This window comes from Arachis ipaensis, chromosome B10, assembly GCF_059453495.1.
Source record: "Arachis ipaensis isolate K30076 ecotype BB chromosome B10, ASM5945349v1, whole genome shotgun sequence".
NCBI lineage: Eukaryota > Viridiplantae > Streptophyta > Magnoliopsida > Fabales > Fabaceae > Arachis > Arachis ipaensis.
Genome location: NC_142435.1, coordinates 140,711,311 through 140,772,258, shown reverse-complemented (window position 1 = coordinate 140,772,258; position 60,948 = coordinate 140,711,311). Strand labels below are relative to the sequence as shown.

The following is a 60,948-nucleotide window of genomic DNA, read 5'->3' as shown; positions in this document are numbered from 1 at the left end:
ATCAATGAAAAGGGCTTTAGAGGCCTGTATGCCAACAACAATTCACCGTTGGTGTATTTGGCACATCATGAAGAAGATACCAAGCAAATTAAACGGGTACAAGGGACATGTAGATATTGAACAAGAAATGAGCCAAGTTGTTTGGAACTCTCATAGCAAAGACTCATTCGATAGGAATTGGAATGATTTTCTACTGAATTTTGGTCTTGTGGACAACAAGTGGCTTTCAGGTAATGTTTGTTAAAAATCTGCAGCAGAGGTGTAAATTGCATGTTTTTTCGGGTTTATTTATAGTCTGTGTTTGGGTGTATTCTACAGATCTGTATGAAGACCGTCATATATGGGTTCCTATCTATCTGGATCACCACTTCTGGGCAGGGATGAGAAGCACACAAAGGAGCGAGAGCATGCATTCATTTTTTAACAAGTTTATCACCCGAAACAGCTCGCTTATTCAGTTCGTCAAACAATACGATAATTGCCTCGGAAGCCGGGAGCAAGCAGAGAGAGAATCAGATGCTGCAGATTTTCATACGGTCATACCGTGTGCAACCAAATCCTCCATTGAAGCTCAGTTTCAAGATGTGTACACTCATCAAAAGTTTAGGGAAGTCCAAGTGCAATTCAGAGGAAAGGCAAATTGCATCACCAGATTAACGAATTCCGCTCTAGGCTATTCAGTATACGAAGTCGGAGAACAAGTTTTCAGCTCAATATTCAACAAGTTTGTGGTTACTTACGACTCAGTTGCAGTCGAGGTAAAATGCCAATGCTTATTATTCGAGTCGAGAGGGATACTGTGTCGTCACGCACTAAGCGTGTTAAGCTTTGAACAAGTAAGCCAAGTGTCACCGAGATATATACTGGAACGATGGAGCAAGAAGGTAAAGAGGCGACACACACACATCAAGAGCAGCCACGACGAGCCATTGTTGGAGCCAAGAAGCAAGAGGCTTGACCAATTGGTTTTTCGTTCGCAAAATATTTGCGAATTTGCATCCAAATTGGAGGAGCTGACTGCAATTCTACACCGTGTGTACGATAATGTCATGGCTGAGATGGAATCATTAAAAGCCAAAAGGAAGGGGACATCTTCTTTATCCCATGAAGACGCCAACTTGGAATCCGTTAACGAGCTTCAAAGCCTGCCAAGGATTCGAACAAGAGGACGTCCAAAAAATAGGCTAGGTTCAAAGTTGGACAAACAGATTGCAAATGCCACAAAGAAGAAGAAAACGAAAGTTTTAAGCGAGGTAAAAGTAATGTTCTTTAAATTTGTGGTGATTGAGTTTATTTTTCTCGTTAATAGTTTAACTAATATGTGAGTTTCTTATATTCAGATAAACTTGTTTGATGCTGCATCAGTGGTGCATTCAAATTCCAGCCAATATCAAGGACATGTTATGAATTATCAGTTCAGGGTACCAGGAGTAGGGGATAACTCTTTGGGTGTATAGTTACAGAATATGGGTGTAAAAGCACTATTCTTTTGGGTGTATTTTTGTGAATTTTCTTGTGATTCACATTCTACATATAGGTACATATATATAATATTAGGTAGCGTTTGGTGGAGAGACAGAGACTGAAAGACTGAGACTGAGAGACAGAGACTAAGAGATAGAGACAGAAATAAATCTCAGTATTCAGTTTGGTGCAAAATGAGAGACAGAAACTAAAACAAGAATGAAACTCTAATTTAATTTGTCCAAAAGGTAAAATTGGAATTAATTAATTGAAATAAGTATATTTTAGGTATAAAATGTTATTAAAGTTTCAGTCTCTGTTTCTAAAAATTTCAGTCTCCTGTGTCCTCATTTTTTGGAGGTACTGAAATACTGAAATTTTAGGGACAGAGACAGAAATTTTAGTACCAGTCTCTGAACCAACAAACATGATACTGAGTCTCAGTCTCTCAGTCTCTGTTTCAGTACCTCAAAACAAACGCTACCTTAGGGTTCAGGGTTTTAGGGTTTACAGGTTAGGGGTAAGGGTTTATGTTTTAAGTGTTTAGGGTTCAGGGATTTAGGCTCAAAGCATCAGGGGGATAGATTTCAAGGTGTATATTCAACTTTGTTTGGGTGTAAAAAATCGCAGGTTATGGGTGTATATTTGATTTGATGTTTTTCTTCATATTATAGTACCTGTAATTCATACACTTTGAATACAGCACAGACAGTTTAACAGCACAGACAGTTTGGGTGTATATTTAAGTAATCTTGGGTGTATATTAAACTTCCGTTGGGTGTTAAAGTTTATAATTTGTGTTTAGATCTGCCTTGATGTTTTCCTTCATATTTAACCACCTGTAATACAGAGCTTTTGAATACAGCACAGACAGTTTAACTATGGAAAAAAATTTCATTGAATAGAAGTTGCTTATAAATGGCAAATTTTTACAGCATTTGTTCAATTTACAAACTAGCTAGCAGTTAGATTACTTAGTTTCTATATCAGTAGAATTTATCTGACAAAATGGACTCAATAATACTGAGGATGGCTTGGACAGTCTTATTGCATTACTCGCTCTAATTGCTTGATCTCTCTCTTTATTCATTTCACTGAATAGTATCCGCGAAGCATATTCTACTCTATAGTGGTCCACCTCGTCCTACAATTAAAAAGTATATTCTGTTTAAACAACAATATTATTTCAGTAAAGTAATACAAAGTTATATAGTTTTAAAGACAGTTACCTGTGGCCAATTATCCCATTCATACTTCGCCCTTTTAATGTTTTCGGGCTCAATTAACTCAAGCCACTTCATAACGTAAATAGCACAGTCATAGCTGAAAACGAAGAAAATAAATTACAAATCTCATTTAGGAAAGTTTAATATTCAGAGTCACAAATTTATACCTTGATTTTTGGCCTGAGATATTAACGTATGTTGATTTAATTTCCAACTCATTCTCCTTTTTCTTCAGAGGTGCCCCGCCGGCATATGCTCTCATTCTTGAAATTACATATCCCTTAAAAAACAAAACAAATTAGTAATACACCCGAATAAAATACACCCAAAAGAGAACATACTTACACCCAAAGCAAAACATACATAAACCTTATATTGAATTGAAATACACCTATCTATTAAAATAAAGAACACAGAGCCAACTTACAGTGAATTTATTAAGCTGCTTTCTCTCATTGCTTGGAGCTTTCTTGTGTAGCGGGTCAAGTATATAAAATCTTCGCTTTGTTGTATCAATCACCCATAACCACCAATGGCCTGAGTAGCAAACAGGTGCAAAAATCTGAAGGATTGCCACATATCAACAGTGTGTTATTTTATTTGGCATATAAGTAAAGAACGGTACTAACAAATTTTACAAATGAAAACTTACATATCGATGCGAAGTTAATTTTTTTGCATCTATGAAGGGAATAAACATTTGGTAGTCTTCCACCTTGAATTCTTTATTGGTTTTAGGTGATATGAATTCCCCGTTTGGGTGCTTCGAAACGGCCATGCTCTGCAACAATTGTGAAACAACAAATGAAATACTGAAAATACACCCAAGTGAATACTTTAAATAAACCCAAATGACTACACAACTTACACCCAATTGAACTTAAAAAATACACCCAAATGAATACAAAAACAGACCCATTGATCAGAGAATATACACCCTAAGAAATACAGAAAATACAGCCAAAATTCTTAGAAGTGACACTTACCACAATATCAGGGGGAGACAGTATACTTGTTCTTGAAATCTTTTATCATTTTTCTGGTTGAGGATGAGGCACATGGCAGATACAATCTAGAAATATATGCTAAAATCAATTTACATTAATAAACATTGCAGTTAACTTTGGTGTTAAAACATTAATATTATTCTAATATTACCTCAGATTCTATATAACTTCCTGCCTGGAGCGATGCAAGGTGCATTCTATTCAAAATGTATTTATCTTGGGCAATCAGAGTGCACACGTTGTCAAACTCGTTAGTACTGCCATCTGCGTATGTCTTCACTCGCGTCCCCCAGATGTAGCGATTCTCTTTCATATCACCCGTATTCTGATTTATTCCCGCAGGAGTTTCAAACTTCCCAGAACTTTCTCCGCCAGTCTCCTTTTAAATTTGTGGACTTTTACTTTCTTCTTTCGCCGCACTGCTTGCTATTTTTTGTACCAAATCCTCTAATTGTTCTAGCAAATTTGCAGTTTCTGGAGTTTTCGCCCTGTCTGCTTCCTGCGTTGACGCTCCCTCCTGCATTGCTGCTTCTTCTTGGCTTGAATCAGTGAAGCCAAGGATGAATGATGGCATTGAAACTGTTTTAGGAACATACGATGCTGTCTGTGCCATCATCATCAGGGCAGCAGCGTCTTCTGTGGCTAGATAACTGCGTGATCATGTATAACGTATTATAAGAGTAAGAATATACGGATGATAAGTAAAGATTGATTTTAGTCTGATGAACTTACCTTTTAGATGGAGTTGGGGGAAGCGTGGGTGTGCTTTCTTCAAGTTTTTGGGGGGGGGGGTTCAGGAATGCTGCACGGCACATAAAATTAATCATGACATAAAAAAAACTATTCAGGAACAATATACACCCAAACTGTAACCCAATATACACCCAAAATGTAACCCAATATACACCCATACATTGATTTTACTCTAATGAACTTACCTTTTAGATGGAGCTGGGGGAAGTGTGGCTGTGCTTTCTTCAAGTTGTTAGGGGGGTTCAGGAGTGCTGCACGGCACATCAAATTAATCATGACGAAAAAAAACTATTCAGGAACAATATACACCCAAACTGTAACCCAATATACACCCGAACTGTAACCCAATATACACCCAAACTCAAAACAAATATACACCCAATACTATTTCTTACGTTTTTGTAGTTCCTTCAATTTGTAGCAGAGGGGTTGGTTGAAATTCTGTCTCAGGTGTTTCTTCAAATTCTGGCACGGTGGTTGTTTGGGACACTGGCACAAAAACTTGAATCGGAACTCTAAACAAGAAGAAAAATGAAAGGTTAACAACGCCTTTGAAAATAATAAGGTTATAAGGTTGAAATATTCTTGAAAAACTCACATTGCAAGCGCTTCCGACGGTGTCTCTTCCCTCACAACCATTATATTCGAATCAGCTGGCTCACTGGCTGACTCTTGAACCAGACTCAACCTAAAATACACCCAAAGAGAGTCAAAAAATACACTCGAACAATTCAAAAGGAAGACATGCTTTGTTTTTTGAGAACTTACATACTTGCAATTTTTGCTTTTTTTTCCTGCCTTTTTTTCTCGAATAAAATAATAAAGGGCTTTTTTTTCTAAAAAAATATATACGGAATTAGAAGTAGAAGGTAATAAAAGAACAAAAGTAACGGTTATTTGAAAGAGAAATTACATGCTATCTGCAAGCCTGTTTACACTACTTTGTTCTGTATGTCCTTGAGAGGAAGGATCATCACTTCCCAAGTTCACGTCCGGTATTCTAAACAGATTTCATGTTATTCAGACAAAATATGATACACGTAAATCATGATAAAAAGATTTTATTAAATAAAGCTTCTTACGTTTCAGAGGAGACATAGCGACCTTCTGTCGATCGCATGTCAGCTTCCTTCTCCCTGCGAAACAAGAAAGAATTATTAGCAAAGAAAACACACTAAAATCTGAAATATACACCCCAACAAGACATACCGCTCTGCAACAGATTTTTCATTGTTTTCCCTTAACAATTCATCTAGATCTTCACTTCCTGTTTCATATCTCTCACTACATTCATAAAAGAAGATGTTAACAAAAATAATTATGATGATAGATGGTAATATAGCTTACGAAGTACTGTACCCATCATAGGATTGATCTTCTTCAGGAGATGAATGCTCAACAACAATCTTTTTCTTTTTGGATTGTGTTCTGGGTGGAAAAAACAAGTATGAATCAGAAATAAAAAATTAATTTTATCACAGAATATTATCCAAAGAAGTGCTTACTTTTTTTGTGTTCTTTGTGTCTTTTTCTTTTTTTTTTTTTTGGCTTCTTCACCGGTGATGATTCTTCGCTTCTATAAGTTAATAAGAGACACTTCAGTTAATACATGAAACCTTGATAATTAAGCCAAGAGAAAGGAGTAATAATTTCAGAACATTACTCATCAGTTGATTCAGATTCTGAATCAGAATCTGAATCCTCTTGACTCTTCTTCCTTTTTTGGAGTCCATTCTGGAAAGCAAACAATCATTATTTAGAACATACTAAAGATATAAAATACACCCAAATGAATGCACAAGATACAACCAAATGAATGGACAATATACACCCAACACAAAAAACGAAATACACCCAACTTAATAAACAACATACACCCAAGTTGATAAACAAAATACATCCAAATGGTTCCACAAAATACACCCAACTCGATAAAAAAAATACACCCAAGTATGGTACTTACTTTTTTCCTTTTTTGCTGGGTTGTTTTCTTGGTGAATCCTCTGAGTCTTCTTGAGTCTCAGACTCAGAGGTAGAACTGTCACTATCAGTTGTTTCTGTCTCCGAAGACGATGTTGAACTTGCCTTCCTTTTTTTGTTTTTTTTATTTCTTGTTTTTTTCTTTTTTCTCTATTTTTTTCATTTTCTCTCTTGTTTGCGCCATCTTTACAATCCCCTAAAACATTAGAAATTTTAGTTAGCAGCATTCAGGTAAATAAAATACACCCAACATATTATGTTCACTTACCAAATTTTCCTCTATTTCCGCACTCATTCTTTCGTCTAACTGCTCCTTACTCCAGTTGGCAATCCAGGGTTTTGGCGATCTTTCAGCCCTCTTCTTGCCTTTATTTTTAGAAAGATGAAAATAAATTATCATCAGGGCAAAGAGGCAGCCATCAATTGCCTTTTCCTTTTTCTCCTTGTAGTCGGTTATGCCCTTGACGATAAAACTCAAAACATGCCCTCCCCAGTTTCTCTCTGTTATGGTGTCCATCTCAAAAATTGGGGCCAGGTGCACAGGCGAGATTTTGTTTATTGTCGTTGGTAAAAGGAACGCCATCTGTATATAGAGGATGAAAATCCTCTTGAACATCAGGCGATCCTGTTCGTTACCAACGCCAATATCCATCATCTCATCTGTAAGACTTTTGAGGGTCTTACCCTGGAATCTTCTAAAAATTTCTTTGTCATCCTTAGAAAGTTCCTTATAATTGGCTTTCTGAGGAAATAGATATCCTACAAAAAGGAAAACAACAAAGTATGAATATCAGTTCAAATACACCCAAGCATCAACTAAAATACACCCAAGCGTCAGTTAATATACACCTATAATTTTTAGCGAGTTACATGTTGCGTTGATGCCAAGCGCATCACCTATTTTTTTTGGTGTTATTTTAAAAGAACCGTATCTGGTTTCCAGTCTGTTCTCCCCTAATTTGAAGTTGTTAGCCAGCTCCCTTAACACTTGGTGATGCACCCTTAGTGGTGGGATGTGCATCAAGCCACCGAATCCCAAATCCCTCACAATCGTTTTCTTCTCCTCACTCATGTTTCTGAATTTATCATTTAACAAATGTGTTGCACACTTAAGGTCTTTGGTTTGCTGTAAACAAAAATAAAATTATAGTCAGATATGTTTCTATTATATAAAACTGATTTCATCTAAGACATATATTTGTTCTTACATTTCTTCCAGGTTGGTTTCTTGCTGTCATTTTTTCTGAAATGAAAAATACACCCAAAGTTATCAGTAAGATACACCCATATATATGAGTCAGATACACCCATAGATATCAGTAAGATACACCCATAGATATGAGTCAGATACACCCATAGATATCAGTAAGATACACCCATAGATATGATTCAGATACACCCATATATATCAGTCAGATATCACTCAAACATGCATCAATATACAAGGTCAAGCAACATTACAAGGTCAAGCAATATCCACCCATGGACAAGCAAATATAAGAACAGTTGCAACTGCTGACTATTACAGTATATCAGTTCAGAAAAATACACCCAACAATTTGTGCCATATACACCCAACAAATTACCTCATATACACCCACCAAACTATGGAATATACCCCCAAAAATTAGTTACCAGAAGAACTAGAACAACAAGAACAGTAACACCTAGAAGAACTAAGAAGAACAGTGTAACATAGAACCAAGAATAACAGTAAAACCTAGAACAAGTAGAACATCATAAACTGTAAAATGAGACGTAGAGCAAGAAGAACAGTAAAATGTAAAACAACGTAGAAGAACAGTAAAACCTAGTTCTTCAATTTCGAAATGTGGAAAATATACAGGAATGGTAATGTAACGTACCTTGAGTATGATAGCTTTGTTTTCTCTGGAGATTCTTGATCGAGAGTTCTATGTTGTGTTGATGGAATTTTTGAATATTAGCGACGAGTTGTATATTTTCAGTATCGAATGATGCTCGAAAATGGAATGTTTGCTTTTTCTCTGAATGGCTTTGAGAAGTGGAAGAAGTGGAAGAGTCTGTCATTAAGGGGCGGTTTACGCGAAGCGTAACCGTTTGAGTGGAGCGCGTATAAATGACGCCCCATTCAATGCTCTTCTCTACACGTGTGGAATGTTTGTGGGCTGGGAGCTTGGATAACTTGTAAGGCCTTTTTGCTTGTATGTGTAGCAGGCCCGAATTTTTTAACCCTAACATTGAAAATTTCTTAATTTTGATGCTGAATTTTTTAATTGTAACACAGGTTCTTATTAAGAGGGTAAAATAAGAATAATTATAAAAATGTGAAACAAAGAGAGTTTTAAATTGTGTATAATTTTTAGAAAATAACACCCAAAATTTTTAACTATGACGAAGAAAGTTTCTTAATTTTGACACCAAAATTTTTTAACCATGACACAAAAAATTTTGGTTTAATTATTCTGCTGATCCCTATAGTTTCGCAAAATTTTCAATTATGTCCCTATACTTTTTTTTCTTTTAATTGAGTCCTTGCACCAAATTTTTTTTAATTGGGTCTCTACACTTTTTTTCCTTTTATTTAGGTCCCTGTACCAATTCTTTTTTTTTAGTTGGGTCCCTATAAAATTAAGCCAATTACTACTAAGAGGGACTCAATTAAAAAAAAAATTGGTACATGGACCCAATTAAAAAGAAAAAAAGTATACGTGTAAGATCCCGAATTTTGAAAAAAATTAATAAATTATTTATGATCCATTATATTTATTTAAGATAATATTTTTGGAAATTCTATATATAAAGGTTGAGTAAACTCTTATTTATTATTTAGAGTCCTTATAATTGAAAAATAATGAGTATTTCATGTCTTAATTTTAATATATAAATTTTAACCTTATTTTATAAATAAAGGAGGATTAATTTACTTATCTCCAATTTTCACTAAATTGGTATTTAACCAAAAATTATTTAAAGATTATTAATTAGAAGATATTTTTTTTCAAAAGATAGATACTTTATATTTAATTTGATTTTTATTATTATCCTACTTTTTATTTATTTCATAAAATTACACTACTATCCCTATTGTTCACAAAAAAAAAAATACCTAAACCTAATTTTCTATCCTAATACTAACTAAACTACACTCACCTCACCCCACACCCACGGTTAGCCCACACAACCCACTACCCAGCTCACCAACACTCAAAACAAAGAAAAAAAAAGAGAGAGAAACGAAAGAAAGGGATGAAAGGAGAGGGGAGCTATGGTAAGGGAGAAGGGGGAAAAGAGGGAGAGAGCGACAGAGAGCTGCGCCCTGCCACCGATCCGCCACCGAACTCGCCGCCCAGCCGTCGTCACGTCACTACCCAGCCACCATGGCATCGCTGCCTGCTGCCGCCGAACCGATTATTGCGTTCTGCTGCACGCCGTCACGGAGGAAGACCAAAACCCAGGGAGAGGGCCGCGTGAGGAGAGGTTGGCGTCGCCGTTCCCTGAAGCCCGTGTCGCCGTCGAGCCCAAATGAGATAGGAGAGACCGAGCCTGAACCCCGACGAGCTGGGAAGAACCAGCGCCGCCGCTGTGCCATCGTCGTGGACACCATCGCCGCCATTCGTGCCTCTGATTCGCGCCGGTGTGACTTCTGTCGCCGTTAGGCTGTCCACTGACATCACCGCCGCCATAACCGTCGTTGTTGGTGACCGCCAGTGGAACCCTGATCGTCTTGGTAAGCATTTCGTTCCGGAACCTTTGAAATCAATATTCTGTTATGTTTGGCTAGAGATTCTGAGATCTTGGTTACCGTAGGGTCGAGCTCCGAGGTTTGCATGTTGAATTTTTAGGTTGTCGTTGAACCACTGGAGTTTCTAGCCGTTGTCGAAGCTCCCGCCGAGTCAGTTCGGGATTGCGGCTGCTCAGTTCTACTGTCACCGTAAGTGTACTCTATTTCGAACCCTTATCGTTAGTTTTTCATTATGGATTTTAAGATTTTCGCGATATTAATGTTTTTAGGAATTAGAAATCGAGTTTGCATGTCACGATTGAGGCTGTTCTACTATTGAGAAAGTAAGCAGAGCTGAGGTTTTGGTTGCTGTTGATTCCGGGCTTAGAGAAAAGAGTTCAGTTGACACGTTTGGATTATGGTTTCGCTTACCGAGGTAGGGGTTTTTATAAAACTAATTTATTTTAAAGTGGAATTGTTATAAATTGATATGACGAGCGAAATGATTTTCTGGTGATTATGTAAGTCCTATGCATTGTTTGGTTTATCTTAGATGAATATGGTTGTCTGCTTGACTGAGATAATGTCTAATTTTATTAAAATTTAGATTTATGATTGGTTTGGCTTGAAATGATTTTTGATATTTAAAGTTCTGAGTTTTGTTTATTGGAAACTAATTTGGTCTTGAATCCTTTGGAAAGGAGTTGAGGATTGGTTTGGTTGGGACCCGAAAGGGTGGCAAAGTCCAAGTTTTAGGGGAGATGCTGCCGAATTTTCATAAAAATCTAGATTCTATTTTAAAATGTGATTTAGAAAAAGATTTGGACTTGAGAGGTTCTACGAATTGGTTCTTGATTTATTAAGAAATTGGTGTTTTGAGTTTAAACTGTTTAATAAAAGTTTATGTTTCCCGATTGATTTAAATATGAAGGGGCCTATGTTTTGAAGTTTGGTTAAAGAAGTACCTTTGGGTGAGTTTAGCGGAATTTGAAAGAAATTGAACTTGATTAATTAATTTCGTGTTGCTCTTAAAGTATTCTTTAAGTTCAACTTTAAGTTCGACTAAACAATTCTGAGCCTTTGGGAGAGTTTCTGATTTAAGAATGAAAAGAAATTGGGTTTTTTTTTTTAGACTTAAATAATTTTAGTTTTGAAACTGGTTCAGAACTCTTGGCTTACATGCTTTGGTTTTGATTTTAAATCTTTACTTTAATTTATCTCAACTTAAGCAACTATGATTCCGAGAATTTCTGAAGAGTTTAAGAAATGAGGCAGGTTATTCTTCCCTAAAGTCTTGAGTCCTTGCCAAGGTTGTTGATTAATAACTCTTGATTTCAAAGTGATGGAGCGAATGATTTGAAAATGAGTGATTTTGAGTCTTTCAGAAGAGATTTTGAATCTGGCTTGGTTATGAAGTTGTTTGAAAGTTTTGAAAAGAAAATTTACTTAAGAAAAGTGGTTCTTGGCAAGATGTGAATTGAATACGTTTGTGATTTGAAAGTGGGCCAAGAATGATTTTTGAAATAAGATTTTGAGTCTGATTGACTGTGGATGTTATTGAGAATATGATGAGGCCTGGCAAGGATGGTGGTATAGTTTCGCTTGCTCAGTGCGTAAACCGTTATGCAGAGATGGTGGTTTTGTCCCGCCTGTAGTGAGGATGGTGGTTTTGTCCTGCTCACATATTGATAAATTATTTGGCAAGGACGGTGGTTTAAATCCCGCTTGCTTGTGGAACCTATGGATAAGGATGGTGGTTGAATCCCGCTTATCCGAGTCGGGTCTGGCAACATAACCGACGCGTGAGCTCATGGCCAGTAGGACAGGCATGCATCATATGCATTTATATGACATTGTTTGGGTGTGCATATTATAATTGGTTTGCCTATGTGAATAGTTATGTTAATTGCTGATTGCTCTACTTGATATAACTGCTTGATTGTGTTTGAACCTTCTTACTTGTGTTTGTGGCTGAGAATTGGTTGGATTGTGATGAATTGGTTGTTGATTGAGCTGCTTGGGCCTAGGGCCGTGGTTGATTATGAGATGGGCTGAATGCTGTGTTTGGTTGTGTTTTCGGTTTAGAAAAGTATGAAAAACCAAACTGGTTCAGCATAGACTTAATGAACCTATGCTTGGAATAGTTTGGTCATTCATGTTGTCTAGGGAAAAACTTAAAAAAAAAAGAGCTTTTGGATTTATGAGAAATTAATAGCTTTCCCTTTTAGAAAGGATTTCGGATTTTGAATATTAAATCTTTGGTTTTGAAAAGAAGCATAAGGCGGTTATTAATCACTATACATTAAAAATGGTTTTATTTTTGTATCTTATTATAGCAATTCTGTAACCCTATAGTGAGAACCCTTTCGAGGACGATGTTCTCACTCCCCTACAGGTTTTTCCCTTTTCAGGATATGGGCGACGGAGTTTCAGGAGAGTTATATTTATTTTCTGTTTATTCGACATTATTTTGTATTATCTTAGTTTTATGTTTCCCTCGCCTTTAATTTTGCAAGTCTTCACAAGAGGGATAGGATTTTGATTATGTAATGCTTGTAATATTAATAATATGTAGATATATGTATATGTATCTTTTGTAAGTATTATGGTTTGTTTTGTAAATATGGTTGTATGTTATCAGATAAGAAGCCTCTTGAGCGGTTATACGGTTTAATTTTTTTAAACAGGCTCATATTTTAGTATTAAATATTTTAAAAGTCATCGTAATACCCGAGCTATCAGAGTGGCGCAGCCGGAAGCGTGACATTTTGATAATTAGGGTGTTACAATAGGGACCTAATTGAAAATTTTACAAAATTATAGGGACCAACAGAGTAATTAAACCAAAAAAATTTTAACTAATTTTTCTTATCATTGAACTAATTGAGTAGTATTAAACTCGTATTTAAGAGGTTTAGTCATTCCTATGTCATTTGTAACAAATAGATGTAGTTTTTTGTTCCAAAATATATTTGAATGTATTTTGTTGGTTGAATGAGTTAAAAATTTGGATTTGTGATTCTTTAAAGATTTTTTGTTATTTATAAAAAATTTCGGTATCATTTTCGACAGATTTCTTATGTTATTAACAAAAAAGTTTATGTGTTATTTTTGTTATTGTTAATTAATTATGTGATATTGAACGAAGATGATGATGATGATGATGATTATGATAATCAAAGAGGAAGAGGAAAAAAAAGAACAAAAAGAATGAATCAAACAAAAAAAAAAGATGAAAAAAGAGGAAAAGGAGAAAGAGAAAAAGGAGTAGGTGGAGGAAGAGATAGTGATGATAATGATAACGAAGGTGGAGAAAGAGAAGGAGGAAGAAGAATAACAAGAACAAAAGCATAATAGATATGCATATATAAATTTGACTTGGTTAGACTTGATTAAAAAACATTTGGTAGTCTAGCATTTTTATTAACAAAATATATATTATTTAACAAACATATATTTCTTTGCTATCATAAAAAATTATGTGTATTTAAAAAATTATATATTATTCAACCGATGTTATTTATTTGTTTGTTTTTCTTGATATACATAAAAAATAATTATTTTTACCTAAATAATTCGAAACAATGACAAAATTATACCAAAAAAACTAAATTTAAATATAAATTTTGTGTGACAAAATTATCCAATTATTAAATTTTTATTGGCCATTTTAAAAAATTAACTAATATCTCTGAATTACTCCTCTCTTCTATCTTTAACATCGGATACTATAGTCATTTATTTTCTCCCAAACTCCAAATTTTTATATCGTTCTATCACTACCCTACCACCACCACTACAGCACCACTAAAGAAACTTAGCCAAACCCTGGAGGCGACGAGAGAAAAGGAAACTATAACAACAACATTGATAGCGTTGCAATTGGTAGCTAGAAAGTGAAGGAATCCAAGAGGGTAAGATCGAATTGGATTCTAGGAATTGACGAAGGTGGCGGTGGCGATAACACTGGCACCAGAGATGAAGAGGAAGAGAAGTATAGTGGTAGCGACAAGGGGTGGCGTCGAAAATTTCATTTTGAAAATTCTAAAAGCCATATGAAATATCATAATCCTATGAATTAAATGGAGAATTTTGGGGTTGATGGGAACAAAAAGTTCTTTCAAAGATAGGAATAATCATAATCATCAAAATGGAACTGAGCTATCTAGGCCTCATATACTAGTTTTTATAGGAATAGGAATGGTGGGAGGGCAAGGTTTGGTGAAGATGGTGTTAAGGTTTGGCTAAATGGGTTAGGATTGGGTCTAAGAAGACAAGAAAGGGAGGCGCCTAGCGCCCAACATCAACCAGCGCCTAACGCCCAAGAGTCAAATTCTGTTATTTCTGTTACAAGAGAAGGAAAGTCAGTTGGGAGTTAGTTACTTGTTAATACTAGAATTTTCTGATATGAAAAACATAGTGACATTCTCTCAATTTCATTATGTCATAAACTTCATATGGTATCTAGAGCTTAGATTGATGCATGACTGAAATCATTTCTATCTCCAACATTGCATTAACCAACAAACATTTTCACTCCATACCCATTCTTGATAAACTTGACAAGTCTTATCGAACATGGCAGCAATTGGCCCTTTACACAATTTGGGTAAATTCTCTTAAAGATCATCTGGTACAAGAAAAGGTTCCTCCAAGATTTAGTACAGAAGCAAAAAAAGAAAGCAGATACAGAATCTTCAACATATAAAGAATGAAAGATCAAAGATCATTACTTAATAACATGATTACTCTCATTTATGGATGTTTCAGTCAACAATCAGATGCTGGGATGCAAGTTTGCATATTAGGTTTGGCAAAAGATTCAAGAATTTTCTCACAAACCTCCAAGACTCAAATCAAGCAGCTCAAATCCAAACTAAAGACTATCAAGAAAGCATGATCCTCAACTACTGAATATCTTAAGCGAATTCAAGATGTGGTAGATTCTTTGGCCGCACTAGGTCATGTGCTGATAGTGGAAGAACACATTAAATATGCATTATTTTTGTCATCTGTATTGTCAAAATATGATTCTCTTATACTCTTAAAAGTTGAATCGCTTCTTCTTGGTCATGAGGACATGATAAAGAGATTTAAAAGAACATAACATGGTTTAATTCAGTCAAATTTCACACAAGCAAATATTGAAAGAGGCTTTGGTAGAGGTCTTCAAGGTAGAGGAGCTGGAATTCTTTCGGTTCCAAACCTTAATGTCAGATTTGTAGAAGGTTTGGACACATTGTAATCACATGCTTCCACAGATTTGTTCAATAATTTTCAACTCAGTCCAATTCATCTACAAATTCGGCTAGTTTTTTATTTATGACAGCTCCACTACCATCCAATTTTCACAATCCAAGATCATTCATAGCAACTACTTCCAATATCTCTGAAAATTCTTGGTTCTTTGATATAAAGCATCACATCACATCACTCCTGACCAGTCACATTTGCTCACTGCATCAGAATTTTTTGGACCAGATCAAGTCTTGCGAGGTAATGGAACAAATACCAAAATTGCTCATATAGGTCATGGATACTTAATTTCTCTTGATAATAATAAAAATTTTTTTAAGGAACTTGATTCATGCTCCAAAAATGTCTAAATATTTAATCAGTGTTAAAAAATTTGCTGAAGATAATCACTATTTTTTTTGAATTTCATGCTAACCCTTGTTTTGTGAAATCTAATGGCACTCATTATATTTTTCTTCAAGGAGTGCCTACGAATGGAGTCTATCAATTCCGGCGTGTTGCTATAGCTTCCTCTCCATCATCTCATCTTGATCCTGGGAATTTTATTGATGTTTCTAGTTCTAAAAGCAATGTTCTTAGAATTGTTCCTAGTGTTTTACATAATTCTGATTGTAATCCTCATGAGTAAAATTCTACTTCCTTTGATCCAAGAGTCTATGCTACTAAATGCTCTTCTTTTATTGTTTGGCATGATAGATTAGGTCATGTCTCATCTAAAATTGTAAAATAAATACTGAACTATTGTAATATTTCTTGTTCACCTACAATAAAATGAGACTTCTTTTGCAAATTCTGCTGTATGGGAAAATACATGAACTACCTTATATAAGAGATGATTTTCAGTTTTATAAACCTCTTGATATGATCTATACCGTTGTATGGAGTCCTTCAATAATTCTATCATTTCTTGGATTCACTTACTAATGTTTTTTTTTTATAGATGCCTTTACTAGATATACATTTATTTTTTTGCCATATTCTAAATTATAGCTAATGCAAGCTTTTGTTCAGTTTAAACAACAAATTGAGAACTTTATTGGTCTTACAATCGAAGCTTTATAGTCTAATCATGGAAGGGGATATCTCTCTCATCAATTTATAAATTTTCTACATCAACATGAATTACATACAGGTTTTCTTGTCCATATTCACATCAACAAAATAGAAAGGTTGAACTAAAACATAGAACATAGACATATTGTTGAAATGAGTTTATCTATGTTAGCTAGAGCATTCATTCCTCTTGTACACTAGGATGATGCTTTTCGTTCTAGGATGATGCTTTTCGTTTGGCCACTTACCTTATAAATAGACTTTCCTCTTCAAACACTCAACATAAATCTCGTTTTGTACTTTTGCATAACAAAGGTCCAAATTATTCTTTTTTTAAAGGTATATGGCTGTGGTTGTTTTTCTTATTTGAAACCATACAATGACAAAAAAGTTTTTTTCAAATATGATCTTGCTGTTTTTATTGGATATGCACCTAATCACAAGGGGATATGAGTGTTTAACTAAGTTTGGAAAAATTATTATCACCAGAAATGTCTTATTTGATGAAACAAGTTTTTCATATTCTGAACTATTTGGAACTACATCTCTTACACATATTAAATCACAATTTCTTCATACAAATTTATCTATTCCTATTATTACTCCTCCTCCTTTCATTACTAATCATGCCTCTACTAATATTACTAACTCTCCTTCAGTTTCTTTACATACTATTGAGTCTATATCTACTACAACTTCAAACTTCATCAACTACACAATCTTCTCCCTCTGCTATTTCACCTACGTCTTCCATTGGCTCCCAACACCCTCCATCAACCTCCATTCTTATTTCAGCAATTGAGATCTAGTTACCCCTTTCACAACCCACATCAGCAACTAATAATACTAACCCTATGATTACCAAATCAAAATCTAGTTCCTTTAAACCCAGAGCTTTTCACTCTTCAATCACTTATACTCCTGATCCATATTTCTTCAAACCATTCATTTTTCTATTAAGAATGTCATTTAATTACCTCATTGAAAAGATGCTATGATTGCTGAATTAGAGACATTACACAAAACACAAATATGGAGCTTAGTTCGTCCACCACCAAATAGCACTATTCTTGGCTCAAAGTGGGTGTATGCTATCAAGAGATCTCTATCTGGTGAGGTAAAAAGGTATAAAGCCAGGTTGGTAGCATTAGAAAATCATCAGGTCGAAGGGATAGATTTCACTGAGGTATTCAGTCCAGTGATCAAACATTCTACAATTCAAGTTATCTTGACTATTACAATCTCTTTAAATTGGCAAATTCAACAATATGATTTTAATAATGTATTTTTAAATGGAAAATTAAATGAAACACTTTATATAACTCAACCTCCAGGATTTGTTTTTAATGACTCTTTATAGGTTTTTGCAAATTACGCAAAGCAATTTATAGCCTCAAACATGCTCCTCGAGCTTGGTATGTCACCTTAGCATCTACCCTCTCTCAATTTTGGCTTAAAAGCACCAAGTATGATCCCTCCTTATTTTTTCTAAAAACTACACATTATTCTATCTATATTTTAGTGTATGTTGATGACATTCCTGTTATAAGGAGTGATTCTTCAGCTATAGAGTCTTTAATATCTCAATTACATTGCATTTTACTCTAAAGCATCTTGGTATTTTTAGTTATTTCTAAGGTCTAGAGGCTTTTAAATTCAATTTTGGACCTTATTGTCTTTGCCAAACAAAATATATTAAAGATCTTCTTTTTTGAGCAGGTATGCAAGAGGCAAAAACCAGTTCCTACTCCCATGATCTCCATTGAGAAACTCTCTCAATATGGTACTGAATCTTTTCATGATCCTACTCACTATAGATCAATTGTTGGTGCCTTATAATATTGTACACTCACATGGCCATAAATTTGTTTTGCTATCAATAAAGTTAGTCAATTCATGCATAATTCATTGATCTGCCATTGGAAGTCTGTGAAACGAATACTTAGATACCTTGCAGGTACTATAAATCAAGGTATTATTTTTCATCCTGCTACTGACTTTAGATTTTTGCTTTTTGCAGATGCGGATTCGAGGTCAGATGTAGATGATAGGCATCTATATCAAGTTATTGTGTGTATTTTGGAAGCAATTTGGTTGCTTGGTCCAGTAGAAAACAGCATTCCATCAGCCGTTCAAGTGCAGAAGCAGAATTTTGAAGCATAGCTGATACATCTTCTCTTCTTGTAGCCACTCCACTTATTTACTGTGATAATGCTAGTGCAGTCCAGATTTCTGCCAATCCAATCATGCATCATCGCACAAAATATTTTGAACTTAATCTTTCATTTTGTGAAGGATAGAGTTATTCAAAAGAAACTTGTGAAGGATAGAGTTATTCAAAAGGACACTTGAGAATCCCAAATACATGGGGATTATTGTGTTTTGACTTAGTTATATTGTTGTCAATGTCCAAAACAAGCTTGATGGAAACCTCCTCCTTCACTAGTACAGGGTGCTCCTTTTTCTTTGGTGGTGCTTGCAGTTGTGGTGGTGATAGTGATAGTAGTGTTGTGTTGTTATAGGTAATTAAAAATAAAAAATAGGAGTAATTTGAGATTTTTGATTATTTTTTAAAAAATTTAATAGAAATCGAAGAGTTAGATATTTTTGTTATACATAACTCACATTTTATGTGTATAAATTTAATTTTATTTTTTTGTAAATAATTTTATTAGCAATATTTATAGTTGTAGAAATAGTTGTTTTTTCTATACATAAACTGTCTAAAGAGACTTGTTTAGACTTCAAATTTCAAATACAATAATAATTTTAGTAAGGAGAAAGGTGGCTCCTCATGTATTTCAAGGGGCAATGTCACCTCAGAAAAATAATATTACAATTCTTTTAAAATATATACATATACTTTCTCTACCAAAAGAATAAAATGTGCATATAATTTATGTTTCTATAACCCATTTATTCAAGACTGACCTTGAACGATGGGATCCGCGACCTGGCAAGGTTGTCGAGCCTCGCGATTTCTGAGACTTCGTGCAAGCAGCGGGGGTGAAACTTGTAAAGACACTCCAACTCTCAAGTTAGAGAGAATCTCCCAAGATTAATATTTAGGGTCTTTTGGTGTGTCATATCTGGGGGGGAGTCCGAAGTTCCCCTTATATGGATTGCTTTGGGATTCCGAGATCATCCTTATATGGGAAGATACAATTTTGTATCAGAATATGACTGATGGAATGATTTGCAATGGACTGGGAGGTCCTGGGTGATTAGGGAGGACGAATTGGCCTAAGGTCCAGCTTTTTGTCGAGCCTCAAAGGTTGAGAGGCTGGGTTTGTAACACCATCTAATAATTCAGAGAGGTTTTTGATTAGATTTTTTAGGATTCAATAATTCTAAAGGTTTTGGTTATGAAAATTTTGAATATAATAATTAATTTTAAATATATTTTTATTAGAAATGAAATTATTTTTAAAAAAAAAACTAAACAAAAAAGTGGAAAACTAGTTGTAAAAACCAGAATGACAATACAAAAATATTTGAGATAGAAAAGTGGCATGCACAATGCTCAAGTTATACAGAAAAAACAACTATTTATACTCATGAACTTTACGAATGTTGACAAAAGTACCCATCAAACAAGAAAACTAACGTTGTACCACTACAAGAATATGGTCGATTAGCTACCACAAAAAGAGTCGTAAAATCATCGCTAATCTGACACAAAATATAATTTGCGATGGATTAGCTACCACTTAGCAACTAATACTTTCCTCGCTAATTACAAGTCGCAGATCAGTGAGGCAAACACAACAGTCGCTAATTCATCGGAAAGTTTTTTAGCTACCGATTAGATAGTCGCAAATCAATCACTAAAGTAAAAGCTAATTCCATAGAAGAAATGGACTAAACGGTAGTCGCTAATTAGCGATAAACTCTACTATAGCAGACTCATCGCTAAATGCAAGGTAACTTCGTAGACAAAATAGAAAGATTAGTTGACGCTAATTAGCGAGGAATTTTTTTGAACCTAACTCGTCGCAAGTTGTCCGCTAATATGGTCGCAAATCTGTCACATTTTATAGCAAATCTATAGCTAATCTTTGAAAATCTTTAATCAAATTTGTAGGAATTTTGTCGCTAAACCAAAGCTATTTGAAATGATAAAGTAGAGTTATGAAATAGTCGCTAATTTGCTAGGAAATTATATATAGTCAATTAGTTGCAATACTATCGCAAAATGTCATCGCAAATTCCTTTTAAAATAGTAACAAACCAATAGGTATCTCACAAATATTTCAATCGCAATAGATTCTTTAATTTGCCACCATCATCAATAACGAGTATGTCGCTATACTAAAATAAACCTCATATTTTTTTATTTTAGTCATTAAACTAAAAAAATTATATCACATACAGAATAAACGAGTTTATCAAAATTATACATTTAAAAAAGTTCAAACCATGTTTCAAGAAATTATGTATTGAAGCTTAACCTGATAATAACCAAGCTTTTGGGTCTTGATCAAATGCCTACTCTATCTTTTCAATAGCTCTCAATAACATAATTAGTAAACTAACAAAGAAAAAAACTCACTTATAATATAATGTAAAAGTAAGTATTCACTCACATTTTTAAAGATGTTTCAATCTGGCTACACAAATGTGTTCCTGCTTCTATAAAATTCATTATACATTACACATCTCAGTTCCTCATTGCACATTGAAAATTAAATAAAAAAATAAAAAATACAAACACCTAAGACTTGGCATATCAATTGCACAAAGAACATGTCCACTAATTTCACCTTCAGTTTCACCAATATTGTCATTTATACTGGGATCAAACTGCAAAATACCACAGAAAAATAACGGTAAATAATAGCACATCAGTTAATCAAAATAAAAATAGAATAATAATAAATTAAACGTAAAAAATAGTAGCTATCAGAACAGCAATGAAGATGAAAAAAAATTAAAATCAAGAACAAAAAATAATAGAACCATTAAATTAAAATAAAAAACTAACAAATTATAAAAAATAACAATAAAAGCAACCAACAGTGAAGAACAACAAATTAAAAATTAATAAATAAAAAGTTAGCAACAACAAAAAACAACAAATTAAGAACAGAAAATCAAGAACAAGCAAACAATAGCAAGAAGCCAAGAACAACAAATAAATAGCAGTAAAGAACAACAAACTATAGCAAGAACAGAGAAAATCAATAATAGAAAGAAATCAATTGTCTTGCATTAATTAATTAATTGATTAATTAATCAATAAAGACCCAATACTCAAGCTAAAGTCAAAATCAAATGAAATCACTATACCCCTAATAATAATCAAGCTAAGTTAAAAAAAAAAGTAAATAATTTAATTTCCATTTAAAATTACAAACCTTGCTACATCATAGGCAAGTAGAACTTCTGGAGTCTGCCTTGTCTCTAGAGTCATTTTAGCGAGATTAAGGAATAGCTCTGCAGGTTCAACCTAGGATAACTTATTTTCTTAGGTTTTTCTATTGCCAGTGAAACATTAAAGATAAGAGCACAACAAAGGACAACTTACTTTATAACCAGGATGCTTATCCAATTTAAGGAGAGCATAATAGTCTCAAAACTCTTTTTCGGTAGGCACAAGTATTCCTTTCTTTCTGTGATCATCATACATCTGAAATAATTCAACCGAAGTTATGTTCATATGTTCAATATTGAAGTGAGCATGAAATCCCGCAGAAAATCCTTCTCCTTTTGTGTATTCACATAATTCATGCATTGCAATAATGTGTAATTGGATCTGAAATCACAAAAATCAATAGCTTCATGAGTTTTAAACTTTTAACCATCACTAGATATTGTTCTTACAAACATCATCAAGTAGATGCAGGTTCTTGATAAAAGGCATCAGAACCTTTAGAAAATTATTTTACCAACAAATAAATATGAAACTACTGTATCTGTAAGTAGCCACAATATATATTTGTATTGAGCCTTAATCAATATAGCATATAAAAAACTTGCAGAAAAAATAGATATTATTTCCACTTCAATAAGAGAAAAATCAGGTTTTATTATACTTTTGTTAAAAATAAAAAAATACCATCTGTTCAAGCATAGAATAGCCCCTTGATAAAAAATGTGCTGCATTCTCAAGTCCATTCTAATTGCTCTAATCCTATTCCACAAGAAACCTCTCAACATAGGGCTGATGTAGCAGAAAAAGTAGATAATCAATTGTCTTCTGAATTATGGGCATTGGTAGAATCAAGCTTGCTTCCCTCTCTGCTGTCCTAGTATATTGCCATGAAACATGATAAGTGTTACTAATGAAAAGTGATAATAGTATTTATGAAAAAAAAAAGTATAGTTTACTATTAGTAATATGACAATCACTTTAACTGGTCAAGATTGCTGGTTATATTTCTATCCCCATCCAAGCGTTCATACTGGTCAAAATCCCCTTTTTTCCTTTCACGCTCTCACTACTCAGTCTCTAAAATACAGAAATCTCAAGTATTTTTATGCAAAGATCAAGTTCTTTATGCAATAAATTTGTTTAGACTTTAGACATATCTTTCAGTATATATATATAAGACTAGGAAGGGAATTGAATTTGTGTCAAGCATACCTGCAGTACACGCAGAATTCACAGAACCAGCAAAATAAATAAATAAAACCAATTTGAATTGAATCATCTGATTGTTGTGATTTCTTTGTATTTTACAGAACATTGACAACCAATCTAAAAATTATGCACAAACCTTTCATAACCACCAAATCCCCAGCTGCACAAATGGATAATCTTAAGTTATAACTTATTTTACAGAGCTAAGATACTGAACTAAGAAAGTAAAGAATTACTCACAAGTAGACAAAGCCATTCTTATCCACAGCCACTAAACATTCAAAAAGAAATAATGAGTAGATGAACGAAAAGATTAAATAATTGAGATCAAGAATGGAAAAAACAAGGACCTGTGTGATTTGTCCCACATGCCACTATAACAATTGTTTTCCAAGACAGAGAAGCAATTGCCCGAGGATGTGGCTGGGGTACACACACCAATTTCACAGAGCTATCCTTGAAATTATACTGCAAGCAAATGCAAAATATGTGAAGCTTTCTGTTCTTTGTTGCACCTTTCATGCAAACATTTACTAGGATAACATAATAAAACAAAGCAGAGCCACAACACGAACAATTAAAATACAATAAAAAATTACGCAGCAGCAACAACAAACTTTTCCAAAGATTAACAAGGATTATCAAAATTTCAAGCTTTGAGGACAATTTCAGTCTCAATTTTTTTCAGCACAGCACAATACAACTGCAGTGAGCAGAGCTAATCATTCAAAGAAAGAACACAGAACAATACAAAGAACAAAAATAGGACTAAAATGAATCAACTAATTAGTAATCATTCAATCCAAAAAATAGCTAATCATTCAATGATTCAAATTTCAATTAGTAGCACTAGCAGAATCTCTAAAAAAATCAATGTTCTTATCAGAACAAAGAACGAATAGTCATTACGGTGTCCAAATCCTCATATCAAGTCTTCTACCACTAGCAAACCCTTAACTCAAAAACACAATAAACAAAACTTTTGATTCTAAAACTAATAAATCTCCAAAAAAATCTAGACCTATTTAAATACTCACTATTTTCAACAAAAACTAAGGCATATCAACCCTCAAATTCACATAAGTTCAACATTTTAGATAGATAAAAAAATTCTAATAAACATGAAAAATCTTAATTCGTTATTTTTTTGTTGATCGAGCTAAGACTATAGATTAAATTCGAAATATCTATTTCTTAATAAATCAAGAACCAAGCAATGGAACCTCTCAAATTCATTCTTTTTCTAAATCATATTTTAAAACAGGATCTTAATTTTCATAAAAATTCAGCAGCATCTCCCCTAAAACTTGGACCTTCCCAACTAAACCTTTCCGCAACCCCTTTCTAATGGGTTCAAGACCAAATCAGTTTTCAGTAAGACCAAATTCAAACTTTCAAATATTAAAGATCATTTCAAATCAAAACAATTAGAAATCTCCATTTAACAAAGTTAGACATTATTTCAATTCAACAGACAACCAGATTCATCCAAGACAAATCAGATAATGCATAAGACTTACATAATCACCAGAAATACATTTAGCAAGTCATATCTATTTATAACATTTCCAATTTAAAATAAATTAGTTTGTATAAAAAGCCCCTACCTCGATCGCGACTCAACTACGCGGCAAAACTCTATTTTCTTTCGGCCCGCAACGGCGGCATTGCAGCAATCGCAACCTCAGCTCCAAACTACTTTCGCAGCAATCACAGCAACTCTAATCGCAACATACAACCTCGATAATTCAAACCTAAATCATAAATGTCGCGAAAATCCTAAATAACACATAACAGAATACTAACGGCAAGAGTTCCAAAACCGAGATACTTACGGTAATAGCAGAACGAAGCAGCAGCAACTCCAACCTGTCCCGGCAACAGCTCTGGTGATGGCAACAGCTCTGGTGATGGCGAAAAACCTCAGCGGCAGCTGCAATAACATCGCAGTGATAACAATACCTAGAAATTGAAAGAACGGAAACCGAAAGCAAGAATACTCTCTACCAACGGTGGTGGCGGCGACTAGGAACTCCGACAGCGGCAGCAGCAGCTCCGGAGTGGCTCTGTCGGTTCAGCAGCAGCAGTGACTCCCTTTCCTCTCTTCCGTCTACGTTTCTGTTTCCCTCTCCTCGCGTCGGATCCTGGTGGTGGCTTGACGGCTTCAGAACAGCGATGGCAGTGGGTGACCCAACGGCGGCAGAAGGTTCCAACTCCAACCGCGATGCCGTTCCTCTCCTCCGCATGCGACAACTTCGACCTCCCTCTCGCACGCGTCCTTCTCTCGAGTCTTGACAGAAGAGCGGCGGCACAGTCGCGTCTTTCCTCCCTCGCGTCGAGCTCCTCTTCCGATGAACCTCCATTGATGGCGACGACGGAAACTGGGCACAGCTCCTCCAGCTCGACGCGACCTTTCCTCTCATCTGCCCGATCTCTCTCTCCTCTTCTGGTGTGCGACGATGGCGCGGGAAACGACGACGATGACGATGGGCTCTGCGGCGGCGACACGGCGGTGAACGATAGTGGCTCTGCCGGCGTGCTCTTCCCCCTCTCCTTTCTCTCCTTTTTTTTCTCCCTGTTTCTCTCACTCCCCGATCTCCATTTCCCTTTTCTTCCTTTCTTCAAATCTGTGTGTGAAAGGTGGTGTGTGGGTGCCGTTGGAGAGGGTAAGGGAGATGAGGGTGTGTGCGGCTGATAGTGAGAGGTGAGTGAGTGTTGTGGTGTGTATCAGGGGAGCGGGTGTGGCGGTGGCTAGTGAATATCAGGGTCAGGGTTGTTTTGGGGGGATATAGGGTTTTGATTTGAAAATTAGAGTTTTATACTTTTATGTATGAAATTTGGAATTTTGGGTTAATATGAAATATAATTAAATCTCTAAAATTATTCTAAAATATTATTTATTGTGTCAAAATATTAATTAATTTGAAATCAAATACTTTAATTAAAATTATAAGGTAATATAATTAATTTTTTTATTTATAAAAATATTAGTATTAAATTTCGAAATCTCACTCATTTAAATCAAATCATATAAAATTCTTATTATTTTACATTTGCTAAGTTTTATAATTTAAATATAGAAAATAATTTGATAATTATAAAATTAAATAAAACCTTAAATTACTTTAAACTCAATTAATCAAAATTTGTTTTAATTATCTTTAATAAAATAATTTCTAAAATTAAAGTACTTAATGAATAATTAAGTCAAAATTAGCTCTTAATAAGTTTTTCTGAAATTTTTGGGTCTTACAATAATAACATTTTATATTATTTAAATTTGATTTAATTAAATTATATGTAAATTATGATATAATCCATACTTTTATATAATACATAAAATAATGAGCAAATATAATAAAAAATCTACTAGTGGCACATATAAAATAATATGGTATATATAATTATAAGCATTACATAAAATAAGATGGGAACTTTTACTCACTCTCAGGTTCAAGGATTGAACCTTAAAAAATCACATTTTGAAGGGGATTTAAATAGATGCTTTTACAGTGATTCACACCCCGCTGGTCTATGTGTGGAGTGTGCGGATCAAGGAGGAAGTGCGGGTCAACTGCCTAAACCAAGTCCGATTCGCAACAAAACTGTCCGATTTCAACTTTTGACCGCCATTGATTGAGTTAATTGCAAGTCCGATCTTAATAATGAACCGAATCGGATAGGACATCAATTCACTGTTTTTTCAGTCAAACCGGTCCGATCCGATCTGATTCGGTTCTAATAACTATGGCAAAGTCGTTTAGACTTGCATTTTTTACAAGTTTGATTTTAGAGTCAAATATCCATCTTTTACTCATTCTTAGGTTCAAGGATCGAACCTTAGAGACGCCACTTTTGAATGGGATTCAAATAGATGCTCCTACAGTGATCCACACCCCACTAGTCTACGTGTGGAGCACGCGGGTCAAGGAGGAAGTGCGGGTCATCAACTGCCTAAACTGAGTCCGATTCGTGACAAAATCATCTGGTTTTTAACTATTTGACCGCTATTGACCGAGTCAATTGCAGGTCTGGTCTTAATAATGAACCAAACCGGATAAGACATCGGTTTACTAGTTTTCTGGTCGAACTGGCCGGCCAGTCTAGTTCTGATAACTATGGCTAAGTTGTTTACACTTGCATTTTTACGAGATTGATTTTAGAGTTAAATATCCATCTATTTAAGTCAAGTAAACAAGCTAGTCCGACAAATTTAGCTCATTTTGGGTAAAATACTTAAATAAACAAAATGCATACAAATATTACCAAAATCATCCAAACCAAGAAATGGTATGTGAATCGCCCAAAGGCATTTTGTATAGAAATCGAATTAGGGTAATTAGATTTACAAATTTTAGTAGTAAATCGAATTAGACTAAATAGATTTACTAGGTGAGCTTTAACTACACACAAATCGAAACAGATAATATCGATTCACACATTCATATGTTTCCAAGTAAATCTAACCAGCTTAATTCGATTTATATAGTATGGAGAACTTTATATAAATCTAGCTGTCCTGTCTCGATTTACATGCTATTGATTTATTAGGGTGATTTGTCCTACTAATAATAATAATAATAATAATAATAATAATAATAATAATAATAATAATATATTATTATTATTATTATTATTATTATTATTATTATTATTATTAGTTTTCTTCTCTGTTTTATTATTATTATTATTATTATTATTATTATTATTATTATTATTATTATTATTAGGATTAGTTTTTTTCTCTGTTTTCTTTTTTTCTCGTGAGTGAGAGTTAAAGGGTTGGGTGAGAGTGTGTGCAGCCGAGTGAAAGATGACTAGGGATGAGTGAAAAAAGAAGTTTAATGTAAAAATTTTTATAAAATTAGAGGTAGAATAGGAATTTTTTTTACGATATATGGTCATTTTAATCGAAATGTTTTAATTAATATGGAAGATAGATGATTTTATTGGGCGATTTTAATTTAAGTCATATAATTTAAACTGTCCATTTAAACACATAATTTGAAACGGTCAATTTAATATTAAAAATTTTGTAAGGTTATTTTTATATTCTATTATTTGAAATGTTCAAATTATATCATTCAAATTATATTAAAATTTTTAAATTTAAATTATATATCATTTAAGTTTTGTTTATCAAACTTTTTAAATTTTTTATAATTTTATTTTTTTGAGTACTAATAAATGATTTCTAAAAAAATAATGTGATGACAGTTTTAAATTACGTGATCGATCACTACAATTTAAATAGACAGTTTTAAATTACGCATTTAAATGGACAGTTTTAAATTATGTGACTTGAATTAAAACAGCCCATTAAAACTGCCTATCTCTTATGTTAACTGAAACCGTTACCATATTAATTTGAAACGTTTCCATATATAGAAATGAATAATGAATTATTATAAAATATTATTTATGATTATTTTAAAAGAGTACTATATTTAATAAAATTATTGTCTTTTAAATATTATTGTGTGATATTATTAGATTAATTTTATATTGTATAAATACCATGTTACCAATTAACCCCATCAAACTGGCTAATCTGATTCAGTTTTCAGAACATTGTATATCATAAAAATTAATTTTTATGTTTTTTAAATCATACATTTGAGATAAAAAAAATTTGTAAATAATACATTATTAATAAATAAAAATAAAAATAAAAAATTTATGAGTTATTTAATTTTTTTTAATGTATAGAATAATAAAATTTGAATTAATTTAAGTATAATATTAAAAACATTACGTTATTATTATAGATAACAATCAACATAAAAAAATTATAAATGTTTGTTTATTTGTTATTTTTTCAATTTTATTTAATTTGAAGCGGATATAAAAATTTAAATTTAAAGAATTTTTTTGCATAATTTTAATTGTTAAATTTTTTTTAATTTTATATTTAATATCTTACATCATCCTTAGTTTCATTATTCATTCAAATTTTTTAATTTTTATTTTCATTATATTTTTTTTATCATTCTCCGTACACATATCTATCATTATTTTTTTCACTAAGCATAAGAAAGATAGAAAAGAGTACTACATATACTCAGCAGAATAAGAAAAAAAACAACAAGAATAGAAGTTATGTGTAAAATAAAAAAAAAAAGTAACTGTAAGAAGAAGGAAAGAAAATTAACTGATAATTATATTTTTGACCAATTTTTAAGATGACAGTTATATTAATCAGAGACAATAATAATTATACATGTATAAAGAAAAATAAAAAAAAATAATAGTGTATAATATGATGAGATGATATAATAAAAATAAAAATTAATAATTTTAAAAAATAATAAAATCAAAGAAAATTAAATATGTTCAAGATAAGATTGAAAAAATATATTTTTTTAGCTATTAGAATTATGGATGGAGATAAAGAATAATTTGGATATAAATTTTTAAATGCGTTTCTAATTAAACAGGATTGAGAAAATAAATAAATTTAATAATATTTATAAATAACTAATCTTTATATAATATTAGTAAGTGTTTATATTGATTTTGTTACCCATAATAACAACAAAATATTTTTTTAATCTTGTTTTTTAATTTAATTTTATTTATTTTATACATTTTACATGTTAAATAATTTAAGGTATTTTATATTTTTTATAATTTATTTTTAATTATTAATATTAAATTTATAATTTTAAAAATAAAAATATAAAATTAATTTCTTAAACTCAATAGAAAAGTGGCTGAACAAGCACGTGAACCACTAGTTAAAGTAGTGACGAAATAAAGACTAACGTGTTTCCTCACAAATTAGTAGCAACTTGAAATAAGTGAGGAAAGTCTATCAGTTGTTAAGCGGTCGCTAATTCCTCACTAAATAAGCTTTTGATTAGTGACTCAATTGCGACGAGCCGACGAGTTACTTCTAACATTTTCTTGGTTAGCTTTGGATTTGTTATAACTCTGCGACGAATTTCCAACGAGATTAGCGAGTAATTTGCTACAAAATAGGTAGGATATAGCTTTTGCTTTGCGACAATATTGCCGTTGCCAAGTCGCTCGCTAAATTAAACTTGCGACAACTTAGCGACAAATGTATTTCGCTCGCTAATCAGCGACTTGAAATCAGCGAACGAAGTGTGTCGGTTGTTAAACGGTCGCAAATTTCTCACTACTTAGGTCCTAGACATTCAATATCTGTATTTCCCCTTTAGCGACTAATTAGCAAGGAACACTTCCCTAGCTGAATGATTTTCCGTTGCGACGGGTTAGCGACGACTGTTTTCTGTCGCTACCCTAATTTTGAATTTTTACAATATTATGCGACAAATTAGCGAGAAACTAGTTGCTCGCTAAAAATAAAAACTTTGGTGACAAATTAGCTAGGAATTTGTCCATCGCAAAATGCATTTCAAGTCTTTGTGACGGATTAGCTAGTAACATTGTCCTTCACTAATTAGCCTTTTCGCACAAAATTTATTTAGCGACGAACTAGTGTGTGAATTATTTCTCGCTAATTGTATATCAAACACTTGCGACGGAATAGTGACAATAATATGCCTCGCTATTTTTCTTTTATTCGATTGAACTTCTAAGTGACTAATTTGCTAGAACATTGTCACTCGCTAATTATTTTGTGACAAATTAGCGAGGAAATTTTTCTCGCTCTTTTTTTAGCTACGAAACTGAATTTGCGAGAAACAAACTTACTCATAAATCTCTCGCTAATCAGTCACTTTTCTCAAGTTCGGACATTTTGTGACCGCTCATTAATTTTGTCGTTAGTGCGTCACTATTTCCTCACAAGTTAGTGACGGATTAGTGATAAAAAATATTTCTCGCAAAAATTCGTCGCTAATTTATCAAATTCTTGTAGTGTACCCATAAAAGAGAGTTATGTATTACAAAAGTACCAAAACTTTAATTTTTTTGTTAATTTTTTAATAAAATATCCCAATTATCCCCACTCCCTTTCTCTCTCTGACTCACAATCATCTGAAGCAAACCTAATCCTAAACCAATAAACCCTTCTTCGAATCCAGTCATCATCCATTCAAACTCATCGTCGAATTCTTCTCCTCAGGTAGAGTGTGCCATTGCGAGCAACAGTAACAGAGATCTGTAGCACCAAGGTCCTCCCCAAGCTCCACCACCGCCAAACCTTATTCGAACTCCAACACAACTCTACAGCAACAACATTTCCTTTGTGTTAGAACATCACATCTCGAAACCCCTTAATCCCTATTTCAATGGGTCTCCTTGGCACCTTAACCCTCATCATCAACATCCTCAACCATCCCTCTTGCACTTGTGCGTACTAAATCACTTTCACCCATCTCAAACAACAAGAAAAAGAAGAACAAGAACAAGAAGAAATAAGGGGAGGGACCGACCATAGAGTCTGGGTTTGGAGCGGCCATGCCCAGCTTGGCCTAATCCACCCTGATGGATGTCCCGTACCCAAGAATCCTCGGTTAGAAGTCCCTACAGTGTCTCCTGATGGAGGGTTTGGGGCTTTGCAAGCTCAGAACAAGGTGTCTCAAGCTTTAAGAGAATTCGTCTTAAATGGTGATGACGATGATAATTATGATGATGACGATGACGATGACAACGACGATGTTGAGTGGAAGAATATGAGGGGTTCTTTTAGAGAGAGAGAGCGCGCAAGCTAGAGGTCACCGGCAATGGAGGGTTGAAGATAAAGAGATGGTGGAAATAGAGGATTGTGAAGGTTTGGAATTTAGAAAAGAAAAGATACGTGTGGAATTGAGGATGAAGATAAAGAGTGGGAGTAATTTGAAAATTTAATTAAAAAGTCAACAAAAAATTAGAATTTGAGTACTTTTGTCACACAAAACTCATCTTTTATTGGTACAACATTAGTCTCTTTATTTGATGGGTACTTTTGTAAGTATTCGTAAAGTTTATGAGCATAAATGATTATTTTTTCTTAAATTGTAAGATATGTACGTTAATAATGTGTTATATTTCCGTCACTTTTAGAATTTTTCACTCTTTTCTTTCACATCGTATTACTATAGATGTATATAATAAGGTCAATTATAGTGTAAAAATGTAAATTCATATAGAAAAAACAGATATTTATTTTAAACCATACAAATTATTATTTAATAATACTAGTGATGCTGTTGATGTTGATACACACGTGTAGCTGTTTTTAACCAAAAAAAAAACATAATCTGTACAAAATATATTTTTCCAGTAGTATTTTTCATATAATAAAAAGGTAAAAGATATTTTTTATTTAAAAATTTTAAGTTTTAATTTATTTTTATTTTATTCTCAATAATTTTTATTTGCATTCATTTTATCCTAATTTTTAAAATTTTCTGGTTAAAATAAATCACCAAATAAAAAATATATTTTATCTTAATAAAAATAACTAAATAAATGATTATGACCTCTTCCAAAGGAACACTAATAACGATGATAATGAGTATGATATAAGGAGTCAGCAATCACTACGATATACCCCCATCACCATAGACATAAAGGTGACAAATTAAAGACAACTAGCCCAAAAAAAAAAAAAAAAAGTAGGATATGCTTTATGTTCGTGTGGCTAAGTTGAGGTGAATTAATCAATTTAGATTATCAGTTGAGTAATTAACTCATTTTTTTGTTTAAAAATATATCAAAAATTTAATTTTTATTTTATATATATAATAATTTATTAGTCAACAGTAAATCTTTAAATAAATTTTAGATTTACAACAGACTAATTTTTAATCTGTTAAGTTATAAGATACTTTGGGGGAGAGAGAGAGAGCCACTAATTAAATTGAGCGGGGCACCACATATATATTGAAAAGCATTGGGACCATCTTGGAAAGAACACACATACATAACACTACTCGAATTAATTAATTTTATTATTGGTAAAGAATAATTTTAGTGGAAGTATTTTTGAGTAAATAAGACATCATATCATATAATGTATATCACATTCAAAAGATAGTGATCACGCACCAAACAGCATTTTCATCCTCTATGAGTCTATGGTCCATTATTTCTTCATCATAAAACCAAATCTTGAGCACTTATTTTTTCCAAAATAATTAATTAAAGTGCTATAGGTTTCATCTACTATAGATATTTAGTTTCTTAACATTCAAACGTTTAATTAGCTAAATTAACTCGTAAAAAGAATTGAAGAAATAACTTTTTTTTAACTCGTTGCCTAATTAATTAAATGTATATCACCATGACCTTTTTATACATATTTTGATATGTTCTATATATCAAGATATATTAAATTTTTGAGGCAAAAGATTTTCTTGAACTAAAAACTATACTAAAACGACCACCCTAATTAACTAAACGTTTTCTTCTCTATTTCATTAATCATAAACTGATTACTACGTTCATCATATACAATCACAAAGATTCTAGAACTCTATTGGAATATTTCTAATTCGTTAGCTATTGAACCAATTTTTTTTTATCATCATGAACATTATTAAATTTACATTATTGGATTATTTTGATGTACTGTGCACAAAGTTAATTTGATATATTATTTTGAGGGGTTATAATGGTGCAAATAAAGTAATGAACATAAATAGGACCCGATTCTTTTTTTCTCTCTTTTTTTTTAGGGGTTTGTTTTTCATTATATTTTTGGGAAGAAATTAAAATAGGCCCTATGGCCTGGTACAGAACAGAATGGACCTGGGTAGATATTCATATTTCTGATATCATCTAAATCTAATTGCCACGGTATTGGGCTAAGCAAAAACAGTTGGATTGTGTCACCTATTGAGCCGAACAAAAATTGTTTCTATCTATTATTGAGAAAAAAATTATTCCTGCCAAAAAAAAAAACGTTATCTTACTTTCCTCTTTTTCCAGCAGAATAAAATTATTCCACAACTAATTTGGGTTAGTTTAATAATTAACTCACTAATCTATTTAAACAAGTGTTAGAAATTCGAATCTCTCATTGTACATTCATGAATTCATTGGCCAATAATAAACCATTAAATAGAATTCAGATTTCTAATAGACTAAATATTTGCATCTCAAATTAGGAGATACCATTAAAAAATTTATTTCCTGACCCCAAAAAAAATGCTGAATAAAATTATTCCTACACCTCAATTTTTATATACCATATTTTTTTAACCCCTTTTTCCCTCACTTTTTCCCCTTAAAATTTCTTATTATTCTCTCCACAACATTTTCTACGTCATTGTTTTCAAAAGTTATCATATTATTCTTACAAGTTACTCCACTTTTTTTAAAGGTTAACACATCTTTCATATCAAATAAATTAATTTTTAACAAAAAAATTTGATATATTAGTTCATAATCATTTATAACATTATTAGATAAATTAGTTCTTAACAATAGACAAATTAATCTATTGTCTTTTAAAATTTTAAACAGTTTAATTTCTCAATTATATTATTTTTAAAAATATTATAGACTAACTTGTCCGGTTTTCTAAAATATTAGACATTAATTGTGTTCTTTTCATTCTATCAAAAATTAATTTGTTTAATATTTTAAAAAACTAAAGACCAATTTGCTAATTTTTTTTTATTACAAAGTAATTTGTCTTATCCAAAAATTATTAAGAACTAATTTAGTAAATCACTCTATCATCCACAAACAAAAGCTAATATAGCTAGTGTCCCCAGCTACTAGATTCAGAATGATATAAGTCTTACAAGTGGAATTAAGCATATATTGTTAATAAAAATGTTAGAGAAACAACAAAAATCAATTCAAATTAGTGTAAAGTTATTTTATTTTATATTTATTAATTATTTTTTAAATATATAATATTAGATATTATAAATATATAATTGTATATAATTTTAAATTAAATTAAATAACTTTAAATTATTATCTCCTTATTATATCGGATTTTTTATTTTAATAAATAAATTAAATATAATAATTACCAAAATAAATAATTTAAAAAATATTTACCAAAATAAATATCTTTCTTTTATCTTGTTTACAGTTTACGAGATAATTTTGCATGTATCTCGTTTACCGTATAAATGAGATATATGTAGGTTTTCAATTTTCGTTTATCTCGTCAGTGTAAATGAGATAAATGTTATCTCGTTTATACGGTAAACGAGATATATGCATTTATAAATAATTACATATCATTTTTTAAAGTAATAAAAAATATTAATGCTTTTAATTTGACCAAACTCTTAAAAATGGAATGTTTCAAATAATAAAAAAGATAAACTGTACATTTTAAATAATAGAGAAGATGGACTGTGTTAATAGGAGTTAATACTCAAATTGACCCCTGAAATTTGATCCCCGACTCAATTTAGCCCTCAAAGTTTCAATTGACTCTAATTGTACCCTGAAATTTTGTCCCGCGTATCAATTTGACCCTTCCGTCGTTATCCGTCACTGGAAAGCTGACCTGGCAATTTTGGTAGACACCTAGCACCCTAGCAGTTAGATGACGTGGCAAAATGTTTGAAGGCATCAATTTAACCCCTAAAAATTTCAAATAAAACCTAGAAGTCCCAATTTTCCCAAATCGCAAGAGTGTCTCTAAGAGGTGAGAAGAATGTTGGGAAGCAGCAGCCAAGGCTCAGGTAGCTCTAGTAGAGCTCGTTAGCATGGTGGCTGGGTGAAGAACGCACACCGTGACAGAGGTGGGAAGGTTCCGCATTAGTGCGGTTGTGGGTTGCGTCCTATTCTTCGGTGGTCTGGGACGGATTCCAATCCAGAAAGACCATTCTATGGATGCTTTAACTATAATGTGAGTTGGTTGAATTGTTGCAAGTTGATTGTGTGTCTTATTTCTCAAATGCTTCTTGGTTTTGTAGTTGTTCTTTCTCTCAATTTTTTTTTAGATTTTTGGTGTTGTAGACTACCGGTAAGAGATGGTGTGACTTTTTTAAATGAGCAGATGTTAAAGAAGAAGAAGCCATAGTTGGCAGAAATGAAAGTTCAGTTAGCGAAGACTATTGAAAAATATCTCTGGGATGGAAAGTTAGTGCAGTTGAAGCTGAAATTAGAATATTAAAAATGTGGAATATTATGTTGTCTGTGTTTGTTATTATTTTTGGAATTGTGATTATAGCTTGTGGATTAGGTAGGATGAAATATATGTAACTGTGATATCAGTTATGTGAATGAAGCATTGTTATGTATTTAATGACAAAATAGAAATAGAATTTTATGTTCTCTTGCTAATGATATATCCTATAAAAAATTCTTTAAAACTGAGATTATATAAAAGAGGAGGTATAACTTATGACCAAATAAGTATCAGAAGAGCATAGTTTGATCAAATTGGTCAAGCTGTTATGAGTCTGTATATGAAGACAAGATCAGGAGCTGGTTCTAATAACTATATATGTAGTATGCACTTCCATTAGTGAATAAATTTAAGTGTATAGTTCATTTGTGAAAACATTGAATACAAAATAATAACTTCGTCTCTCAATGATTATCTTCTTTGTTCCCATGAAAACAAAAATAGATAAGATATTATGACAAAAGAAAATCTAATAGAACCTTTTGTGGTTCTTGCACTTGACAGAGGACCCACAAATAAGTAATTCATAGTCATTAATTATTATCAATATCACAGCATTAGCAATAGCAGTATCTGTATCATACTTTAAATACCCTAGATAACATAGTTTCAAATATCCTAAACCAAAACAGATTACTCTACATAATATAGTAACAAAATATCAAAAGAGCATAGTTTGATCAAATGCTCTTTACAAAATATGTTCTACAAAACTTCCAGTCAACATTGCAAATCGTTTTCTATTTTGTTGTTGGTGGTTTGAAGCCCAGGGTGGGGACGAATGTCATAAACTCTGCCAAGCGTGCAGCTGTCCCAGAACTTGCTCCTTGCATTGGGTCCACATTGAAAGTTGTTTTCCTCTTAGATTGCAGCTTGTCAGGCCTTGTCACCTGTTGTGGAGGTGGAGGTGGGTTTGATGGAGGGACCTAGTGAAATTGTTAACAAAAATAGTGACCAATACAACCCAATAAAACCAATCAATATATTATCAAATAATATCAATCAATTAGATCTTCCCAACATTTACTCGTGTATTATAAACCAATACAAACCAGTCAACAGTTAATCAAATATTAGAAACCAATCACTACCTGTTCCTGATTTTCTGGCTGTGAGTAAGTGGATTGGGTGAGTACAATCTCTGAAGCATTTGCATCATCAACAGCTTGCCCTGGTGTTAATGGAGCATTTTCATTAATCTTAGCAGCTTGGGTGTTAGTAGTAGCAGCATTTGCTGGATCTGTAGTCTCTCCAGCCTTAGAACTTTTTTCTTTTGTAACAACAGTCGCTGCTGCATTAACAAGGGCACTAGCAAGGTCATCAGCTTTCCTATAAGTGCAACTCCTCTTTGTATGCCCTCTCGTACCACAGTAAGTACATGTGAATTCTTTGTATTTTCTCTTTAACTTGGTTTCAGTTTTTGACTTCTTAACACTAGATGGCTCTTCATCAGCATCCTTCCGCCTTTTTTGGGTTATTGGCCCTGGCTTTCGCTTCATTTTAGGTGCATGAGGCCTATTTTGTTCACTTCTCTCCCAAAGATCTTGTCCTGGTATTGGATTGAGAGAGTGCTTGTAGGTATCTCTATAGGCTTTCATGGTCAGCCAATGATGACAAAAATCCTCAGGATTTCGATTTATCTTGGAGATGGCTGCACATGCATGGACACACGGCATGCCTACAAAGACAGATGTTATGAAACAGTATCCAACAATCTATTTAAATAGAGACCAATCACCAAAGACAAAAAAAATAGTGAAACAAATAACAACACTTAAATGAATACAAACCAGTCACTATCTAATCTAAACTATGAATACAAACCAGTCACTATCTAAACTATGTCTAAACTATGTTTAATCAATTAAAAGTGTTTTAGCTACCATTAAAAAAAAGAAGAATTAAAACATGAATATTTTGTTAAAGGTATTTGGTTTAATTTCAATCTGTCTCATGCAATCCTTAATCATAAAACATGAAAGAATAAAGCAAGTAAAATCAACAATATTTGGATATAATTACATATATAATTGTTCCCAAGCCAAAACACTCATGGTGGTCATTGATGCAGACAGAGTTGGTAGGATTCAGAAATAGCTAAACACGAAGGATTATGCTTTTTACAAGGATAATTAATGGCAGAGTATTTCAGACACAAAAAAAAAACATCCATTTCATTTCCCATTTAAAGGGAATGTTAAAAGTGATCATAAGTGATTAATGGGAAGAAAAATTAGAACATTAAGAAGGAAAGTTAAAGATACGGTATAATCCCCATTTACTCAAACTTCTTCAAATATTTTACCAAAAGAACACATTCTTCCATTTAACAAATTGATATGCCAAGAGTTGAAGTCAACTAATGTTAATGAAGCACATACTAGGACAAACACAATATTCATGCAGAAAATTTAAGGGAAGGGTTCTTGAGAAATAAAATAGACTCCACTTTAATCATCAAGTCAATCCTTCCCTCGAAGATTCCAACTAGTAATCACACCCTTAAAGTTTATGTATAAAAGTAGGATTCTTTTATCAAAATTATATTCTTCTTATGATCATTAGATAATGCAGTACTCCCTTTGCACTATATCAGCACTCTTGTAAACAATAGTACAAGAAGGAATAAGGAAACACATGAAAGCAAAATTGTCATGTGTGTTCATTAGTTGAGGGACGGAAATTCAAGGCCCCCATTTTAATATATAAATGCACTGAAATTTTGAATATGATCATCTACGACACCTCCAAGCCATAGTACTAATGTAAATATCTAAGAAAAATCAAGTAGTTCAGTTCATGATTATCACTTAATTTCAGATGTATAATAAAATATTTATGGTGGTCATTGATGCAGACAATGTTCAACACAGAGAATACTTTATTTTTACAAGAAATTACCCAGTCAACAATTAAATAAAAATGGGATATGAAGGAGTAAAATTGTTATTTTAAAATGGAATATGAAGAATCAAAGACTGTTCAAACGGACAAAGAATTGAACGATTCAGTTGATCACAGCTACACACATGCAAAAAAATTAAACTCTAACATACAAAAACTCTATCATCATCAACAACCATAATCAACCACATTCTCCCAAAGTTTCACTGATGAAGTAGAGTGAAAAAATGAAAAACAACCCACAACCAACATTTTTTTAAGAAAAACAGAACACGGTAGTTGAGAGCAACGATTTTGTTACTAACCTGTTTTTCAAAAGATGACTCCCAAAAGATGACTCCCAAGTAATTAATCTTCACATACAATGGGGGTAGAAACAAGTAAGAAAAGCTTCAAAATTTCATTACTGCGACACCCATGGTGCTTCTCTGACGGAAAGGAAAACGAGGGGAAGAGGAGGAAGAGAAAGGGTCAATTGGGTTTCACCTTTGAAGTGGTTAATGTTTGGATTTTCATTTAACCCCTTTCTCATGTCAACGACGTTGTTTCTAAAGATTTCGGCCCCAACAGTAAAACGGCGTCATTTTGAGACTGCCAGGTGTCATTTAAAATTGTCAAGTCAGCTCTCCGGTGACGAAAAACGACGAAAGGGCCAAATTGAGGCGCGGGACAAAATTTCAGGGTACAATTAGAGTGAATTGAAATCTAAAGGGCTAAATTGAGTCGGGGTCAAATTTCAGGGGCCAATTTGAGTATTAACTCGTGTTAATAGTGGGCAGTTTAACGGTGTACTTATGAACGTGTTAACGTGCTTATTTTAAATGGACAGTCTATCTTTCCTATTATTTAAAATAGACGGTTTATCTTTCCTATTATTTAAAACAATTTCATTTTTAAGAGTTTGGTCAAATTAAAAGCATTAAGATTTGTTATTTTTTAAAAAATTATATTTAATTATTTATAAATGCATATATCTCGTTTACACAATGAACGAGATATACAAAAATTGAAAAACTACATCAATCTTATTTACACTGTAAATAAGATACGTGCAAAATTATCTCGTTTGATATTTATTTCGGTAAATATTTTTTAAATTATTTATTTCGATAATTATTATATTTAATTTATTTATTAAAATAAAAAATTCTTATTATATAAGTGTATTGTTAAAAAGTATAGGATAGGACACAAACAGGAAGATTTCCGTATATTATTGAGACTGAAATTTCTCCATTCTCAATATATATGAATAAATTCGATATTCATAGCTATGAATTTATGATGGAGTTCGAGCAGTATGCATAACTACTTAGTTCAATAATGTTGAGTAAAGTAATAAGGAAAACACTGTAGTTTATGGTCACACTTGTCCTTTTCCATTTACTTTCCATCTGCAACAATCCCCTTCCTTTTACTTTATTCATGGATCAAATAATTCAGTTAATATATATATAAGTGCAATCAATGCTACGCTTTAATAACCGAATTGTGACCTCCATGTTATGAGAGAAATATTTAGAAATCCTTATAAATTATATAACATATTTAATGTATGCTTACGAATATTTACAACTATTTATTTGTAAAAAAAATTATTCGTACACTAAAATTAACTACTAAAATCAGTTATCAATATATTTTGTATAAATATATATATTTTTTATTGATAATTGATTTTAATAACTAATTTTAGTATTACATATTAATATTTTAAATATAATTAAAACAAATTATTATTAATGTTAAATTTTTAAAAGTGCATATAAAAAATACTTTAAAATAAGTTAGTATTCACATTGATTTTTGAAAAACTGCGCATGAGTCAACTTTTTTCTCATAAAATTGAATATTTAACACGTTAAGTTGATCACAACAAATATTAATATAATTTAAGTTTATCCACTACAAGAAAATATTGGAATAGCAACTGATTTTAGCAACCGAAAAAATTAGTTGTTAATAGTGACCGATACAGAATTTTTAGGACCAAATCAATATAGGTCGCTAAATTAGATTCAGCGACTGATTTTACCGACCCAAAAATTCGGTCGCTAATAGCTACCGAATTAGCGACTGATAAGTTTTAAATACAACCAAAACAAAATCAGTCACTAAAATCGGTTGCTATTTTTTTATTTAGCGTCTGATTTAACAACCAAAATGGAAATAATGTCTTTGGAACTGTTGGTCACAAAAGCGGTCGCTATTTTTTATTTTAGCGACCGATTTTGCAACTGATAGTAAAATAGGGTGAACAACTGTTTGGTTGTAACACCCTACCACACAAAGCTTTACGCTTAAGTCGTAAAACAGAGGTGATGTGGTATTACGACGTCTAAAATAAAATAAGTACATATAATAGCAAAAGAGTTATAATATGCTAGGAGCCTTGAAGGATAGGGGAAATAAAAATCGCGAGATAAAAGCGCAACGCTCAAGAAACGAGTTAACTTGCATGCTAAGAAAATTGTAACTGTCAAACATAAGATAACAGAAGTAGGAATAGAGTGCCAAAGATACAAAATAACAAGCTCCTAACTCAGCCTGCGAAGTCAAGACTGGTCGGAGAATATTTACACATATATACATACATATCCAAAACCCAAAAGTACATACACACAATCCTGCCTCTCCATAAACCTCTAAGAGGATCAAAAAGGACAAGTTATGCGGAGAGAAAGCTAAGTACATATATACACATCACTGTACAACAAAACTATACAACAACACTATCCAGTAACCCCTCCGCTTTAAGAGTCCAGACGCCTAACGAGATGGCTCCCGACCTGCATCTGAAAAACAACATAGTATGGAATGAGAACCGGAGGTTCTCAGTATGGTAAAGGTGCCACACACATAATATATAAGGTCCTGGGAATGCCAGAGGCAATCCTAGAACGCCGACACTCAGATTGTAGAGCTTAAAGTATTAAACAGAAGCCATAAAAGGTGGTTTCCTAAAAATATTTAATTATAACTTAACTTAACCTTAAATCTAAGTCCTATGCTGCCATTCCTCCATACCTCCAACTCCATCATGCATTTTCACAGGCAAATAGACAGATAAAGGCAAACACAAGAAAGTTACAACTACTGCAGGTAACAAATACACATTTAGCTTGGCAAATACAGGTAGGCACACCCAATTAGAGCACAAGCAAGTAATTCAAGTAATATGCATATGATGCATGTCTGTCCTATGGCTGATGAGGCTCATCTGTCGGTTATCCAGCCAACCCGACAAGTCTGAATTGTCCTTAGACTGTCCCCCGACGTGCATCCCCAAGAGTCTATGCATAGATTTTTCTCAAATAATCAATATTGCTCAATGGGGGTAACATTCCCAGGAATTTATATAGTGCCCGGTCACACTTACGTCGTAGGGTCAACAGAGTATCGAGTTTTCAACTTGGTACACGTGGTGGCAAGCCACGGCACTTAATCCAGGGAATCTCGTATCTCAGATTATTCAAATTCATAAGCCATATAAATAATTCAATTATAATTCCTCAACATCCACATCATTCTCAATTGCATCTCATTCATCATCATACATTAAACATATTCAATCCTTATCCTTCATTATCACACCTCACATTCCGTCCATCAATAGTTTCAATTCAAAACATAATTCTTTCTTTTCTAAGAATCAAACTTCAAACTTAAAACATACTCACTTTCTTAATAACTCAAAACCAAACCATATAACATTTAAATCTAAATCTCTTTTAAATAATCATCTAAACAAAATCTCTAATTTTTTATAAAATTTCGGCAGCATCTCCTCTAAAACTCGGATTTTGTCACCCTTTTTGGGTCCAAACCTGCTTTCTTTTCAATTCAACATACCCTTCCTCATCATCATAACAATCACCACAATAAATCTACTTCAAATCAACAATTAAACTCATACAATATTCAAATCCAACAACCAAAATTCAACTAAGAATCATAGTTCACAAATCCTAGGCTTTTAACACAAATACCTCAAATCAATAATTCACCAAATCGTTAGTTAATAACTAATTATCCAATAAACTTCAACCAAATATATATATTCATCGACAAATTACTAAACATTAAGCATACACCTGCATTCCAACTTATCCTATGGTCATCTAGCCTAAGTTTTCACAGAACATTATATATTAAATGCAAGAAACCTAAACCATACCTTAGCCGATTTCCACGTAACGACCAAAGCTATTTATTCAAAACCAAGACAACCCCTCAAAACTCAACTAATCCGCTTCCTCCAAGTTCCAGTATTCACAATTTCAAGCTCCAATTATTTATTTTCAACCTAATACACATTCATAATACATATATACCCAATTTAATACTCAAAGCTCAAATTTAATGAAAATAAAATAGAATTATCGTATCCTCACCTTACCCAAGCTTCACATAAGCAAGAGTGAACGTTTCTCTCAAGCTAATTGGATCCTAAAACATCAGAAATCAAAGAAATTCAATATTCCCACTTAAAATTCGAAAATTGGGGGAAGATGAAGCTGAGAGTGATTAAATAAGTTACCTATGAAATTGTTCCGATAGAAATGTAGAGCTCGACGCGGTGAACGCGTGGCCGCAAACGGTGCGGCGATCGGAGCTCGAACGGAGGAGTTACGGGGGTTGGAAGGTTACCGTAAGGGTTCGGGAGTGTTTTTCTTCTCCCTGGGCATTTTCACGCTGCAGCTGGTGAAATGGAGAAGAAGGGCTTTCGGGCTCATTAAAAGTGTGGGTCCGGTTGAACCGACAGCCCGGTTCGGGTCCGGTTCAACCGGTTCGGCTCGTTCGGTCCAATTTTAGACCGTTTTCTTCGAAATTGGTGTCAAAATTTTCGTTTCGATGAGCTCTATCCTAATTTAATATAATATTCACATTTCTAATCCTCCTTATTAAAAACTAATTTATTAACTAATTTAACCGGGGTTTACATCCTACCCACCTAATAAAGAATTTTGCCCTCAAAATTCAAATCTAGTTACCTGAAAAGAGATTTGGATAGTCCTTTCGCATATCTGATTCGAGTTCCCAGGTATGTTCCTCGATACCAGCTCGACCCCAAGCTACTTTTACCAATGATACTTCCCTTCCCCGTAATCGTTTAACACTGGTGTCATCAATTCTTACCGGGGCTATTGGAAGTGTTAGATCTTCTCTCACTTGGATTGGTTCTGGTTCTAGAACATGACTTGCATCAGGAGTATACTTCCGAAGCTGTGATACATGAAATACATCGTGCAAATTCGAAAGGTACGGCGGTAAGGCAATTCTATAAGCCACTGGTCCAATTCTCTTCAGAATCTCAAACGGTCCAATATAACGAGGATTCAGTTTCTTGGTCTTAATAGCTCTTCCCACTCCAGTGGTTGGTGTAACTTTTAGAAAGACATGTTCTCCTTCTTCGAATTCCAAAGGCTTTCGCCTCTGATCAGCATAGCTCTTCTGGCGGCTTTGGGCTATAAGCATTCGACTACGAATCTTCTTTATCTGCTCAGTCGTTTCAGCTATCATTTCAGGCCCTAATAAACTCCTTTCTCCAGTTTCATACCAACATAGTGGAGACTGACATTTTCTGCCATACAGAGCCTCATATGGAGCCATTCCGATGCTCGCATGATAGCTATTATTATAAGCAAATTCTATTAATGGCATATACCGATCCCAACTCGCAGGCTGGTCTAAAACACAAGCCCTTAGCATATCCTCCAAGGTCTGAATAGTTCTTTCTGACTGACCATCTGTCTGAGGGTGATACGCAGTACTCAAGCTTAACTGAGTCCCAAATGCACGCTGAAAAGCTCCCTAGAACCTTGATGTGAAACGAGGATCTCTATCAGATATGATAGTAGAAGGCACGCCATGCAACCTGACAATCTCTTTAATATACATTCGAGCCAATTCCTCCATTGTGCAGCTTATTCGGATAGGAAGAAAGTGAGCTGATTTTGTTAGTCGATCCACAACCACCCAAATAGCGTCACAACCAGATCGGGTTCTAGGCAAACCTATCACAAAATCCATTGCGATACTCTCCCATTTCCATTGTGGAATCTCCAAAGGCTGAAGGGTCCCTGATGGTCTCTGATGCTCAATCTTAACCTTCTGACACGTTAAACATTTAGATACATGCAATGCCACATCATTCTTCATACCTGGCCACCAGAACATCGCTTTCAGATCCTGATACATTTTAGTGCTCCCTGGGTGAATTGAAAACCCGCTCTTATGAGCTTCCTTCAAGATTCTCTGTCGCAGGTCTCCAATATCTGGCACAATAATCCGGTTCTTAAACCTCCACAAACCATCCTGTCCTTCTGACACTCTCCACTGTTTCCCCTGTTCGACTGCTGGTAATACCTTACGTAACGCTTCACTGTCTCGATGAGCCTTCAGAAGTTCTGATTTAAAATCACTAGAAATTTGCAACCGACTTAAACACAGGATTCCAGATTCTTCTCTAACTCCCAAATTCAAACCTTGGAATGCCTTCAGTAACTCTTCCTCCCGTAGCATCATCCAAGCTGCATATAAAGACTTCCGACTCAAAGCGTCCGCCACAACGTTCGCTTTTCCTGGATGATAATTCAATTCAAAATCATAATCTTTCAGAAGCTCCATCCACCTCCTCTGACGCATATTCAACTCTTTCTGCTCAAAAAGATACTTCAAACTCTTATGGTCTGAGAAAACAAGAAACTTAATACCATAGAGGTAGTGCCTCCAAATCTTTAAAGCAAACACAACAGCAGCAAGTTCTAAATCGTGTGTCGGGTAGTTCATCTCATGCGGCCTTAACTGCCGTGAGGCGTATGCTACAACATTCTGGTGCTGCATCAGAACACACCCCAAACCTTTCAGAGATGCATCACAATACACTTCAAACGGTTCATTTGGTTCAGGTAATACCAATACAGGTGCAGTAGTCAACCTGTGCTTCAATGCCTGGAAACTCTCTTCACATTTCGGAGTCCAGATAAAAGGTGTATCCTTCCTAGTCAATTTAGTTAAAGGTAAGGTGAGCTGTGAAAATCCCTTAATGAATCTGCGATAATACCCCGCCAAACCTAAGAAACTCCTGATCTCTGTCACTAAAATTGGTCGCTCCCAATTCATCACTGCTTCCACCTTAGCAGGATCCACAGCTATCCCCTGCTTACTCACCATGTGGTCGAGAAACTTCACTTCACTCTTCCAAAACTCACATTTAGATAGCTTAGCATATAACTTCCTGTCTCTCAGAATTTGCAGCACAGTTTGCAAATGATCAGCATGCTCCTCTTCAGTCTTAGAATAAACAAGAATGTCATCAATGAAGACAATAACAAACTTGTCCAGATACGGTCGAAAAATCCTGTTCATATAATCCATAAATACTGCCGGGGCATTAGTTAACCCGAAAGACATCACTGTATACTCATAATGACCATAACGGGTTCTGAAAGCAGTTTTCGGAATATCCTCGTCTCTAACCCTTATCTGATGATATCCGGATCGCAGGTCAATCTTAGAAAACACACTGGCACCCTGTAGTTGATCCATTAGATCATCGATTCTAGGCAACGGATATTTATTCTTCACAGTGATCTTATTCAATTGCCGATAATCGACACACAGCCGCATACTCCCATCCTTCTTCTTTACCAGTAACACTGGCGCTCCCCACGGAGAAATACTTGGTCGGATAAAATGCTTACCCAACAGATCTTCCAGCTGAGCTTTCAGTTCAGCCATTTCTAAAGGCGACATCCTATAAGGAGTAATTGAAATTGGACCGGATCCAGGTACCAACTCAATTGCAAATTCAACCTCTCGGTTAGGTGGGAATTCATTAATATCATCCGGAAACACATCTGGAAATTCACATACAACCGGAATTTGCTCTAAACTCTGATCATCACCTGATACTCCCGCAGTTAATAACATAATACCCTGACATTCGGTTCCAGAACAGTTTACTATCATAGAGTTCAAATAGTAACTATTCACCACAACCGGTGCTTCTGACCCTTCTGGCATAAACTGTACTGACTTATCAGAACAATCAAGCAAAACATGATTCTTGGATAACCAATCCAATCCTAAAATGAGATCAAGACCAGTCATAGGCAAACAAATCAAATCATGCACAAATTCACGCTGTTGTATTCGAAAGGGAACTTGTGGACATTCTATTCTAGTCACCATAGCTTCATGAGTAGCATTATATACTTTCAAATCATAACCTAAGACCACCATTCTCAATCTTAATTCATGGGCCTTTTCAAATGCAATAAATGAATGACTTGCTCCTGAATCAAATAAAGCATTTAAGATTTTACCAGCCATTTCACAATTACCTCTAATAAGTGTCTCAGATCCCTCAGCACCAATGGTAGAAGTAGTGTATACTCTCCCCGGCTGTTGCACCCTACCAGTCTCATACTTCTTCTTCTCAGGGCAATTACTGGCTATATGCCCGGGCTGTCCACAGGAATAGCACACTCCAAGTCCTAATCTACACGGAACTCCAGGATGATATTTTCCACACTTCTGACAATTCAGATCCTGCTGTGGCTGCTTCCCAAACCTTTTTCCTTGATTAGCAGTAATATTCGGCCTTCTATAATTACCCTGACCCTGAGTCTGCTGCGGAACAAAGCCTCCACGCTTGAAATTCCTACCTCTCGGAGCAAAGTTCCTCCCTGAAGGCCTCTGAAAAGGCATCCTCAAACTCCCTTTCTCTGCTGCCGCCTTCCTCACACAATCCTCAGCCACCCTACTCTTATTCACTAATTCAGAAAACACCCTGATCTCCATTGGGGCAACGAAGCTCAGAATATCGCTCCGAAGACCTCCCTCATATTTAATACACTTCCATTCAGCAAAATCTTCAGGCGCACCTTGACAGATACGAGAAAAGCGACATAACTCCTCAAATTTACTGGTATACTCAGCAACAGTCATCTGTCCCTGCTTTAACTGCATTAATTCAAGTTCCTTGGCATTTCTAGCTGAATTAGGAAAGTACTTCTTATAGAACTCTGTCCGGAAAACCTCCCAAGAAATCGCAGCACCATCAGGCTGCAGGATACGTCGTGTTCCCTGCCACTAATACTGAGCTTCACCTTGCAACTGATAAGTCCCAAATTCAACCTATTGCTCTTCAGGAACCTGTTGTGCCTGTAATGCCCTTTCCATAGCCTGAATCCAATTATCTGCATCAGTGGGATTTGAGGTTCCCCTAAAAGTCGGAGGGCGAACTTTCAGAAATGTAGCAAGTGTCATAGGACCGTCCTCATCATTATTGTTCCCATGATTACCCTGATTTATCTGATTACCCAGTGCCTCAGCTGTTGCCTGCATAGCTGCAGCCATATTTCCCAAGGCAGCCATAAAGTCTACTGGATCAGTCCCTGTGGGTACAGGAGTAACGGTGCCTGTCCTACCTCTACCTCGCCCGCGACCGCGTCCGCGAGTCGACATCTGGTCCCTATACACACCAAACAAGTGATATTAAGTTGATCAGTCTCAATATCGCAGGTCTAATGCTTTAAGTTCCAAATGCATGCTCACAAACGTTTATGCCATATATATCAATCAGATATCCTAATAGCACATACACACATATACAGAGAATGCACAGAAGCACAATCAGTCCGTCTTTCAGGCTCTATAGGAACGAACTGCTCTGATACCATAATGTAACACCCTACCACACAAAGCTTTACGCTTAAGTCGTAAAACAGAGGTGATGTGGTATTACGACGTCTAAAATAAAATAAGTACATATAATAGCAAAAGAGTTATAATATGCTAGGAGCCTTGAAGGATAGGGGAAATAAAAATCGCGAGATAAAAGCGCAACGCTCAAGAAACGAGTTAACTTGCATGCTAAGAAAACTGTAACTGTCAAACATAAGATAACAGAAGTAGGAATAGAGTGCCAAAGATACAAAATAACAAGCTCCTAACTCAGCCTGCGAAGTCAAGACTGGTCGGAGAATATTTACACATATATACATACATATCCAAAACCCAAAAGTACATACACACAATCCTGCCTCTCCATAAACCTCTAAGAGGATCAAAAAGGACAAGTTATGCGGAGAGAAAGCTAAGTACATATATACACATCACTGTACAACAAAACTATACAACAACACTATCCAGTAACCCCTCCGCTTTAAGAGTCCAAACGCCTAACGAGATGGCTCCCGACCTGCATCTGAAAAACAACATAGTATGGAATGAGAACCGGAGGTTCTCAGTATGGTAAAGGTGCCACACACATAATATATAAGGTCCTGGGAATGCCAGAGGCAATCCTAGAACGCCGACACTCAGATTGTAGAGCTTAAAGTATTAAACAGAAGCCATAAAAGGTGGTTTCCTAAAAATATTTAATTATAACTTAACTTAACCTTAAATCTAAGTCCTATGCTGCCATTCCTCCATACCTCCAACTCCATCATGCATTTTCACAGGCAAATAGACAGATAAAGGCAAACACAAGAAAGTTACAACTACTGCAGGTAACAAATACACATTTAGCTTGGCAAATACAGGTAGGCACACCCAATTAGAGCACAAGCAAGTAATTCAAGTAATATGCATATGATGCATGTCTGTCCTATGGCTGATGAGGCTCATCTGTCGGTTATCCAGCCAACCCGACAAGTCTGAATTGTCCTTAGACTGTCCCCCGACGTGCATCCCCAAGAGTCTATGCATAGATTTTTCTCAAATAATCAATATTGCTCAATGGGGGTAACATTCCCAGGAATTTATATAGTGCCCGGTCACACTTACGTCGTAGGGTCAACAGAGTATCGAGTTTTCAACCTGGTACACGTGGTGGCAAGCCACGGCACTTAATCCAGGGAATCTCGTATCTCAGATTATTCAAATTCATAAGCCATATAAATAATTCAATTATAATTCCTCAACATCCACATCATTCTCAATTGCATCTCATTCATCATCATACATTAAACATATTCAATCCTTATCCTTCATTATCACACCTCACATTTCGTCCATCAATAGTTTCAATTCAAAACATAATTCTTTCTTTTCTAAGAATCAAACTTCAAACTTAAAACATACTCACTTTCTTAATAACTCAAAACCAAACCATATAACATTTAAATCTAAATCTCTTTTAAATAATCATCTAAACAAAATCTCTAATTTTTTATAAAATTTCGGCAGCATCTCCTCTAAAACTCGGATTTTGTCACCCTTTTCGGGTCCAAACCTGCTTTCTTTTCAATTCAACATACCCTTCCTCATCATCATAACAATCACCACAATAAATCTACTTCAAATCAACAATTAAACTCATACAATATTCAAATCCAACAACCAAAATTCAACTAAGAATCATAGTTCACAAATCCTAGGCTTTTAACACAAATACCTCAAATCAATAATTCACCAAATCGTTAGTTAATAACTAATTATCCAATAAACTTCAACCAAATATATATATTCATCGACAAATTACTAAACATTAAGCATACACCTGCATTCCAACTTATCCTATGGTCATCTAGCCTAAGTTTTCACAGAACATTATATATTAAATGCAAGAAACCTAAACCATACCTTAGCCGATTTCCACGTAACGACCAAAGCTATTTATTCAAAACCAAGACAACCCCTCAAAACTCAACTAATCCGCTTCCTCCAAGTTCCAGTATTCACAATTTCAAGCTCCAATTATTTATTTTCAACCTAATACACATTCATAATACATATATACCCAATTTAATACTCAAAGCTCAAATTTAATGAAAATAAAATAGAATTATCGTATCCTCACCTTACCCAAGCTTCACATAAGCAAGAGTGAACGTTTCTCTCAAGCTAATTGGATCCTAAAACATCAGAAATCAAAGAAATTCAATATTCCCACTTAAAATTCGAAAATTGGGGGAAGATGAAGCTGAGAGTGATTAAATAAGTTACCTATGAAATTGTTCCGATAGAAATATAGAGCTCGACGCGGTGAACGCGTGGCCGCAAACGGTGCGGCGATCGGAGCTCGAACGGAGGAGTTACGGGGGTTGGAAGGTTACCGTAAGGGTTCGGGAGTGTTTTTCTTCTCCCTGGGCATTTTCACGCTGCAGCTGGTGAAATGGAGAAGAAGGGCTTTCGGGCTCATTAAAAGTGTGGGTCCGGTTGAACCGACAGCCCGGTTTGGGTCCGGTTCAACCGGTTCGGCTCGTTCGGTCCAATTTTAGACCGTTTTCTTCGAAATTGGTGTCAAAATTTTCGTTTCAATGAGCTCTATCCTAATTTAATATAATATTCACATTTCTAATCCTCCTTATTAAAAACTAATTTATTAACTAATTTAACCGGGGTTTACATTGGTCACTAATTCAGTCGTTAAATTACTGGTCGCTAAATCAGTTGTTAATTGTTAATTTAGCGACTGATTTTAGTGACTAACATAATCAGTCACTAATAGCCACCGAATTAGCGACCGACTAGTTTTATACAACTCGAATATAAATGGTCGCTAAAATCGTCGCTATTTTTTAATTTAGCGACCAAATTAGCAACCAAAACAAAGGAAGGAATGTCCTTGGGACTCTTGGTCTCAAAATTGGTCGCTATTTTTTTAATTTAGCGACCGATTTTGCAATCGATCTATAGGTGAATAGAATAATGTGGTTGATTGCTAATTCGGTCGCTAAAGTTGTGGTCACTAAATCGGTTGCTAATTTTTAAATTAGTGACCAATTTTATAAACTAATCAGTCGCAAAAGCGATCGCTAAGTTAAAAAAAATATTATCTAAATTACCCTAACTCACCCTCACCATTCTCATCTTCTCACTAATCCTAACTAATCAGTCTCCGAGCGCCGTTGTCGTCTTTTTCACCTCCGTCTTCTGCGCGTGTCTTGCTGCATTCTCCTGAGGTCTCGTCGGCGTCGTCTTTTCCAGTCTCAGCGCCATCTCCTGAGGTCTCCTCACCGTCTTCTTCTGCAGTCTCGGTCTCGACGTGCCTTCCAACACAGTCAGTAAATTTTTTCATGAACTTTTACGGTTTGCGATGTTTGTTGAATTTTAATTAATCTATTTTTTGGTAATTTTTATTTAGGGTTTGCAATGTTGCCTAATTTTAATTTGAGTTACGGTTATAGTTTCTTCTTATTCTTCTTCGTAACTAGTTTCATAGTTCATCCTCAATAACTGCTTTGTCCGTTTCCTTTATTTATTTCCCTTTATTTCAATTTGCTACTGCGCTGGGTACTTTAAACATGTCATTTTCTTCATGTTCTTCTTCTTTTAATTATATATTTGCTCATAGGTTTTCTTGTGCCTTATTTTGGTGGAATGATATAATTATCGTTTCTGTGGTGCTTGAAGAAACTATTCAGTGAATTTTTCATCTTGATCTGTATTGTCTTTGAATTAGGCTGCAAAGATGAGAACTCAACAAGACAAGTTTGTTAGGTTAGTTTGATGAAAACGTGTATTTTTATGTTATGATGAGGATGATTCTATATATGCTAATTTTAGAAGTATTATAGTTGTTACTGTAAGCACTCTTTACACTCAGACTGTCTCAGTCACTGTTTCAGTCACTACTCACCATTCCTCATAAAAGTAATGTAAATTTTCTGATGTTTTCTTTTCAATTTCGAAATTTTAGTGTAGTATCAGAATTTCTTTTCAGTTCCAATGATTCTATATTTAACATAGTTTTTATTTGTGATATTCTAGGGCTTTATCTCACCATAAGTTAAGTGGGTCTTTGTCAAATGAACTTAGAAAGCTAGATCATTTGAGGGTTCTATAAGTATTGTTTCCATTTTGATTGTATATTTTTATTTTTAAATGTTGTTTACATCCTTTTCTTCTTTGCTTTATTTGATGAACTAGTAACTTTTTTGGTATTGTAGTGCTCTTCACAACAACAAGTTCTATGGGACCATTCCATCAGAACTAGAAAACTGCACTGAATTGCTGGGATTATAAATGTATCAAATTCTTTTTTGTGACAGATAATTTTAGATAATATGTAGTTTATAAGATGCATTGTTCTGAATTTTGTAGGTAAGGAATCTTGAAAGAGGATATTTTAAAATATAAAATCTACATTGCTTTGGTCAACGTCCCCAACATTTCAAGATCACCGAAAATGATCTTGAATATCCTTATGATAGATAGATAGATAGATATAGGTGTTGAATGAGAATGTATATAAGAAAATAAAGAAAAAGTAGACCGATCTGTTACTTGCTATGTTGATGGATCTGAGTGTAATTCTGTCGTAGCAATCACGATTATATCTATTTTGCTAGCAATCATTGATGAGTAATTTATTTTGTGTTTTGGCTTCGCAATGCTCTTGATTAATTAAGTAGAACATTAACAAGAAGTTGAATGTACGTCTGAAGAGTGATCAGTAGTTGTGATGCTAGTTAGTTAATAGACTTTAAATGATGTAATTAGTAATATGAGAGTGTTGTTTACTTATTATTGTTGTCTATGATATTGAATTGATGTAATTAGTAATATGAAGAGTGTTTATTTTGTGTTATGTTATTTTGGTTATTGTTTTAAGTGTTGTTTACTTTTATGTGTTAAGGTGTAAGTTTTGTGTTGATGGTTTTTCAATATTTGATGGCCTAAATGTAAAAATTTAGTAAAATGATAATTAAAAAATTAGGATCAGCCATGAAAATTTGGTCACTAAAATGCTTGGCTGCTAATTAGCGACCGATTTAGCGATTAAAATGTTAGTTGCTAAAATACAAGTCCACACTTAGCGACTAAATTAGAGACTGAAATGTTGGTCACAAATTAGGGACTGATTTAGCGACCGAAATAACAGTCGCTAATTGGAGACCGAAACACTGGTCACAAATTACCGACCGATTTAGCGACTGAAAAGTGGGTCGCTATTTAGCGACCGATTTACTCAGAGACCGCTTTAGTGACGAAAATTTTGGTCATAATTTAGCGACCAATTTAGCAACCGATAGTCTTTATTGAGGATTTGGTGGCCTTGTTAACAAATCGGTCGCTATTCCGGTAATTTCTTGTAGTGATCGTTTAATTAACTCTTTAACAAGTGTGGCAAACCGATCAGTTTGCTCCGCCTGGTTAACAATTTCAAATTACAGCTATTCTAATTAGGTGAATTTTAATATGTTTATGTTTATGGTGGTTATAATGATTATGAAGTATTGTTAAAATTAAAATTATTTTTTTATATTTTAATAATATTTTTTAGCAGTATTTTAAAAAGCATTGCTAAATAACAAAAAAAAAATATTATTTTAATTTTAGCAACACTTTTTAAAATACCATAACCACCATAATCACTATAATATAGGAATCCTGGAATGATCCTCTTAACTATATATATTAGAAAAAAAATCAATTTAAATTGATCAAATAGTTCAAGTGGTCAACTCACTCATCAGTGTTAAAAGTTAGAATCTTGCTTAGTATACACAATAATTTATTGGTCAACAACAAACTTTTAAATAGAACTCAAATTCGTAAGAGATTAATCTTTAAGTCGTTAAGTTTTTAAGGTATATATATATAAACTTTTTCTTTGTCTCTTTGGCACCACCATTATTAGCCACCCAAAGAAAAGAAAATCTTCGATTAATATCTTTTTACTTGAGGAGAAAAAACTTTGATTTCATTGGTTGATTTTTGTATGTTGATCCAACAATGTCATCAAGGGCAGTTAGACAAAGGCCTACAACCAAAAGCATGCAATCGTCGCAGAAGGAAGAAACCACCACAACATCAGCTCTATCGGCATCGCGGCGAGCAGTGTCGCAAACTTTGATAAGCACAACCAAGTTGGTGAAGCTACTGCCAATGAAAACCCTGCTGAAATTCTAGCTGCTGACGCCAGCCTTCACCAACAACGGCGTCTGTGGCTCCATTTGTAACACCCTCACTATTAGAATGTCACGCTTCCTGCTGCGCCACTCTGATAGTAAGTATTTCGGCTACTTCATATACTTAATAATAAAATAGGAGCCTTTGACTCGAAACCGTATCGCTGATTTCTTTGAAAACCAGATAAAAATTATTTTATCTTGGAAACAAACAAACATATATTTATATACAAGACTTCTTACATAAGTAGATAATAAATATAATATACATATAAAACATACAACTCCTATCCCTCTTACAACATTCTAATAATAAAGGCGAGGGATAAATCTATAACATGTGTAAACAAACAGAAACAGCATATCTAAATACTTAACTAAAATTTCGCAAACTTCTTCGTCCGTCCTGAAAAGATAAAATTGTAGGGGGTGAGAACCTAACCACACGGTCTTACCACGGATTTTCAAATTTTGTTATAAGAAGATATTTAATAAGAAACTGTTCTCAAGCTCAGTGATTATCATTATCTTATGAATATTTTGAAAGAAAACCCGACGTTTACTTATCCAAATTTAAAGTTCTTTTCTTTAAATCATAAAAAAATCCAAATTTCAATAATACGTCATAATATAATTAAATACAGCCCCCCGACCCAGAACAGAATCAAGTCACGGCCTCCTGCCCAATATAATATAATCAAACCTTGTCCCCTGGCCCAAACATAATCAATCTCGGCTTCCGGCCCAAATATAATTAACCACATACACTATCATCTAAGGCATCAACTCGATTACCAACACTCAATCTCAAAACAGAACCAACACAGACACAAACAATACAAGACAAACACATTTAAGGAGCAGTTACAACAAGTATTACAATTATCAGTTAATAACAGATAAGCAATTATGAAAACCAAAACAAATTCAAACTCAAACAAAACATGTAAATGCATATGATGCATGCCTGTCCTACGGCTGATGATATCATCTGTTGGTTATATAGCCAAACCGACATGTCCTGGTAGCTAACCTTGGACAGAAACACCCATCGCGAAGCAAGTGGATTTGAGCTACAACCCCCCTTGCTACTACCCGCTTAACCCAGAGAGAGTGAAAGAATCACTATTACCGCTACTACCCAGGCGGGTATTTAAAAAGCTCAACCTGGAGCAAGTGGAATAATCCACTACTACTGCTACTACCTAGGCATTATATTCACCGACCTGGAGCAAGCGAGACGAACCACCATCCTTACTACTACCCAGGTATCTCAATCAAATTCAATTTCATTTTCACATTCATTCTTGTTATCATTCAATTATTCAAAAATTATACTCAAAAATCAATCTTCATTCTCACACTCATTCTCATCATACCTCTTCTTACTTCCTTCAATAATTTCAAATTCAAAACATAATTCATTCTTTTCTAAATAAATCAAACTCCAAACGTAACCCTTTTCTTAATAACTCCAAAAATTAAATTATAAAATCCTTAAAAATATAAATCTTTTTAAATAACCATTTTTAAACAAATTCTCCAATTTTTATAAAAATTTGGGCAGCATCTCCTCTAAAATTCGGATTATACCACCCTTAGGGTCCCATCAAAACCACATTTTTCAACCCGTTCCCAACTAGTTTCAAATATCAAATCCTTTCCAAAATCAAACTAAATTCCAGTTTTGAATCTTTTCTAAAATCAAACATTTCCAAAATTAAACTAAATTCCAACATTAAACCTTTTTCAGTAATTCAAGGAAAATCAATTCAACAATGACCAACTTAACAAACCAAAATAGCAAATCAGAATAACCAGCTTCTTCAATAATTCAATAAATCAATCAAATAAATAATCAAATCTATCCAAACAGTTCAATTCAATTCATAAGACTCATGTAATTATAAAAATATACTTTTTCATACTATTATGGGCTTATAACAACTCTTGAAAGTAAAATGAATTTAAGAAAACGCCCCTACCTCGATTGTCGAAACTCGAAAACTCAAATGCATCACAAACCACTTTTCTCTCACGGCCTGCAGCAACCACAACTTCAATCGCGACTCGCAATAATCAGAACCCAACCCTACGTTACCAAAACTTCAGAAATATACACAGAAAAGCGACTAAAAGAGTTTTCGAAGCAAAAGTAACTTACTGCACAAAAGAAATCAAGTGTGAAATAGCCGCAGCTCCGGTGACGAGTTCCAGAGAGCAGAGCAGTGACTGGGCTCTGGCAGAGATGCTTACACTGAAGGCAGAGGCAACCACCACGGCAGCAGCGGTGGTGCAGCAGTTCAGAACGGCAATCAGCGGCGGCGGAGCAGCTCAACGACAACAACACATGCAGATTAGTGACGGTGGCGCGGGCTTCCTTCTCTCTGTCGAGTTCTTCTCCTCCGGCGACGGCGTACACGGCGACAGATTCCCGAAGTGCGACAGCAGTGGTGACTAGCGCAGCTCCTCTAACTCGCGTCTTCTCCCTCTTCGCGGTGACGACGACGCGGACTCATGGATCCTTGGACGTTGGCGGGCATGAACGGCGAGATGGTGTGACAGTAGCGGCGGGTTGGACGGCTCGGCAGCAAGCTTAGCCAGCGACTCCTCCCCTCTCTCTCTCTCTCTCTCTTCTCCTTTGCTAGTTCTCTCTTTCTCCTCGCCCTCCGTTTCTCTCTTTCCTTCTTTTTTTCTTTCTTTCTTTCTCAGCTTCTGCGTGTATGTGTGCATATGGGGCTTGGGGACGGTGAGTGATGAGTGGCGGTGCGGTTAGGGTTAGATTTAGGCAAAATCAGGGTTTTGATATGGGAATTAGGATTTTGTGAATGAAATTGGGAATTTTGGATAATTTAGTAATTTTAATAAAATTAAGGTAATAGAGTAATTGAAAAATAATTTTAATCCAACACTAATATTTATAAAAATACTATTTAATTATCAACTTACAAGTTTATTTTCAAATAAATACTCTAATTCAATAATCAAAGATAATCAAATTAATTTTCTTTAAAATCATAAAATAAAGTTAAAACTTTAATTATTTAAATTAAAGCATATAAATCATCTTTATTTTTTCGATTATTAAAGCTTTCAAAATCATTAATAAGAAAGTATTAAATTAATATAAAAATTTCTGAAAATATATTTTCGAATAAATAAAATAAATCATTAAATAACAATATTTAGTTTCTGAAAATTTGGGGTCTTACAGCATCACTGGTGTCCTCACATCTGTTAATAAAACTTCTGTAACCCATTTTTTTAATTTTTTTTGTCACGGAAATCACGATGTTTTATTTCAACTGCCAATGTCGACATTGAAGAGGCTGAAAAGCTTTAGCAGTGGCTTCATACACACAGAGAGAGGGGGGAACTATTAAGGAGAAAAAAGGAGGAAGAAGGCATCGCCCGCAAAGGGCTGCTGCCGTAGCTAAACTGCCAAGACTGAGAGACAAAGAATGTTGAGAGAGTGAAAGAAAGACATGGGCAGAAAGAAGAACAAAAGAGAGGGAGAATAAAGGCAGATGCGATGGCATGGGAAATTCCCATTGCCTGCCGCTGCCGTCGTGAGTGAAGTAATAGGAGGAGAAGAGAGTCTGCGCATTATCGTGCCTGTGCTTGTCAGAAGCCGTTGAAACTGCATGAGATTGCCGTCAGCTCTATCTTGCCCTTTTTCTGATCTGCGTTTTACTTTTTTTTTTTATTTTTTTCTGTTTTTCTTTTGAGAATCAGAAACGAAAAGAAGATGCAGGAGATGGTAATGGTGAAGCAGAAGATATAAGCAACTCTAAAATTAGAGGATGTGATTTTTTTTTCTTTTATGTTGCTAACAATGGTGATGTCAAAGAGATAAAAAAAAAGTTAAAATGTTGAAGATAATAAGACAAGAATAATTTAGATATTTTAATAAAATTAATAAAAAATTAACAATTAGATATTTTATAAACAAAATTTATCTTTTATAAATACAATTTTAATTTTAATTTTTTATGATTAATTTTATTAGTATCTAAATTATTCATGATAAAAAATAACTATTTACTTTATATTTTAATTTAAAAATAATTAACTCTTCATTCACTTTCTTAACTTTCTATTTTAAAGAATCTTGATCCCAAAAAACATAATCAGATGCAATGCAGGATTGCAGGCATGCACATTCACTGCTTCTATATGTATCAATTTTGCCTAAACAGGCACATGGAGTGAACCACCAATCTTGATTATGACTTGTATCAAATCAAGCAGCTGCCAAATGTACTTGAACAAGTCAATCTCACAGCTTACTGCGTGCTGACGTCATGCACATGTTCTTCAATTAAACAGTATTTTTATTAATTAATTTAAAATAATATGTTTATGATATTGTACATTTTTGTAATAAAATTAAAGAACACAAAGTGAATAAGAAAATCAAAATTGAGGGAAAAAAAAGAGTTGTATATATATTATAGGAAGGTTATCAGCTATACCAAGAATACTAGTGTTTCAGTTGTTTTAACCGTTGATCTGAATTATAAAAAATATATATAATATATATTAATTAAAATTAACGGTTAAAATAACTAAAACACCGATATTTCTAGGTATACCTATAACTTTCCTATATTATATTGACACAATAAGCATCAACACAAGCTTGTTTGGCATGTTACCTTACCCTTATAGCTCCAATACCAAATACGAATTCAGTTTTTAATTAGGTTGGTATGTTGTGAAAATATTTAATAGAGTATTGTCTAAACTTATTAATCAGATACGTACTTGGAAATCAGAAGTATCAATTATATGTTAGTTTTTATTTTCTCATGGCCTTTATTAAGTTGGTAATGTGGATTTGGACGTTTTGTTCCTATATGGAACTCAACGACCTCGTTCATGTATGCCACATTGCTTTCAAGGAAATATAAAGGAAAAGGATTCATAGAAGCATATGCTAGACATATTGGAGAACACAATTGATGATGTCTCACATAATGTGGTAGCTTATATATAAATGAGATCAAAATCTTAATTATGGTTGTCAAATTGGATAAAATTTTCCCTTAGATGTTGATATTTGATATCATCCCTCCTATCTTATTATTAGAAGACATTCGCATTTATTTTTATTATATATTAGTGATAACATATAGAAAAAATTTTAAGTATATCGATACACCAGTATTTCAATAAATTTAATTTTAATCCGTTGATCTTAATTATATATATTATATATTTTTTATAATTAGAATTAACGGTTAAAAATTACTGAAACACTACTTATCAATACACTTAAAAGTTTTCCTAACATATATATGTACCGAAGCAATTATATAATGTTCCAATAAAATTAAGAAACAAAAAGCTCTATAATATAATAATAATGTACCACAAAAAATGGTTAACATAATTTCAACAAAAATGTTTAGTCACAATAATATTTGTTAGAGATTGTGCAGAGAGAGAATTATAATTGCTGAAATGAAATGAAAACTATTATTGATGGAACTATATTTGATACAAATTAAAAGTAACCTCTAACTATATATACACAAGGCAACCCGGAAAATTTTGTTATAGCATAATAAATAGCTCTCATCACTAATATTCAGTTTCTCATCACCTTGTGTTTCATTTCCTCTATTAGCCTCCTTCAAACTAAAGAATGAATTTCAAGAATGAAGCAGCATATGGTGATTTCGTTAATATGTCTATAACCAGATCTAAAATGCAATATGAACAACATGCAATTTGTTGATTTACTTTTTCTCTAACAAAATCAAGGGCGGAATTAGATGAAATATTAGAGGGGGCCAAAAATATTTACACAATAAAATAAGACTAAAATAAAATTTTAAAGGGAAACTAAACTGAAATTTACATATAATTTACATGTAAAAAATTAAAATTTAGGGGTCATTGCCCCCTTTTTATGTATGTAGCTTCGTCCCTGAACAAAATGAAAGTCTAACTCAGTACAAGATAGAGTCCATAACCACTGAGATTTGCTTTCGGCTAGACCATGACACAATATTGGCTCCAAGATAGATTCCATAACCACAAATTGAATGCCTATTATCTAAATCTGAGCTTCAGTCTGACGAGTCTGCAAAGCAAACAATCTTAAATTAGAACTAGAGTGAAAGA

General features: G+C 33.9%; 4 protein-coding genes and 2 long non-coding RNA genes across 8 annotated transcripts; 2 read left to right on the top strand and 4 right to left on the bottom strand.

The window, feature by feature from the left end:
* Positions 1-380: 380 nt before the first annotated feature.
* Positions 381-1,457, top strand: LOC148581926 (protein FAR-RED ELONGATED HYPOCOTYL 3-like). The gene is made up of 2 exons (XM_088495935.1): positions 381-1,253; positions 1,341-1,457. Exons 1-2 carry the CDS (start codon positions 381-383, stop codon positions 1,455-1,457), a joined length of 990 nt encoding a protein of 329 aa, XP_088352061.1.
* A 977-nt stretch (positions 1,458-2,434) lies between these two features.
* On the bottom strand, positions 2,435-3,750 carry LOC148581925 (uncharacterized). Its single transcript, XM_088501266.1, has 6 exons — positions 3,680-3,750; positions 3,343-3,469; positions 3,118-3,252; positions 2,858-2,970; positions 2,694-2,787; positions 2,435-2,608 (listed from the first exon to the last, which is right to left on the bottom strand). Exons 1-6 carry the CDS (start codon positions 3,748-3,750, stop codon positions 2,435-2,437), a joined length of 714 nt encoding a protein of 237 aa, XP_088357392.1.
* Positions 3,751-17,436: 13,686 nt separating this feature from the next.
* On the top strand, positions 17,437-18,605 carry LOC148581924 (uncharacterized). Its single transcript, XM_088494507.1, has 3 exons — positions 17,437-17,628; positions 18,162-18,225; positions 18,463-18,605. Exons 1-3 carry the CDS (start codon positions 17,437-17,439, stop codon positions 18,603-18,605), a joined length of 399 nt encoding a protein of 132 aa, XP_088350633.1.
* Positions 18,606-20,997: 2,392 nt separating this feature from the next.
* On the bottom strand, positions 20,998-25,781 carry LOC148581923 (uncharacterized). The gene is made up of 9 exons (XR_015895874.1): positions 25,033-25,781; positions 24,861-24,958; positions 24,633-24,779; positions 23,266-23,296; positions 23,029-23,142; positions 22,794-22,893; positions 22,592-22,690; positions 21,800-21,878; positions 20,998-21,245 (listed from the first exon to the last, which is right to left on the bottom strand). It is a non-coding gene; the product is annotated as an uncharacterized LOC148581923 (long non-coding RNA).
* A 15,733-nt stretch (positions 25,782-41,514) lies between these two features.
* Positions 41,515-44,557, bottom strand: LOC148581922 (uncharacterized). Of its 2 annotated transcripts, XR_015895845.1 has the most exons (3): positions 43,339-43,392; positions 43,122-43,250; positions 41,515-41,739 (listed from the first exon to the last, which is right to left on the bottom strand). XR_015895845.1 is itself a non-coding variant. In XM_088495837.1 (2 exons), the coding sequence occupies exons 1-2, from the start codon at positions 44,555-44,557 to the stop codon at positions 41,714-41,716; spliced, it is 645 nt and encodes a 214-aa protein (XP_088351963.1). The 2 variants fall into 2 exon arrangements, 1 of the variants encoding a protein (XP_088351963.1); XM_088495837.1 differs by lacking the exons at positions 43,122-43,250; positions 43,339-43,392 and adding an exon at positions 43,939-44,557 and having other exon boundaries at positions 41,714-41,739.
* A 3,639-nt stretch (positions 44,558-48,196) lies between these two features.
* Positions 48,197-50,813, bottom strand: LOC148581921 (uncharacterized). 2 transcript variants are annotated; one of them, XR_015895862.1, is made up of 3 exons: positions 50,760-50,813; positions 50,543-50,671; positions 48,197-48,425 (listed from the first exon to the last, which is right to left on the bottom strand). It is a non-coding gene; the product is annotated as an uncharacterized LOC148581921 (long non-coding RNA). The 2 variants fall into 2 exon arrangements; XR_015895856.1 differs by lacking the exon at positions 48,197-48,425 and adding an exon at positions 49,026-49,160.
* Positions 50,814-60,948: the final 10,135 nt, after the last annotated feature.

What these genes read in the sequence shown, in the direction of transcription:
- LOC148581926 (XM_088495935.1), top strand. Translation starts at nt 381, where the DNA reads ATGAGAAGCACACAAAGGAGCGAGAGCATGCATTCATTTTTTAACAAG. An exon ending in AAACGAAAGTTTTAAGCGAG is followed by an intron (nt 1,254 to 1,340) that starts GTAAAAGTAATG and finishes TCTTATATTCAG; the next exon opens with ATAAACTTGTTTGATGCTGC.
- LOC148581925 (XM_088501266.1), bottom strand. Translation starts at nt 3,750, where the DNA reads ATGTGCCTCATCCTCAACCAGAAAAATGATAAAAGATTTCAAGAACAA. An exon ending in AATTAACTTCGCATCGATAT is followed by an intron (nt 3,253 to 3,342) that starts GTAAGTTTTCAT and finishes GCAATCCTTCAG; the next exon opens with ATTTTTGCACCTGTTTGCTA. An exon ending in AATGGGATAATTGGCCACAG is followed by an intron (nt 2,609 to 2,693) that starts GTAACTGTCTTT and finishes TTTTAATTGTAG; the next exon opens with GACGAGGTGGACCACTATAG.
- LOC148581924 (XM_088494507.1), top strand. Translation starts at nt 17,437, where the DNA reads ATGATTGCTGAATTAGAGACATTACACAAAACACAAATATGGAGCTTA. An exon ending in AAGGGATAGATTTCACTGAG is followed by an intron (nt 17,629 to 18,161) that starts GTATTCAGTCCA and finishes TTTTTTGAGCAG; the next exon opens with GTATGCAAGAGGCAAAAACC. An exon ending in TGAGAAACTCTCTCAATATG is followed by an intron (nt 18,226 to 18,462) that starts GTACTGAATCTT and finishes TGCTTTTTGCAG; the next exon opens with ATGCGGATTCGAGGTCAGAT.
- LOC148581922 (XM_088495837.1), bottom strand. Translation starts at nt 44,557, where the DNA reads ATGGCTCCATATGAGGCTCTGTATGGCAGAAAATGTCAGTCTCCACTA. An exon ending in CTATCCAAATCTCTTTTCAG is followed by an intron (nt 41,740 to 43,938) that starts GTAACTAGATTT and finishes GTTGTTTTTCAG; the next exon opens with ATGCAGGTCGGGAGCCATCT.